This window comes from Trachypithecus francoisi, unplaced genomic scaffold (assembly GCF_009764315.1).
Source record: "Trachypithecus francoisi isolate TF-2019V2 unplaced genomic scaffold, Tfra_2.0 Lachesis_group5, whole genome shotgun sequence".
NCBI lineage: Eukaryota > Metazoa > Chordata > Mammalia > Primates > Cercopithecidae > Trachypithecus > Trachypithecus francoisi.
The window spans coordinates 89,885,556-89,957,644 of record NW_022681470.1 but is presented as its reverse complement, the minus strand read 5'-3'; the positions used below and the strand labels follow the sequence as shown (position 1 = coordinate 89,957,644).

General features: G+C 39.4%; 2 protein-coding genes and 1 pseudogene across 2 annotated transcripts; 2 read left to right on the top strand and 1 right to left on the bottom strand.

The window, feature by feature from the left end:
• Positions 1 to 16,042: 16,042 nt before the first annotated feature.
• LOC117074110 lies at positions 16,043 to 16,751 on the bottom strand (annotated as a pseudogene).
• A 22,664-nt stretch (positions 16,752 to 39,415) lies between these two features.
• Positions 39,416 to 40,403, top strand: LOC117075706 (olfactory receptor 10J4). Its single transcript, XM_033198293.1, has 2 exons — positions 39,416 to 39,767; positions 39,820 to 40,403. The coding sequence occupies exons 1-2, from the start codon at positions 39,416 to 39,418 to the stop codon at positions 40,401 to 40,403; spliced, it is 936 nt and encodes a 311-aa protein (XP_033054184.1).
• Positions 40,404 to 53,434: 13,031 nt separating this feature from the next.
• Positions 53,435 to 54,397, top strand: LOC117075705 (olfactory receptor 10J1-like). Its single transcript, XM_033198292.1, is given in 3 exon segments — positions 53,435 to 53,773; positions 53,775 to 54,276; positions 54,279 to 54,397. Coding segments are annotated over 3 exon segments (960 nt in total).
• Positions 54,398 to 72,089: the final 17,692 nt, after the last annotated feature.

Here is a 72,089-nt window from a genome sequence, read left to right as displayed (position 1 = left end):
TCTTCAAGGAGAACTACAAACCACTGCTCAGTGAAATCAAAGAGAACACAAACAAATGGAAAAACATATCATGCTCATGAATAGTAAGAATCAATATTGTGAAAATGGCCATACTGCCCAAGGTTATTTATAGATTCAATGCCATCCCCATCAAGCTACCAATGACTTTCTTCACAGAATTGGAAAAAACTGCTTTAAAGTTCATATGGAACCAAAAAAGACCCCACATTGCCAAGACAATCCTAAACCAAAAGAACAAAGCTGGAGGCATCACACTACCTGACTTCAAACTATACCACAAGGCTACAGTAACCTAAACAGCATGGTACTGGTACCAAAACAAAGATATAGACCAATGGAACAAAACAGAGTCCTCAGAAATAATACCACACATCTACAGCCATCTGATCTTTGACAAACCTGAGAGAAACAAGAAATGGGGAAAGGATTCCCTATTTAATAAATGGTGCTGGGAAAACTGGCTAGCCAGAAGTAGAAAGCTGAAACTGGATCCTTTCCTTACTCCTTATACGAAAAGTAATTCAAGAAGGATTGGAGACTTAAATGTTAGACCTAAAACCATAAAAACCCTAGAAGAAAACCTAGGTAATACCATTCAGGACATAGGCATGGGCAAGGACTTCATGTCTAAAACACCAAAAGCAACAGCAACAAAAGCCAAAATTGACAAATGGGATCTAATTAAACTAAAGAGCTTCTGCACAGCAAAAGAAATTATCATCAGAGTGAACAGGCAACCTACAGAATGGGAGATAATATTTGCAATCTACTCATCTGACAAAGGACTAATATCCAGAACCTATAAAGAACTCAAACAAATTTACAAGAAAAAAACAAACGACCCCATCAAAAAGTGGGCATGGGATATGAACAGACATTTCTCAAAAGAAGACATTCGTACAGTCAACAGACACATGAAAAAATGCTCATCATCACTAGCCATCAGAGAAATGCAAATCAAAACCACAATGAGATACCATCTCACACCAGTTAGAATGGCAGTCATTAAAAAATCAGGAAACAACAGGTGCTGGAGAGGATGTGGAGAAATAGCAACACTTTTACACTGTTGATGGGACTGTAAACTAGTTCAACCATTGTGGAAAACAGTGTGGCAATTCCTCACGGATCTAGAGCTAGAAATACCATTTTCCCCAGCCATCCCATTACTGGGGATATACCTAAAGGATTATAAGTCATGCTGCTATAAAGACACATGCACACGTATGTTTATTGCGGCACTATTCACAATAGCAAAGTCTTGGAATCAACCCAAATGTCCATCAGTGACAGACTGGATTAAGAAAATTTGGCACATATACACCATGGAATACTATGCAACCATAAAAAAGGGTGAGTTTGTGTCCTTTGTAGGGACATGGATGCAGCTGGAAACCATCATTCTCAGCAAACTATCGCAATAACAGAAAAGCAAATACCGCATGTTCTCAGTCATAGGTGGGAATTGAATAATGAGATCACTTGGACACAGGAAGAGGAACATCACACACCGGGTCCTATTGTGGAGAGGGGGTACTGGGGAAGGATTGCATTAGGAGATATACCTAATGTAAATGACGAGTTAATGGGTGCAGCACACCAACATGGCACATGTATACATATGTAACAAACTTGCACATTGTGCACTCGTACCCTAGAACTGAAAGTATAATTTAAAAAAAAAAGAAACAGTAGAAAAAGAAGAAAAAAAAGGTATATTTTATGTTAGCTGAATTCTAATTCAATAAGGTTATTATTTTAAAATATCCCATTTGAATAACAACAAAAGACCTGAGTATCTTTTAAAAACGTATCAAAAATACACTATATCCTTATGTAAAATCTCATGTAAAATATTATGTAACTTTAAGGAAGGATGTAAATAAAGAGCCATATCCATTGATCGCTTTTCTTTAAAGTACACACGATGTCAACTTTCTTTTATTTTTTTCTTGTGACAGTCTCACTCTCTCGCCCAGCCTGGAGTGTAGTGGCACAATCTCGCCTCACTGCAAGCTTCACCTCCCGGGTTCATGCCATTCTCCTTCCTCAGCCTCCTGAGTAGCTGGGACTACAGGCCCCACCACCACGCCCGGCTAAGGTTTTGTATTTTTAGTAAAGGTGGGGTTTCACCGTGTCAGCCGGGATGGTCTCTATCTCCTGACCTCGTGATCCGCCCACCTCAGCCTCCCAAAGTGCTGGGATTACAGGCATGAATCACTGTGCCTGGTCAGATGTCAACTCCTTCTGAATCAATCTACAAGTTCAGTGCAATCCTAAAAAATAAACCCAGTGAGACGTTGCGTGAATACTAACTCTAAAATTAGTTCAGAAGTATAAACTCAATCATTTAACAAGTATTTACTGAGTACTTATACTATGTCAAGCATTATTAAAGTTGTTAAGAGTACAATAATTGAAATAACAAGCTTTCATGGAACTTATATTTAGCACTAAAATAGACAAGATTTTTAGAAAAAAATTACAATGAGTTTCTTGATCTAGCAGATATCAAGATATATATCACCAATATTAATTAAAGAAGCATAAAACTGGCACAAAAATGGCCCAAATAGATTTATACAGCAGAATATAGCTCAAAAACAGATGTTTACACATATGCTAATTTTGCATATGAGAAAGAGAAAAGGAATGTGATTAAATAGACACTGCTTTGATAAGTGCAAACATGAAGCTCTCTTTGAATAGATTTTTTTTTAATGAACTTTTTGGCTCTGAACTCCAGTGTGCTTAGAGCAAGTAACTATATATATGTATGTATGTATGTATAAATCCATCTCCCTGCTCAATATTAGCAGTCCAAAGATAGGGTCTCAATTGATTATCAGCTGATGCTATGAAGTAAAACATAGACTCTAGTTTGCTGATTGGGGTCAAGGAATAAGAGAAAATCAGCAAGAAAACAAGTTTTGGAAATTCCAGCTCTCACTCATATACTGAGCACTAATGGGTAAGAAATCCCCCTTAGAATCTCCTGACCCTGGCTCCACATCCCATTTCTTCCCCATCTTCCACTCAGGCATCTTTTTTCTGATGCTTCTTTTAATGGGCCAAGAAATGCTCAAAGGCAATAGAGGTCTGTGACCTTCTCATTAGTTTTGTTTGCTCACAACTCCCAAGAATTGATGCTTCCTCACCCCCACTTCAAGTTCTTTGTATTTTGTTTTTCTTTCCTTTTTGTATTCTAAAACTGAGTGTGATCAGTGTGAAGAGTGAGAGCATTAATAAATACAGCTCATAGCAAGCAACGGTTTTAAACACTAGTCTAAGTGTGCTCAAAGAGTAGTGGGAAGATCTCTTCCAGGGGATCTATGAGATCAAACTGTTTTCACAATAATACTGATATTATTTACCTTTTTCATTAATTCCCTCATGAGACAGGAGTGTTCCAGAGGTTATATAACATGTGATATGGCAACAGATTAGATAAAGAAGCACACATAATAATCCAGATATCTTCTATTAAACCAGACATTAAAGAGACTTGCAATAATGTAAAGTAGTGCCATTCTTCTAAATATTTTGTTGTTTTGGTTATTTTTCATAAAAAATGTTATTTATATTAACACATAATAGGTTCATTGTTATTTTCAAATAAATTAATAGTTTTACAATTTATCAATTTTAATTTCTACTACGGTAAAATAATATGGACTAAAGCTCATAGGGTCCCCAATAATTTTTAAGAGTTGAAAGAGTTCCCATGATCAGAAAGTTGGTAGTCTTGAAGGTCACCAACTTTCTAAGAGCCAGTCATGGCAGAGTAGCATAAACAGGTAATAAAGCTGTCAATAGACATCACTTGGAAAACTTAGTGAATAAAATGATTAATATACTAGGTTTTGGGGAATAATAGTTTAAATCGGATAATGTGTATGAAATTTCTAGCAAAGCATTTAATGCATAGACAATAATTAATGCATAAGTGCTTTCTTTTCTGACTTTGTAACAAGAACCAGCAGGCTCAGGGAGAGAGGTGGAGCAAGATGGCAGAAGAGGAAGGACACCAAGTTAACAACTACCTACACAGTAAAACACCACCAAAAATAAGGTGAGCACTCATAATACCTGGTTCTAACTTCATATTGCTGAAAGAAGCACTGAAGAGATAGGAAAACAGCCCTGAATCACCTATGCCACCCCTTCCCAATCCTCACAAGCATCTGTGTGGTGCAGAGAGCATCTCTAGGTGCTGGAGGAAGAGGAACAAAATTGTGAAGCATTGAACTCAGTGCTGTTCTATTAGAGCAGAAGGGAAAACCAGACAAACTCAGGTGACACCCATACACAGAGGGAGCATTTAAACCAGCCCTAGCCAGAAGGGAATTGCTAATCCCAGTGATCCGAAATATAAGTGCCTGCAAACCTCACCACCAAGGGCCAAAGTGCTCTCATTCACTAAGTAAACTCGAAAGGCAGTACAGATCATAAGGACTGCAACACTCAGGTGAGTCCCAGGGCTGAACTAGGCCCAGAGATAGTGGACTTGTTGTGGGGGGCGGGCATGGAATAGACTGAGACACTAGCTGAGGAAGCCAAGGGAGTGCTGGCATCATTCCTCCCCTAACCCAAGGCTGCACAGTTCATGGCTGCAAAAGAGACCCCTTTCTTCCACTTAAGGAAAGAGGAGGAAAGAGTGAGGTGGCCTTTGTCTTGCATCTTGAATACCAGCTCAGCCATGGCAGAATAGGGCACCAGTCTGTCAGAACCCCCCTGTTCCAGACCCTAGCCCCCAGCCATCATTTCTAGACACACCCCGGTCCAGAAGGAAACCTGTTGCCTTAAAGAAAAGGACCCTGTCCTGCATTCATTGACTGCTAAATGAAGAGCCCTTGAGTCCTGAATAACCAGCAGTGATACCCACGTACTACATTGAGGGCCTTAGAGAGCCCCTGAGACTTGCTGGCTTGAGGTAAAACTCAGCATATTACTAGCTATGGTGGCTATGGGGCAAAACTCCTTCTGCTTGAGAAGAGCAGAGGGAAAAGTAAAGGGGACTTTTTCTTGCACCTTAGGTACCAACACTGCCACAGGGGGTAAAGCACCAAGTGGAATCTTGGGGGTCCTTGTTTCCAGAACTGTACTTTTGGATGGCATTTCTGGACCTGCCCTGGGCCAGAGTGGAGCCCACTTTCCTGAAGGGTGAGTCCCAGGCTAGACAATATTCACCACAAGCTAACTTAAGAGATCTTGGGCCTTAAAGGAATATTGATGGTAGTCTGACAGCACTCCTTGTGGCCATGGATGGTGGTGGCTATGGAAGTGAGGTTCCTCTGCCTTTGGAAAAAAAAGGGAAGAGTGGGAAGGACCGTGTCTTGTCGTTTGAGTGCCAGCTCAGCTGCAATATAATAGAATACCAGACGGACTCCGAAGGTTTTTGACTCTAGTCCCTTAATCCTGGATGGCACTTCTGGACCCACCTGGGTCTTGGGGGACCTTGCCACCCTAAAGCAAAGGACACAGGTCTGGCTGCCTTTAACACCTGTTGATTATAGAGCCCCAGGGCCTTGAGTGAACATAGGCAGTAGCCAGGGACTGGCTACAGCAGGCCTTGGGCAAGCCCTGGCACTATGCTGGCTTCAGGTCTGTGCAGTCATAGTGATGGTGGCCACAGGAGTGCCTGTTTCACTACACTCCCAGTTGGAGGTGGCTCGGAAAAGAGAAAGAGACTCTGTATGCTTGGAAGAAAGTAAGGGAAGAGAATAAGAAACTCTGCCTGGTAATCCAGAGAATTCTGATAATCTTATCCAAGACCATCAAGGCAATACCTGTATGTGTCTGCAAAAACCACAGCATTATTGGCCTTAGGGTGACCCCTAAAGCAGAAACAGCTTAAATTACAACATCCAAGTCCTTTCAAATATCTGGAAAGCCTTCACAAGAAGGATAGTTGCAAATAAGCCCAGACAGTGAAGATTACAATAAATACATAACTCTTTGATTCCCAGACACTGAAGAATATCTACTAGCATCAACCATCAACACTGTCCAGAAAAACATGACCTTACCAAATTAACTAAATAAGGCATTAGGGACCAATCCTGAAAAAACAGAGATATGTGACCTTTCAGAAAAGGGATTCAAAATAGATGTGTGGAGAAAACTCAAGGAAATTCAAGATAATACAGGGAAGGAATTCAGAATTCAACCAGATACATTTAACAAAGAGACTGAAATAATTTTAAGAAACCAAGCAGAAATTCTAGAGCTGAAAAATGCAATTGGTATACTGAAGAATGCATAGGAATCCTTTAATAGCAGAATGGATCAAGGAGAAGAAAGAATTAGTGAGCTTGAGGAAAAACTATTTGAAAATATACTGTCAGATGAGACAAAAGAAAAAAGAATAAAAAACAATAATGTATGCCTACAGAATCTAGAAAATAGTCTCAAAAAGGTTATTTTTGAGAAGTATTATTGAGAACTGGTAAGAATTATTGCCCTCAAAGAGGTGCTAAAGAAAGAGATAGGGGTAGAATGTTTATTCAAAGGGATTATAACAGAGAACTTACCAAACCTAAAGAAAAATATCAATAGCAAGTGCAAGAAGGTCACAGAACATCAAGCAGATTTAACCCAAAGACTACCTCGAGGCATTTAATAATCAAACTTCCAAAGGTCAATAACAAAGAAAAGATACTAAAAACAGTCAAAGAAAAGAAAAAAATAACATACAATGAACCTCCAATACATCCTGCAGTGGACCTCTCAGTGGAAACATTATAGGCCAGGAGAGAATAACATGGCATATTTAACGTGTTGAAGTAAAAAAAACTTTTGGTCTAGAATAGTATATCCAGCAAAAATATCCTTCAAATATGAAGGTAAAATGAAGACTTTTCCAGACAAGCCAAAGCTGAGAGATTTCATTAATATCAGACCTGTCCTATAAGAAATGCTGAAGGAAATATTTCAATCAGAGAGAAAAGAAATTGATGAGCAATAAATAATCACCTGAAAATGGAAAATTTACTGGTAATAGCAAGTAAACAGAAAAACACAGAACATTATAACACTGTAACTGTTCTGTGTAAGTAAACTAATCTTATACTAAATAGAAAGACTAAATGATGAACCAATAAAAAATAATGACTACAACAACTTTTCAAGACATAATCAGTACAATAAGATATAAATAGAAACTACAAAAAGTTAAAAAGTGGGAGGACAAAGATAAGGCAAGTTTCGTTTTTGTTAGTTTTCTTTTTGCTTGTTTGTTTATGCAAATAGTGTTAAGTTGCTATCAAGTTAAAATAATGGATTATAAGACAGCATTTGTAAGCCTCATGTAACCTCAAACCAAAAACTATACAATAAATATACAAAAAACAAAAAAGGAAGAAACTATATTATATCAACAGAGAAAATCATCTTTACTAGAGGAAGATAGTAATGAAAGAAAGAAGGAAGAGAAGATCACAAAACAACCAGGAAACAACAAAATGGCAGGAGTAAGTTCTTACTTATCAATAATAACATTGAATGCAAATGGACTAAACCCTCCAGTGAAAATATATTGACTGGCTGAATGGATGAATAAACAAGACCCCCTGATCTGTTGCCTACAAAAAGCACTTCACCTATAGACACATGTAGAATGAAAATAAACGGATGGAAAAAGATATTCCATCCCAATGGAAAACTAAAAAAAGCAGGAGTCACTATACTTATATAAAACAAAATAAATTTCAAGATGAAATCTATAAGAAAAGACAAAGAGTGTCACTATATAATGATAAAGCAGTTGATTCAGCAAGGGGATATAACAATTTTAAATATATATGTACCCAATATATAAAAGATATATAAAGAAAATATTATTAGAGCTAAAAAAAAAAAAAGAGATAGGCCTAATACAGTAAGAGCTGGAGACTTCAATACCACACTTTCAGCATTGGACAGATCTTCCAGACAGAAAATCCATAAAAAAAACCTCAGACTTCTTCTGCACTATAGACCAAATAGACCTAACAGATATTTACAGAATATTTCATCCAAGCGCTGTAGAATACACATCCTTTTCCTCAGCACATGGATCATTCTCAAGGATAGACCATATATTAGGTGACAAAACAAGTCTTAAAACATTCAAAAAATTTAAATAATATCAAGCATCTTCTCTGGCCAAAAGGGGATAAAACTAGAAATCAATAATGAGGAATTATGGAAAATATACAAATACATGAAAATTAAACAATATGCTCCTGAATGACCAGTGGGTCAACGAAATATTGAAAAGCTCCTTGAAACAAACAATAAAGGAACCGCAACATACCAAAACCTATGGCATACAGCAAAAGCAGTACTAAGAGGGAAGTTTTTAGCTATAAGTGCCTGCACCAAAAAAAAAGAGAAAAAACATCCAAAACAGAAAAAACATCTAATGATGATCTTATAGGACTAGAAGAGCAAGAGGAAACCAAACCCAAAATTAGTAAAAGAGAAAGAATAAAGATTAGAGCAGAAATAAATAAAATTAAAATTAAAAAACACAAAAGATCAATGAAATAAAAAGTTGAGTTTGTGAAAAGTTAAGCAAAATTGACAAAGCTTTAGCCAGACTAACAAAGAAAAAATAGAGAAGATCTAAATAAATAATATCAAAAATGAAAAAAGGTGGCACTATAACTGATACTGCAGAAATTCAAAGGATGATTAGTGGCTACTATGAGCAAGTATATGCCAATAAATTGGAAAACCTAGAAGAAATGAACAAATACTTAGATACTTACAACCTACCAAGATTGAACCAAGAAGAAATCCAAAACCTGAACAGATAAACAAGTAATGAGGTTGATGCCATAATAAAAAGTCTCCAGGAAAGAAAACCCAGGACCTGATGACTTCACAGCTGAATTCTACCAAACATTTAAAGAACTAATACCAATCATACTCAAATTATTCCAAAACATAGAAGAGGAAGGAATACTTCAAACTCATTCTACAAGGCCAGCATTATTCTGATGCCAAAACCAGACAAAGACACATCAAAGAAGGAAAACTACAGGGCAATATTTTTTATGAATATTGATGCATAAATCCTCAACAAAATAGTAGCAAACTGAATCCAACAATACTTTGGAAAGATCATTCATCATGACCAAGTGGGATTTAATTCTGGGATGCAGGAATGGTTCAACATTTGAAAATCAATCAATGTGATACATTACATCAACAGAATACAGGACAAAAACCATATGATCGTTTCAACTGATGCTTAAAAAAGCATTTGATAAAATCCAACATCCCTTCACGATAAAATCCCTAAAAATCAGGGGCTAGAAGGAACATACCTCAATGAAATAAAAGCTATATATGACAGACTAACAGCTAGTATCATACTGAATTATACTAGCTGAATGGGAAAAACTGAAAGCCTTTCCTATAAGATCTGGAATACAACAAAAATGCCCACTTTCATCACTGTTATTCAGTATAGTACTAGAAGTCCTAGCTAGAGCAATCAGACAAAAGAAAGAAGTAAAGGGCATCCAAATTGGAAAGGAAAAAGCCAAATTATCCCTCTTTGCAGATGCTATGATCTTATATTTGAAGAAACCTAGAGACTCCACAAGAAAACTATTAGAATTAATAAACAAATTCAGTAAACTTTCAGGATAAAAATCAACATACAAAAGTCAGTAGCATTTCTATATGCCAACAGTCAAAAATGTGAACAAGAAATTTTTTTTAAAATCCCATTTACAATGGCCACACATAAAATCAAATACCTAGGAATGAACTTAACCAAAGATCTCTATAATGAAAACTATAAAACACTGATGAAAGTAATTGAAAAGGACACTAAAAAAAGGAAAAAAGATTCCATGTTCACAGGTGGAAGAATCAATATTGTTAAACTATTTATAGTACCCAAAGCTGTCTACAGATTCAATGCAATCCCTATGAAAATACCAATGATATTCTCCACAGAAATAGAAAAACCAATCATAAAATTTATATGGAACCACAAAAGACTCAGAATAGCCAAAGCTATCCTAAGCAAAAAGAACAAAACAGGAGGAATCACATTACCTGACTTCAAATTATACGACAGAGCTATAGCAACCAAAACAGTATACTAGTGTCATAAAAACAAACACATAGAAGAATTGAACAGAATAGAGAACCCAGAAACCAATCCACACACCTACAATGAACTTATTTTAAACAAGGTACCAAGAACATAAACTAGGGGAAAAGACTGTCTCTTCAATAAATGGTGCTGGGAAAACTGGGTATACATATGCAGAAGGATTAAACTAGACCCTATCGCTTACCATGCACAAAAATCAAATCAAAATGGATTAAAGACTTAAATCTAGGACCTCAAACCATGAAACTACTGCAAAAAAACATTGGGGGAAATCTCCAGGACATTGTTAACCTGGGCAAAAATATCTTGAGCAATAACCCACAAGCACAGGCAACCAAATCAAAGGTGGACAAATGGGATCACATCAAGTTAAAAAGCTTCTTCATAGTAAAGTATACATTCGACAAACTGAAGAGACAACCCACAGAATGGAAGACAATATTTTCAACCCACCCATGTGACAAGGGATTAATAAACAAACTATATAAGGAACTCAAACAACTCTATACGAAAAAAACTAATAATCTGATCAAAAATAGGCAAAATATTTGAATAGACATTTCTCAAAAGAAGACATACAAACAGCATGCAGACATATGAAAAGGAGCTGAACATCATTGATCATCAGAGAAATGCAGATCAAAACTACAATGAGAAATAAAGATGTTCTATGAAATCAATGAGAACAAAGATACAACATACCAGAATCTCTGGGACACATTTAAAGCAGTTTGTAGGGGGAAATTTATAGCAGTAAATGCCCACAAGAGAAAGCTGGAAAGATCTAAAATGGACACTCTAACATCACAATTAAAAGAACTAGAGAAGAAAGAGCAAACACATTCAAAAGCTAGCAGAAGACAAGAAATAACTAAGATCAGAGCAGAATTGAAGGAGATAGAGACACAAAAAAACCTCCAAAAAATCAATGAATCCAGGAGTTGGTTTTTTGAAAAGATCAACAAAATTGATAGACCTCTAGCAAGACTAATACAGAAGAAAAGAGAGAAGAATCAAACAGATGCAATGTAAAATGATAAAGGGGATGTCACCACTGACCCCACAGAAATACAAACTACTATCAGAGAATACTATAAACACCTCTATGCAAATAAACTAGAAAATCTAGAAGAAATGGATAATTTCCTGGACACTTACACTCTCCCAAGGCTAAACCAGGAAGAAGCTGAATCCCTAAATAGACCAAGAGCAGGCTCTGAAATTGAGGCAATAATTAATAGCCTACCCACCAAAAAAAGTCCAGGACCAGATGGATTCACAGCTGAATTCTACCAGAGGTACAAGGAGGAGCTGGTACCATTCCTTCTGAAACTATTCCAATCAGCAGAAAAAGAGGGAATCCTCCCTAACTCATTTTATGAAGCCAACATCATCCTGATAGCAAAGCCTGGCAGAGACACAACAAAAAAAAGAGAATTTTAGACCAATATCCCTGATGAACATCAATGCAAAAATCCTCAATAAAATACTGGCAAACTGGATTCAGCAGCACATCAAAAAGCTTATCCACCATGATCAAGTGGGCTTCATCCCTGGGATGCAAGGCTGGTTCAACATACACAAATCAATAAACATAATCCAGCATATAAATAGAACCAAAGACAAAAACCACATGATTATCTCAATAGATGCAGAAAAGGCTTTTGACAAAATTCAACAGCCCTTCATGCTAAAAATGCTCAATAAATTTGGTATTGATGGAACGTACCTCAAAATAATAAGAGCTATTTACGACAAACCCACAGCTAATATCATACTGAATGGGCACAAACTGGAAAAATTCCCTTTGAAAACTGGCACAAGACAGGGATGCCCTCTCTCACCACTCCTATTCAACATACTGTTGGAAGTTCTGGCTAGGGCAAACAGGCAAGAGAAAGAAATCAAGGGTATTCAGTTAGGAAAGAAGTCAAATTGTCCCTGTTTGCAGATGACGTGATTGTATATTTAGAAAACCCCATCATCTCAGCCCAAAATCTCCTTAAGCTGATAAGCAACTTCAGCAAAGTCTCAAGATACAAAATTAATGTGCAAAAATCACAAGCATTCTTATACACCAGTAACAGACAAACAGAAAGCCAAATCATGAATGAACTTCCATTCACAATTGCTTCAAAGAGAATCAAATACTAATCCAACTTACAAGGGATGTCAAGGACCTCTTCAAGGAGAACTACAAACTAATGCTCAACAAAATAAAAGAGGACACAAACAAATGGAAGAACATACCATGCTCATGGATAGGAAGAATCAATATCGTGAAAATGGCCATACTGCCCATGGCAATTTATAGATTCAATGCCATCCCCATCAAGCTACCAATGACTTTCTTCACAGAATTGGAAAAAACGGCTTTAAAGTTCATATGGAACCGAAAAAGAGCCCGCATTGCCAAGACAATCCTAAGTCAAAAGAACAAAGCTGGAGGCATCACGCTACCTGACTTCAAACTATACTACAAGGCTACAGTAACCAAAACAGCATGGTACTGGTACCAAAACAGACATATAGACCAATGGAACTGAACAGAGTCCTCAGAAATAATACCACACATCTACAGCCATCTGATCTTTGACAAACCTGAGAGAAACAAGAATTGGGGAAAGGATACCCTATTTAATAAATGGTGCTGGGAAAATTGGCTAGCCATAAGTAGAAAGCTGAAACTGGATCCTTTCCGTACTCCTTATATGAAGATTAATTCAAGATGGATTAGAGACTTAAATGTTAGACCTAGTACCATAAAAACCCTAGAAGAAAACCTGGGGAATACCATTCAGGACATAGGCATGGGCAAGGACTTCATGTCTAAAACACCAAAAGCAACAGCAACAAAAGCCAAAATTGACAAATGGGATCTAATTAAACTCAAGAGCTTCTGCACAGCAAAAGAAACTACCATCAGAATGAACAGGCAACCTACAGAATGGGAGAAAATTTTTGCAATCTGCTCATCTGATAAAGGGCTAATATCCAGAACCTACAAAGAACTCAAACAAATTTACAAGAATAAAACAAACAACCCCATCAAAAAGTGGGCAAAGGATATGAACAGACATTTCTCAAAAGAAGACATTCGTACAGTTAACAGACACATGAAAAAATGCTCATCATCACTGGCCATCAGAGAAATGCAAATCAAAACCACAATGAGAAACCATCTCACACCAGTTAGAATGGCAATCTTTGAAACGTCAGGAAACAACAGGTGCTGGAGAGGATGTGGAGAAATAGGGACATTTTTACACTGTTGGTGGGATTGTAAACTAGTTCAACCATTATGGAAAACAGTATGGTGATTCCTCAAGGATCTAGAACTAGATGTCCCATATGACCCAGCCATTCCATTACTGGGTATATACCCAAAAGATTATAAATCATGCTGCTATAAAGACATGTGCACGCGTATGTTTATTGCAGCACTATTCACAATAGCAAAGACTTGGAATCAATCCAAATGTCCATCAGTGACAGACTGGATTAAGAAAATGTGGCACATACACACCATGAAATACTATGCAGCCATAAAAAAGGATGTTTGTGTCCTTTGTAGGGACATGGATGCAGCTGGAAACCATCATTCTCAGCAAACTATCACAAGAACAGAAAACCAAACACCGCATGTTCTCACTCATAGGTGGGAACTGAACAATGAGGTCACTTGGACTCGGGAAGGGGAACATCACACACCGGGGCCTATCATGGGGAGGGGGGAGGGGGAGGGATTGCATTGGGAGTTATACCTGATGTAAATGACAAGTTGATGGGTGCTGACGAGTTGATGGGTGCAGCACACCAACATGGCACAAGTATACATATGTAACAAACCTGCAAGTTATGCACATGTACCCTAGAACTTAAAGTATAATAATAATAATAATAAACTACAATGAGATATCATCTCACCCCAGTTAAATAGTTTCTATCCAAAAGACAAGACAATAGCAAATGCTGGCATGGATGTGGAGAAAAGAGAACAACTGCACACAGCTGGTGTGAATGTAAATTAGCACAACCATTATGGAGAACTTTTTCGAGGTTCTTCAAAAAACTAATAATTGAGCTACCATATGATCCAGCAATACCACTGCTGGATATATACACAAAAGAAAGAAAACCAGTATATCGAAGAGATTGTACTCCTATGTTTGTGGCAGCACTGTTTGCAATAGGTAAGATTTGGAAGCAACCTAAGTCTCCATCGATACATGAATAGATAAAGAAAATGTGGTACATATACACAATGTAGTACTGTTCAGGCATAAAAAAAGAATGTGATCCAGTCTTTTGCAACAACAGGAGTGGAACATTATGTTAAGAGAAATAAACCAGGCACAGAAAGACAAACATTGCATATTCTCACTTAGATCTTACTTTAGATCTCACTTGTTGGATGTAAAAATCAAAACAATTGAACTCACGGACATAGAGAGCAACCAGAGGCTGAAAGGGATAGCTGGGGGCTTGAGGGGGAGATGGGGATTGTAAATGGGCACCAAAAATATAGAAAAAATGAATAAGACCTACTATTTGATAGCACGACAGGATGACAATAGTCAATAATAACTGGACCTTTTGAAATAACTTGAACATTCTCTTGAACAGGCCTGAGTTGGGGAAACTGGAGGTAATTCAGCCAATAATAGCATTTAATATCTTACACCTCTTAGACAATCCAGGAATGAATATAGACCCTGGGAAAGGAACTAGGCACCTATTGTCTCCAGTATCCTTTTTCATACCCATAGGCAGAATTGCAGCATAGGATTCTGCAGGTTGTGCAGTGCATGACAGTGCCACATCCAAAGGAGTATCATTTACAGCTCAAACATCATAGATTTGTGACAATTTATTAGGCAAGGGCAGTAAAATTATTATGGCAGTTTTCAACAGAAATGTCTAGAGAAGATGCTTTTTTCCCCTAAAATGCATAGACATGCTTCATAGAACAGTGACAGCCTTGCCTGTACTATTGCCTATACAGCCTTGCCTGTACATGGTCTTCTCAAGACCATGATTTTTCTCAAGAAGTTCTAGCTTCATGTTACTCCATTCATTACAAAAAGTAAATGACAATGATAAGCGAACTAGATCCAAATCCTATCACTACAAATGTCTAGTTTTGTGTGCCTGGGCAGATAAATTCTATCTATATGTGCTTTAGTATTTTCAGGTCTAAAATAGGGACAATAACATAATTGTTTCCCAGCTTACTCTATAGGGTTCATTAAGGATCAAGTGACATCCTATGTGTGAAAATTCCTTATAAATTATAAAGTGATGTACAAACATATAAAACTTTGTTGTCAATGTGATATTAATTCCTTGTCTTTATATCCCATGATAATGGTGGTACAAAACATGAGGTAGCACTATCGAGGAGAAATAGCATATACTCATGGCTCACCATGGGCTCCGTGGGGTGAGGGTGATGCCCACACCACTGAAAGAGGAACTAGTAAACTTATACTAAAGTTTGTGAACAAATAAAGACATAAGGGAAAAAGGTGGATCTAAGGGGGAAATTGTATAAAAAACAACTAAATTAACACATTCCATTTTCCCCTCTGAAGGTTCCCTAGCCTCAAAATAGAATAACATATCTGAAGCTTTTTACAAAGTGTCCAACATGAATCTTCCATTTTTGTGTTATTTGGCAGGAGTAAGAACTGGTGAAACTCACAGGCCCTTTTACCTGGTTTCATGGGAATATGACTACTAATCTGAGAGAAGGCATGTCCTGTGATGATATTTCAGGAGCAAGCCCCATAGGAGGCTCCCTGGATTGTGAAGAATCACAATATTCCTGACTGCCAAAACTTTGGAGAAGTAAGCACACGAAGGGAGGCCATCACAATCTTGACACACTGAACAGTTTCTTCTTCATGGCTCTGCACAGAGCATCTTTGAGCTCCTGTTCCTCAGGCTGCACATGACAGAGTTCAGCAGGGGAGTGATAATGATGTAGGTCACTGAGATGAGTTTGTTCTGCCCCAGAAAACTCTGGGACTTAAGCTTCAGGTAGATGATGGAAATACAGCCATAGTGGCTGATGACCACTATGAGGTGGGAGGTGCAGGTGGCAAAGGCCTTCTTCCTACCCTCAGTTGAAACAATCTTAAGGATGGTGCAGATGATGAGGTCATAGGAGATAAAGATCAGGCCCATATATAGGACAAGAACACAGACACTGACAACAAAGTTGATGATCTCATTGACAGTGGTGTCTGTGTACGCCAGATTCAGAAGGGGTCTCACATCACAGAGGAAGTGGGAGATGACAAAGGTATCACAAAAGGGCAGGCCAAACATGGATGTTACTTGGACAATGGCCATGCCCAGGCCAATCCTCAGTGACCCAGATCCCAGCCAGACACAAGCCTTCTTACCTATGAATACTGTAGGGGGTTGCAGATGGCCACATAGCAGTCATATCCCATGGCTATGAGCAGAAAGCTGTTGTTGATGTCAAAAGTCAGATAGAAGAGCTGAATGACGCAGCCTTGCTGACAATAAGGTAGTGAGGATTCAAGAGGTGAGAAAGCGTATGGGGAATAATGGCCACCATGCAGCAGGTCTCAGAGATAGACAACAATGTTCAGGAAGAAGTACATGGGGGTGTGGATGTGATTGTCCAGACGAATAATGGTCACAATAATCACATTGCCAGAGAGAGTCAGCAGGTACAAAGTTAGAAAGACAACAAAGAAGACAACTCTGTGCTGTCACATGAAGCTGGAGAAACCTTCAAAGAAGAGCTCAGTCACAGCAGTGGACTTTGACCTTGGCACTGAAGAATGTCTAAATCTGAAGGAAATGAACAAAGGAAAGACAGAGGTGAGGCTCCAACTATGTAACAGATTACACAGTGGTCTAAGCAGCAACAGTTTTTTGGATTCCTTGGGTAATGTTCCAGGCACAGGGGTTATCTTTGCTCCTCTACTGATCAAGAGCTCAGCACTCTTGGAAATAAACTAAGAAACTTCTAATGACCTACTGAATTAAGGGCAGAGATCAAAGGGAAGGAAAGTTTCAACATAATGTGAACAATGAAATTACGAAAACAGCTACCCTACTTGACCATTAAAGAGGTGGGTCCAGGTCCGAGAGGAAGAAAATGTTGAATGGGCCAGGCACTTCAGTTTCCTCTGTACTTACCCTCCATCTGAATCTTTGATGACACAACGAGGAGGCAGAGATAGTGAAGGTTGATAAATATCTGGGGTGATCCATTCATTTCTGTCAGTATGAATTGCCAGGAAAGACTGCCCTGGGACAGTCCCAGATCAAGCATTCTTCCCAAATATCTGGAGTCCTGGGCATTACTTTCCTTAGCTCTGCTCCTTTAGATGACTAGTGCAAAGCCAGGCTATGGGAGAGCCAGTCAAACTACCATATTGGCCATGTGTTCAGAAATAGAGGTCAATGTTTTGGTCTTCTTTTCCAGTTGTTACCGTAACAAACATTTCTGCAATAGAAAACTTTGTAACATGTCATTTAACATGTAAGTGAGTAACAGGTAGTGAAAAAATGCAAAGTCAAAGGTTATGAGCATCTTCAACTTTGATAGAGTGCCATGTTTTTCTCTATAAAATTTTTACCAAGTGATCTGTCACAAAAAATGTGTCAAAATGCAATTTTCCATTGTTATGCCTCAAAGAGGAAATAGAGTGTAATGGGAAGCAGTATGCACTCTGAAGCCACACTGCCCCGAATTTAATTTTGTTTCTGCCAGGTCCTAACTATGTAACTGTGGGCAAGTTATTTAACTTGTCTGTGTCTCAATTGCTTTATCTCTAAAATGGGCTTAATGATAGCACCTTCTTTACAGAGTAATTGTGAGGATTAAATCCATTAATATCTCAAAGTGCTTAGAAAAGTGGCACCTAGTGAATGCTAGATGGTAGGCTGTAAGTGTACATAAAGTCTGAAGCATTCCATCAGCAGAGATATTAAAGGAGGTGTGCTTAACCAGGAAGACTTCCAATGATGATTTTAGAAAGAATTGGAAGGCAAAGACAAAGGGCAATAATTACAGACTGTGCATGAATACAATCAATTTTATAACCTATTCAATGTGGTTATGCAGTTAATTCTTATATTTCTCAATGAGATCTGTGACAAAATTCACAACTGATTCTTAAAGGGAGAAGTATCCCAAAGAAGAGCATTAATTTATTTATTTTTTCATCAAATATTTCTTATTCCCATACTATTTGTCAAGGTCTATGAATTCAATGGCTAGTACATTTTAGTTTCCCAGTAATTATTTACTGAGTGAATAAAGAATTGGAAAGACGCCCTGATGTTAAATAACTCACAATATCAATAGAAGAGAAAGGTAAATGGGAGTAACAATGTAGAGAGCAAGGGGTGATATGATAGAGCTTAGTGTAGGATGCTATGGAAACATGAAGAAGGGTTCCTGACTCAGTCTTAGGGTCAGAAAATACTATAAAGGAGGTATCATCCAAGATAGTAAAGGAAAAATGAATAAGGCATATGTTGCAGGCAGCATCAAGTAAGAGGGCCCAGCATTTCTAAGATCCAGATTAAGCAGCATGAGAATCACTGTAGCTCAGTGGTTACACATGGAGGACCCAGAAACAGAAGGCCCGACGATGAATTCTCATTCCACCTTGGGCAAGGTCTGAACCTGTCTGTAACACAATGTCCTCCTCTATAAAATGGATAATGTTAGTACTTAACTCATAAGAATACTGTGACGCTCAAATAAATTAATGCATAAATCATTGAGCCGAGTGACTGACACATAGCAACATCCCAAAAAATGTTGGCCATAATTATCATTATCATGATTAGGGAAGATTATGCCATATTTAGGGAATAAAAGAGTGGTTCCGAATGGGTCTAGGACTATGTGCTTCATAGCAACATTAAAGAGGCTGAGTCCTGGAACTGCTATAAGGAAGAAAGAGAAACCAAGTTGTGACCCTGGGATTGAAAACCACCTTGGTGTGTGGGGTTTTCCAAAACACAAATGATGAATTTGATATGTCACCATGTACTTCCTAGTATTGTGTGAGTTGAATGAGCCTATATTAGCTCTGTGCACTCCATTCATAACCGTATTTAAATGAATCACATCCCTTCTCTGCTTCTTTTACTGCAGACTTCAGAGTCTCCTCTTATCAGGCTACTTGCATACTGGAGCTCTTGCGACTCTCACCAGGGTATTTCCCCAGCTATTTTCTGAATCTTCTGGAGTAGTGTGAATGAGGAATTCACCTGCGCTGCATGAAGCTGACCAAGGAGTTGCATGAGGATTCTTTTCTTTTGACTACTCCCCGATTAAACCCATCTCCATTTTGTTTTTATCTTTTTAGTCCTGTATACTTGGGAATAGCCTATTGTGGCATAAAATTCCACTTTCTTTTTAATTAGTAAGCAAGAACATTGTGCTTTAAATATACTCCATACTCTCTTTTTCTAATACATTATTTTGCAATTTCTCACCGAGACTTAGCTGCCTTTTCCTACCAGCTGCAAAGAGATTTTGGTCATTCATTTCCATTGATTTTATATCTTCACAAACTTTGAGGAGTCTACCTATACATTTGCATAAAGATAAGTAACCACTTAACTTTACATGTATTATCTATCTCTAATCTATCCATAACGATAAAGTCTCTCCATTATTTTAATGGCTCAAATGTTGGAGACAGCTTTTCCAATTTTTAAAAAACTATATTACTTGTTTTTATTAACCTTTCTTAAATGTATGTATAGCTCATACTTATTTCAATGAGTTTTTTAGGTTTTTAAATTGACACATAATATTTTACATATTTATGGGGTACATGTGAGTATTCGTTACATGCAGAGAAAGTATAATGATCAAATCAGGGTGTTTAGGGTATCCATCACCTTGAGTATTTACGGTTTCTATGTGTTGGAAACATTTCAAGTCCTCTCTTCCAGCTACTTTGAAATCTACAATACGTTGTTACTAGCTGCAGTCACCCTAACCTGCTGTGGACCATGAGAATTTATAACTTCTAAATATATGTTTGTACCCATTGACCAACCTCTCTTCATCACCCCCCTCCTACCCACACACCCTTCCTAGGCTTTAGTATCTACCATTCTGTTCTCTACCTCAAAGAGATCAACTTTTGTAGCTCCCACATATGAGTGAGAACATGTAAAATTTTCCTTTTTGTGTTCGGCTTACTTAACTTAATGACATCAACTTCTATCCATGTTGCTTCAAATGATGAGATTTCATCCTTTTTATGGTCGAACAGTATTCCATTGCGTTTATATACCACATTTACTTTGTATATTTGTCAGTTGATGGAAACTTAGGTGAATTCCATATCTTAGCTATTTTGAAGAGTGTTGCAATAAACATAAAAGTGTAGACATCGCCTCAATATATTGATTTCCTTTCTTTTGAACAAACACCCAACAGCAGAATTGCTGGATCATAAGGCAGCTCTATTTTTAGCTTTTGAGAAATGTCATACTGTTTTCTATAGCAACTGTACTAATTGACATTCCCACCAATATTGTATAAGAGTTCCCGGGGGACGGAGCAAGATGGCCGAATAGGAACAGCTCCAGTCTCCAACTCCCAGTGCGAGCAACACAGACCGGTGATTTCTGCATTTTCAACTGAGGTACTAGGGTCATCTCACTAGGGAGTGCTGGACAATCGGTGCTGGTCAGCAGCTGCAGCCCGACCACCGAGAGCTGAAGCAGGGCGAGGCATCGCCTCACCTGGGAAGCGCAAGGGGGAAGGGAATTCCTTTTCCTAGCCAGGGGAACTGAGACACACAACACCTAGAAAATCGGGTAACTCCCACCCCAATATTGCACTTTAAGCAAATGGGCACACCAGGAGAATATATCCCACACCTGGCCGGGAGGGTCCCATGCCCACGGAGCCTCCCTCATTGCTAACACAGCAGTCTGTGATCTAACTGCAAGGCAGCAGCGAGGCTGGGGGAGGGGTGGCCGCCATTGCTGAGGCTTAAGTAGGTAAACAAACCCGCTGGGAAGCTCGAACTGGGTGGAGCTCACAGCAGCTCAAGGAAACCTGCCTGTCTCTGTAGACTCTACCTCTGGGGACAGGGCACAGATAAAAAAAAAAACAACAACAAAAAGGCAGCAGAACCTCTGCAGACGCAAATATCTCCGTCTGACAGCTTTGAAAAGAGCAGTGGATCTCCCAACACGGAGGTTGAGATCAGAGAACGGACAGACTGCCTGCTCAAGTGGGTCCCTGATCCCTGAGTAGCCTAACTGGGAGACATCCCCCACTAGGGGCAGTCTGACACCCCACACCTCACAGGGTGGAGTACACCCCTGAGAGGAAGCTTCCAAAGAAAGAATCAGACAGGTACACTCACTGTTCAGCAATATTCTATCTTCTGCAACCTCTGCTGCTGATACCCAGGCAAACAAGGTCTGGAGTGGACCTCAAGCAATCTCCAATAGACCTACAGCTGAGGGTCCTGACTGTCAGAAGGAAAACTATCAAACAGGAAGGACACCTATACCAAAATCCCATCAGTACGTCACCATCATCAAAGACCAGAGACAGATAAAACCACAAAGATGGGGAAAAAGCAGGGCAGAAAAGCTGGAAATTCAAAAAATAAGAGCGAATCTCCCCCTGCAAAGGAGTGCAGCCCATCACCAGCAACGGATCAAAGCTGATCAGACAATGACTTTGACGAGATGAGAGAAGAAGGCTTCAGTACATCAAACTTCTCAGAGCTAAAGGAGGAATTACGTACCCAGCGCAAAGAAACTAAAAATCTTGAAAAAAGAGTGGAAGAATTGACAGCTAGACTAATTAATGCAGAGAAGGTCATAAACGAAATGACAGAGATAAAAACCATGACACGAGAAATACGTGACAAATGCACAAGCTTCAGTAACCGACTCGATCAACTGGAAGAAAGAGTATCAGCGATTGAGGATCAAATGAATGAAATGAAGTGAGAAGAGAAACCAAAAGGAAAAAGAAGATAAAGAAATGAACAAAGCCTGCAAGAAGTATGGGATTATGTAAAAAGACCAAATCTACGCCTGATTGGGGTGCCTGAAAGTGAGGGGAAAATGGAATCAAGTTGGAAAACACGCTTCAGGATATCATCCAGGAGAACTTCCTCAACCTAGTAGGGCAGGCCAACATTCAAATTCAGGAAATACAGAGAATGCCACAAAGATACTCCTCCAGAAGAGCAACTCCAAGACACACAATTGCCAGATTCACCAAAGTTGAAATGAAGGAAAAAATCTTAAGGGCAGCCAGAGAGAAAGGTCGGGTTACCCACAAAGGGAAGCCCATCAGACTAACAGCAGATCTCTCAGCAGAAACTCTCCAAGCCAGAAGAGAGTGGGGGCCAATATTAAACGTTCTTAAAGAAAATAATTTTCAACCCAGAATTTCATATCCAGCCAAACTAAGTTTCATCAGTGAAGGAGAAATAAAATCCTTTGCAGATAAGAAAATGCTTAGAGATTTTGTCACCACCAGGCCTGCCTTACAAGAGACTGAAGGAAGCTGAAGGAAGCCCTAAACATGGAAAGGAACAACCGGTACCAGCTATTGCAAAAACATGTCAAAATGTAAAGACCATTGAAGCTAGGAAGAAACTGCATCAACTAACGAGCAAAATAACCAGTGAATATCATAATGGCAGGATCAAATTCACACATAACAATATTAACCTTAAATGTCAATGGACTAAATGCTCCAATTAAAAGACACAGACTGGCAAACTGGATAAAGAGTAAAGACCCATCAGTCTGCTGTATTCAGGAGACCCATCTCACATGCAGAGACATACATAGGCTCAAAATAAAGGGATGGAGGAAGATCTACCAAGCAAATGGAGAACAAAAAAAAGCAGGGGTTGCAATCCTAGTCTCTGATAAAACAGACTTTAAACCATCAAAGATCAAAAGAGACAAAGAAGGCCATTACATAATGGTAAAGGGATCAATTGCAGGTTGAGTGGGCTTGACTTAAGATCTCAACAGTAGTGTGCTCGGGCACCAAACACTGGGTGCCTGGGCTAGGTGATTTCCAGGCCTCAAACAGGGTGCTGAGTACTGGTGTGGGTGGAGGTGGGCTGGGCAGTCTCCCCAGTGGTGCATCCAGGTATTGGCTTTTGTAGGGAGACACAGTGTGATCCCTAGGCCCCCAGCAGAATGTTTAGTTGGGGCAGCAGTGGCTGCACTGTGGCCCTGCTATTGAGGAGGGTGGAGTTGCTTTCAGTGGAAGTAACCTTAGGCATGTTGCTGGGGAATGTGCATGTTGCTTGTGCCTCAACCCTGCACCAGATCGCAATGGAGGCAGGTGTAAGCTGTGGAATTTTTCCTTGGGGCACTTAAAAATGTGCAGCCATCCGTCTGCAGGTGAGATGCAGGGGTCTCTGCCCATAGTTCCCACCTTGATCCCAGGAGTAGCAGCTGTAGGTACAGAATGTCAGTGGGGCTTCAGGGATGTGGAGATGCAGAGGCTGTTAAGCCCCAGGGCAGGACAGAGACTGGTAGAGGCTGGGCTCTCAAAATGATGCTGTGTTGCAGCTACACAGGACTCCAGGGGTCGTGGAACCCAGCATGAGCTCCCTCTGGAGCAGTGCCTTTGTGTAGTCTCCAGGCATTCCCTATGCAAGTTTTGAACCTTACTAGGGTTGAGGTCCTTTCCTGTGGCTGGAATTGTAGGAGTCTTGGGTGGAAATGAGGACCACTGGGGGGCTTCTCGCTTACCCTTTCCCTACGTTAGGGAACATCTTCAGGCTGCCAGCAGATCCCAGCTGAACAGGCTACATTGCTTCCCTCTCCTTGCATGCTTCTGGTGCTTCCCATAACTGCTCTGTTGAATTCAAGTGTTCTCAAATGAGCTATTCAAAGTAATTATATACTCAATAATTTGGTTCCTCTCTGTGGAAGAGGTGAATACCAGATGCATTTAGTCAGCCATCTTGAAGCCCCTCTTCTATTTCAATCCTTTCCAATTTTTTGAAACCAAAAATACCTTCTTTTTCTCTTTATACAACAGATGGTTCATATCGCCTCTTAAAGAACATATCTCCCTTATAAAAGTCATGCTGCTTTTCTCCTACAGGTGATGCCAATGTTTTTACACTTTATTATAGAGGCCAATGTTTACCCCACCCACTGCCACACACAATATATCTTCTTTCTGGTTTAGCTTTTGGATTACATGCTTGAATTGACTGTGACAGTTTTCTGTGGGCCTCTCACATTTCTGTACATATTGTGAAGACAGGCATTGATGATCCGTTGATCCATATGATTTCAAAGATATTGTATAGGGACAGCCTTGGAATGCAGAGACAGTATCTCCCTCTGGAGCAAAGAGCAGGCAGGCATACCGCATATTATAGTAGATTTAGTCTCCCTAAGCCCAGGGTTGCACATTTCTAGTATAACTCACTGTACCTCCCATATTCAAGTAAAATACTGCAGATTTACATTTTCCAGAAGGGTTTGAAAGTTGGAGAGGAAGCGCAGTGTAGACAATGAGGAGATTAAGAAAATTATATAAACCATGCAGAGAGACTTTCCTCCAGTCTCCTTTTCCTCCTTTGACTCCCACAATTCTGGCAACAAGGTTTACAACCACCAGAAAGAACATTAAAGGAATTTTTCCTGGGGAAATGAAGAATCCTGAGAGAATAAACTTATAGATACTGACATCTGGGTGCTTTCCAATGAAAACTACTTGCCATTGTGTTGCTGTCAATACACAGAAACACACCTAGAAATTTCAATTGACTCATTAGAGCTTCTTTTAAAATTAGATATGAGTGGACAGCCAATGTGGTTTCTAACATTAAAAGCCACACTACAACTGTAATCCCAGCTCTTTGGGAGGCTGAGGGAGGTGGATCACTAGGTTGGGAGTTCGATACCAGCCTGGACAAGATGGTGAAACCCCATCTCTAATAAAAATACAAAAAATTAGCCGGGCGAGGTGGCAGGTGCCTGTAATCCCAGCTACTCAGGAGGCTGAGGCAGAAGACTTGCTTGAACCTGGGAGACGGAGGTTGCAGTGAGCAGAGATCATGCCACTGCACTCTAGCGTGGGTGACAGAGCAAGACTCCATCTCAAAAAAAAAAAAAAGCCACACTGGAACAAGCAAACAGAAAAAATTAAAAAATTAAAAAAGAGACAGATAATGCATTAAAGAGGAAATAATTTAATATTTACATATGTGTGAATATGCACATATATGTATTTGTACATACATATGATTTAAATATGTGTAAATACACCTATATGTATATGTGCATATATGTGTGTATACATGTATGTGAATACACATATATATTTAAATTAGGTATGTATTATATATAGATATGTAAATATGTAATATAAATATATAAGTAGAGTATCTGCACCAAGATGGCCGAATAGGAACAGCTCCAGCCTCCAGCTCCCAGCATGAGCGACATAGAAGACGGGTGATTGCTGCATTTCCAATTGAAGTACTGGGTTCAGTGCACTGCGGCATGTTGGACAGTGGGGGCAGGACAATAGGTGCAGCCCAGTGAGCTAGAGCTGAAGTAGGGTGAGGCATTTCCTCACCCGGGAAGTGCAAGGGGGAAGGGAGTTCCCTTTCCTAGCCAAGGGAAACCGTGACACACAACACCTGGAAAATTGGGTCACTCCCACCCTAATACTGTGCTTTACCAAAGGTCTTAGCAAACCGGCACACCAGGAGATTATATCCCGTGCCTGGCTCGGAGGGTCCCACGCCCATGGAGCCTCCCTCATTGCTAGCACAGCAATCTGAGATCTAACTGCAAGGTGGCAGAAAGGCTGGGGGAGGGGCACCCGCCTTTGCTGAGGTTTAAGTAGGTAAACAAAGCAACTGGGAAGCTTGAACTTGTGGAGCCCACCGAAGCTCAAGGGGGCCTGCCTGCCTCTGTAGACTCCACCTCCAGGGACAGAGCATAGCAAAAAGGCAGCAGAAACCTCTGCAGATGTAAATGTCCCTGTCTGACAGGTTTGAAGCGTAGTGGTTTTCCCAGCATGGAGTTTGAGATCTGAGAACGGACAGATTGTCTGCTCAAGTGGGTCCCTGACCTAAGAGTAGCCTAACTGGGAGACATCCCCCACTAGGGGCAGACTGACACCTCACACCTCACACGGCTGGGTACACTTCTGAGATGAAGCTTCTAGAGGAACAATCAGACAACAACATTTGCTGTTCAGCAATATTCAGTCTTCTCCAGCCTCCACTGCTGATACGCAGGCAAACAGGGTCTGGAGTGGACCTCGAGCAAACTCCAACAGACCTGCAGCTGAGGGTCCTGACTGTTAGAAGGAAAAATAACAAACAGAAAGGATATCCACACCAAAACCCCCAACTGTACATCACCATCATCAAAGACCAAAGGTAGATAAAACCGCAAGGATGGGGAAAAAGCAGTATAGAAAAGCAGGAAATTCTAAAAATCAGAATGCCTCTCCCCCTCCAAAGGAACGCAGCTCCTCGCCAGCAATGGAACAAAGCTGGATGGAGAATGACTTTGATGAGTTGAGAGAAGAAGACTTCAGATAATCAAACTTCTACAAGCTAAAGGAGGAATTACAAATCCAGCGCAAAGAAACTAAAAACCTTGAAAAAAGATTGGAAGAATAGCTTACTAGAATAACCAATGCAGAGAATTCCATAAACAAACTGATAGAGGTGAAAATCATGACATGAGAACTACATGACAAATGCACAAGCTTCAGTAACCGACTCGATCAAGTGGAAGAAAAGGTATCAGCGATTGAAGATCAAATGAATGAAATGAAGTGAGAAGAGAAGTTAAGAGAAAAAAGAGTAAAAAGAAATGAACAAAGCCTCTAAGAAATATGGGACTATATGAAAAGAGCAAATCTACATCTGATTGCTGCACCTGAAAGTGACAGGGAGAATGGAACCAAGTTGGAAAACACTGTGCAGGATATCATCCAGAACTTCTCCAACCTAGCAAGGCAGACCAACATTCAAATTCAGGAAATACAGAAAATGCCAAAAAGATACTCCTTGAGAAGAGCAACACCAAGACACATAACTGTCAGATTCACCAAAGTCGAAATGAAGGAAAAAATGTTCAGGGCAACCAGAGGGAAAATTCGGGTTACCCACAAAGGGAGGCCCATCAGACTAACAGCAGGTCTCTTGGCAGAAAAACTACAAGCCAGAAGAGAGTAGGAGCCAATATTAAACATTCTTAAAGAAAAGAATTTTCAACCCAGAATTTCGTATCCAGTCAAACTAAGTTTCATAAATGAAGGAGAAATAAAATCCTTTACAAGACAAGCAAATGCTGAGAGATTTTTTCACCACCAGGCCTGCCTGACAAGAGCTCCTGAAGGAAGCACCAAACATGGAAAGGAACAACTGGTACCAGCCACTGCAAAAACATTGCCAAAATGTAAAGACCATTGATGCTAGGAAGAAACTGTATCAACTAATGAGCAAAATAACTAGCTAACATCATAATGACAGGATCAAATTCACTCATAACAATATTAATTTTAAAAGTAAATGGGATAAATGCTCCAATTAAAAGACACAGACTGGCAAGTTGTATAAAGAGGCAAGACTCATCAGTTTGCTGTATTCAGGAGACCCATCTCATGTGCAGAGACACACATAGGCTCAAAATAAAGGGATGGAGGAAGATCTACCAAGCAAATGGAAAACAAAAAAGGCAGGGGTTGCAATCCTGTCTCTGTAAAACAGACTTTAAACCAACAAAGAAGGCCATTACATAATGGTAAACGGATCAATTCAACAAGAAGAGCTAATTATCCTAAATATATATGCATCCAATACAGGAGCACCTAGATACATAAAACAAGTCCTTAGAGACTTACAAAGAGACTTAGACTCCAACGCAATAATAATGGGAGACTTTAACACCCCACTGTCAACATTAGACAGATGAACGAGACAGAAAGTTAACAAGGATATCCAGGAATTGAACTCAACTCTGCATTAAGTGGACCTAATAGACATCTACCGAAATCTCTACCCGAAATCAACAGAATATACATTCTTCTCAGTACCACATCGCACTTATTCCAAAATTGACCACATAATTGGAAGTAAAGCACTCCTCAGCAAATGTAAAAGAACAGAAATTATAACAAACTGTCTCTCAGACCACAGTGCAATCAATCTAGAACTCAGGATTAAGAAACTCAATCAAAACTGCTCAACTACATGAAAACTGAACAACTTGCTCCTGAATGACTACTGGGTACATAGCGAAATGAAGGCAGAAATGAAGATGTTCTTTGAAACCAGTGAGAACAAAGATACAACATACCAGAATCTCTGGGACACATTTAAAGCAGTGTGTAGAGAGAAATTTATCGCACTAAATGCCCACAAGAGAATGCAGGGAAAATCTAAAATTGACACCCTAACATCACAATTAAAAGAACTAGAGAGGCAAGAGCAAACACATTCAAAAGCTAGCAGAAGGCAAGAAATAACTAAGATCAGAGCAGAACTGAAGGAGACAGAGACACAAAAAACCCTCCAAAAAATCAATGAATCCAGGAGTTGGTTTTTTGAAAAGATCAACAAAATTGATAGACCGCTAGCAAGACTAATAAAGGAAAGAGAGAAGAATAGATGCAATAAAAAATGATAAAGGGGATATCCCCACCGACACCACAGAAATACAAACTACCATGAGAGAATACTATGAACAGCACTATACAAATAAACTAGAAAACCTAGAAGAAATGGATAAATTCCTGGACATTTACACTCTCCCAAGACTAAACCAGGAATAAGTTGAATCCCTGAATAGACCAATAGCAGACTCTGAAATTGGGGCAATAATTAATAGTCTACCAACCAAAAAAAGTCCAGGACCAGACGGATTTACAGCCAAATTCTACCAGAGGTATAAGGAGGAGCTGGTACCATTCCTTCTGAAATTATTCCAATCAATGGAAAAAGAAGGAATCCTCTCTAACTCATTTTGTGAGGTGAACATCATTCTTATAGCAAAGCCCAGCAGAGACACAACAAAAAAAAAAGAGAATTTTAGACAAATATCCCTGATAACATCGATGCAAAAATCCTCAATAAAATACTAGCAAACTGAATCCAACAGCACATCAAAAAGCTTATCCACCATGATCAAGTGGGCTTCATCCCTGGGATGCAAGGCTGGTTCAACATACACAAATCAATAAATGTAATCCAGCATATAAACAGAACCAAAGACAAAAACCACATGATTATCTCAATAGATACAGAAAAGGCCTTTGATAAAATTCAACAGCCCTTCATGTTAAAAGACTCTCAATAAATTCAGTATTGATGGAACGAATCTCAAAATAATAAGAGCTATTTATGACAAACCCACAGCCAATATCATACTGAATGGACAAAAACTGGAAGCACTCCCCTTAAAAACTGGCACAAGACAGGGATGCTCTCTCTCACCACTCCTATTCAACGTAGTGTTGGAAAGTCTTGCCAGAGCAATCAGGCAAGAGAAAGAAATAAAGCGTATTCAATTAGAAAAAGAGGAAGTTAAATTGTCCCTGTTTGCAGATGACATGATTGTATATTTAGAAAACCCCATCCTCTCAGCCCAAAATCTCCTTAAGCTGATAAGCAACTTCAGCAAAGTCTCGGAATACACAATTAGTATGCAAAAACCACCAGCATTCTTATATACCAATAACAGACAAACGGAGAGCCAAATCATGAGTGAACTCCCATTCACAATTGCTTCAAATAGGATAAAATACCTAGGAATCCACCTTACAAGGGATGTGAAGGACCTCTTCAAGGAGAACTACAAACCACTGCTCAATGAAATAAAAGAGGACACAAACAAATGGAAGAACATTCCATGCTCATGAATAGGAAGAATCAATATCATGAAAATGCCCATACTGCCCAAGGTAATTTATAGATTCAATGCCATCTCCATTAAGCTACCAATGAGTTTCTGCACAGAATTGGAAAAAACTACTTTGACGTTCATATGGAACCAAAAAAGAGCCCGTGTTGCCAAGACAGTCCTAAGCCAAAAGAACAAAGCTGGAGGCATTACGCTACCTGACTTCAAAGTATACTGCAAGTCTACAGTAACCACAACAGCATGGTACTGGTACCAAAACAGAGATACAGACAAATGGAACCGAATAGAGCCTTCAAAAAACACATCTACAGCCATCTAATCTTTGACAAACCTGACAAAAACAAGAAACGAGGAAAGGATTCCCTGTTTAATAAATGGTGCTGGGAAAACTGGCTAGCCGTAAGTAGAAGGCTTGAACTGGATCCCTTCCTTACGCCTTACACAAAAATTAATTCAAGATGGATTAGAGACTTAAATGTTAGACCTAAAACCATAAAAACCTTAGAATAAAAACCTAGGCAGTACTATTCAGGACATAGGCATGGGCAAGGACTTCATATCTAAAACACCAAAAGCAATGGCAACAAAAGCCAAAATTGACCAATGGGATCTAATTAAACTAAAGAGCTTCTGCACAGCAAAAGAAACTACCATCAGAGTGAAGAGGCAACCGACAGAATGGGAGAAAAATTTTGCAATCTACTTATCTGGCAAAGGGCTAATATCCAGAACCTACAAATAACTCAAACAAATCTACAAGAAAAAACAACCCCATCAAAAAGTAGGCAAAGCGTATGAACAGACACTTCTCAAAAGACGACATTTATGTAGCCAACAGACACATGAAAAAATGCTCATCATCGCTCACCATCAGACAAATGCAAATCAAAACCACCATGAGATACCATCTCACACCAGTGAGAATGGTGATCATTAAAAACTCAGGAAACAACAGGTGCTGGAGAGGATATGGAGAAATAGGAACACTTTTACACTGTTGTTGGGACTGCAAACTAGTTCAACTATTGTGGAAGACAGTGTGGCGATTCCTCAAGGATCTAGAGCTAGAAATACCATTTGACTCAGCCATCCCACTACTGGGTATATATCCATAGGATTATAAATCATGCTGCTAAAAAGACACATGCACACGTATGTTTATTGTGGCACTATTCACAATAGCAAAGACTTGGAATCAACCCAAATGTCCATCACTGACAGACTGGATTAAGAAAATGTGCCATATATCCACCATGGAATACTATACAGCCATAAAAAAGGATGAGTTCATGTCCCTTCTAGGGACATGGATGCACCTGGAAACCATCATTTTCAGCAAACTATCGCAAGAACAGAAAACCAAACACCGCATGTTCTCATTCATAGGTGAGACTTGAACAATAGGAACACTTGGACACAGGAAGGGAACATCACACACTGGGGCCTGTTGTGGGTGGAGGGGGAGTAGGTGGGGAGGGATAGCATTAGGAGATATACCTAATGTAAATGACGAGTTAATGGGTGCAGCACACCAACATGGCACATGTATACATATGTAACAAACCTGCACGTTGTGCACATGAACCATAGAACTTAAAGTATAATAAAAATAAAATAAAATAAATAAATATATAAATATACATATATGTATATTGAAATACATGTATGTGTATGTGTGTGTATATATATATGATGTGTATGCACACGTGTTTAATATCCTCAATGAGATGAAAGAACTGAGTGTGTCCATGAAATAAAAACAGGCTTCTACAAAAATAAAACTTTGGAAAATAAGACCATTTGTTTCAATAATAAATTAACAATTTGGAAGGTAATTTTGAGGAAGCCTTCTAGAAAATGTAATAGAAAGATAAAAAAGGAAATAAGAGACAAAATAATGTGAAGATTGGTAGAAGAGGTATAATGTCCAACAAATATGAGTTCCAAACAAGAAAATAGAGGAAGAAAAACATCAAGGAAAACAGTATTTCAAAATACTGAAGAATATAAATTTCCAGATTGAGTAACTAACATATGAAGAAAGAAAATAAGAAAGGAACACACACTGAAGAGTACCATCACGTTACATCAAAATTCTAGGGATAAAGAAAAATGCTAAGAGTTTCCAGACAAAGAAAAGGAGAAAAACACATCGTATTAGAAGACTGAGATTTCAAATGGAATTAAACTTTTCAATAATTACACTAGAAGCTGGTAAACAATGAAACAATGCCTTCAAAACTGTGATATAAAAATATTTCTAAAAGAGATTAATACATCCAACAACACACAACATATGTGGATACAATAAACATATATTTAGAGAAGTGGACATTTCAAAAAATTTACTTCCCATTTTCTTGTTCTCAGATAGTTATTGAAGAGGTTCTCCATCAAAATGAGGGATCTAGAAAGCAGGGAAACTAACATAGGCGAGGGACAAGAAAATCCTAGCATGTTGGTGAGGAAAAGGTCCAGCACTATAATCCTGTAGCAGTCCTAGAGAACAATCAGATCCAGATTTCAGGAGAGTAAAGAACTTCAGAATGGTGGTATTAGGCCAAAAAGAAAAAAAATAAAATAACTAGAAGCCTAAATAAATAAATAAATATGACCTGGGGAGATTACCTCATGTATTTGACTCTATCTAACTGTATCTATAGAGAAAAGGTTTTATAGTTCTGATGGAGAGTTTGAGGATTGATTCAAGATACTTGAAAACTTAATAACAGAGTTCAGTTACAAAAAATTAGCAAGAAAATAATTGCAAAGGAAGAGATATGCACTTATAGTAAGCTGCACGGTTCAGCTGTGAAAAATATGTTCATATCATAATAATGTATGTACTGAAAATAGATTTAATTTTTACTGAAAGGATGAAGGAGAACTATGTGGGTGTATTTGTGTTCATGTGCAGAGAGATGGTGTTGTAAATGAGCTAGGAAGTCGAGAGATAATGCCTAACATTTAGAAATCAAGAAGTATCATTATGTGCATATTTTATACAATATAGCAAAAATATAAAGATGTATAACATAAGAAACAGGTAAAAGAACTGAAAGTGGCTGCCTCCAAAAATCAAGAATTATGTGTGGATAATAACTAACTTTTAAAATAATGTAGTGCTATTTCACATCTTAAATTCTATATTTGGATTATTTAGCAAAAATAAAATTAAACTCTAAAAATTAAGGATGACTGCTGGAGAAATAGAAATGCTGGATATCTAACTGCATAGTGGGCATAATGAACAATGGAAACAAATTTTTAAAAACAACCAAAAGGCTGGCTAAGAAACAAGTAGAATTAGGAAAACATAGTAAATAAAAAATATAAAACATGATGTAATATTCAAAAATTTATTTAATTACAATAAATGTGAATGGATTAAGCTAATTCATGGAAACACAGAGGCTCTCAGACTGAATTTTTATAATCTGCCACTTTAATTTTTTTAAATGTATATTAAAATGACAAAAAGTTGGAAAATAAAGAGGCTGAAAATGGTATTCAAGCAAATGAAAACAAAAATAAAATTGATATAATAATGCTCATAACAAACAAAATATAATTTAAAGTGAAAACGACTAAGGAACTTATGATGTTGATAAAATAATTCACCAGGAAGATATTCCATTTATGAATGTATAAGCTCCTAACAACTTAGTTTCAAAATGTACTATGCAAAAACTGATAAAACTACTAGGATATACTGACAAACACACAATCATAGCTGCAGATAACACATTTTTTTTCTGAAACTAACAAAACATTCAATGGTTCAGTAGGACTTAAAAGAGTTGTAGCAATAATTAACAAAGCTAATCTAAAGCTCAAACCTTCACAAAAAGAATGTTCACTCTTTTGATCCCAAAGGATATCTCAATATTGATATTACATAAATATTTTTTTCATGGCCCACAATGCAATAAAATAAGAAATCAATCAAAAAAGAGGTAGCCAAACTCCTCCATTAACCTCCTTCAAAGGTTTATATACATCATAGATAGTTAATAAACACATACATAGCATTTATTGTATATTAGCCATTATTCTAAGCACTTTGAAATATTTACTCATTCAGTCTTTAATATTGCTTGAGGTAGGTACTATTATTCCTCTCAATATGCAAATAAAATTGAAGCACAGAGAGATTGAGCAATATGTCCAAGGTTATGTAGTTAGTGAGTGTCAGAGAGAGACACAAGTGCTCTTGACTCCTGTATTAAGTTTATTCTCTTAACATAAATATCTAAATACACTATGAGGTAAAGAAGAAACAAAAATACAATTTTTAAATATATACTACTACGACTTCACAAAAAGACTGCAAAACTAATGACGTACATGCAAAGTAGTTCTCAGAACTGCTTTATATATGTACTGGAAAATAATAAATGAATATTTAAATTCAAAAAGTTTCAAAAAGAGTAGCAAATCTAGAGAAGGTAAAAACAAATAATTATGATGAATTTAAATGCAAAAATAAAGAAAACTAAAACCATAGAAATTTTATTTTTTAAGTTCGGCTAGCTGAAGAGATTAATTAGAAATGAAACCCCTGACAACCATGGTCAACAAAAATCAAAGAGACACAAGAAACAATATAAAGTAGGATACAAGGACAGACACAGAGGAACAAAATACTTATAAAAGCACATTTTGAACACCTATATATGAATTTATTTTTAAAAGGTATGCAAAAGGGCAGATTTGGAGAAAAGGATATATTACCATAATTAGACAAGAAATAGAAAATATAGTAGAATAAAAACCCCATAAAAAAGGAAATGCTAGTAGTGAAAAACCTACTCTTTCCAAAAACGAAGACATGAAAAACAACATCATGCTCAGAGGATAGAAAGGTGTGAGATTTAGCTAGCATTTAAAGAGGCTGCTAATTGCAAACCTTTCATACCAAAAATAGCCAAGTAGGAAAAGATAATTATTGGCCAATAATGGATAGATGAAAAATAGTAAACTGAATTCAGCAGTACATAAAAAGATCAAGCAAGGGTTTCCTTTAAAATGTATGAATGAGCCAATATTTTAAAAATCTATTAATGTAATTCATCCCTATCAACTTAAAGAATAAAAACATATGATTATGTCAATGAATGCAGAAAAGAAACTAGTTGAAAATTTAACAGACCATTTATGATAAACTTGCAAACAAATCAGGAATAGAAGGGAACTTCCTTATATCTGCCAGAGATCTATAGCAAGCATCATGTTTACTGGTTAATAAAACATGAAAAGCATTTAAAGTCTGAAAAAAGACAAAAAAGTATCTGTAACTGTTAGTATTGAATATTATATTCCATAACCAAATGCAACGTGAAGAGAAATAAATAAGAGAGATAAAAATCAGAACAGAAAAGACAAAGTTGTCAAAATGTGCAGATGATGTAGTCATCAATATATTCTTCTCCTTTGTCAGAAAAAAGCCTACATTCATCCTAGATTTTCTTAGCCTTTTTCCTCTAAACCCATCTTTCTTCAGATAAACACACAATAAAACTTATATTTTAGTCACTTTCCTGTTCATAATTTTAGTATTGGGGTTTCCTTTTCTTTCTCATAGGTTTCAATTCCATTCTATTTCTAATTTCAAAGAGCTACATATTTAAATAGCTACCAGGAGAACTATAAAGAAGAGACATTGACAAAAAAGGCCCAAGATTAACTGATTATTTCAAGGTCTTGATAGGACTTGCTGCCCAACTTTAAGACTTCCTTAACTGCTCCCTGAAGGATTTCAAACAGTCCTAACGAAGTTACACATTCTCAAGCAATCATAAATATGCCGTAAATTCATCTCTTGCCTGTGGGACTTTGGATCTTAATAGCTTATGAGCTCAAGTATTTTCAGTTTCTGTTGGGTAAATGTTTGAGGGCCTTAAGAGAGATTATGTGGAATTGAACTGAACGCCAGGCAACTCTTCCGTGCTTGTCAGTCTCTCACAGCTTACTTGGCTTGTCAAAGACACCACAATAAACTGCTTTCAAATATTTATTTCTCAGTATGCTGGTACTCAGAAAGGAAATCCTTTCCATTTTTTGAGTCTCTAAGAGAAAGGTACAAACTGAGCACCAGAACTAGGAATTACTGAAGAGCCCAAGTCTTAGGGTATCCTGGGGGATTTGATATCCAATTCTCTTCCAACCTTCAGAAAGGCCCATCTTGGGCTCACCTTCTAAAAGAAGAGCAAGGGTGGGTCAGTTGATCATCTAAGTGCTGGAGAGAGAAAGAGGGGGTTACAGGAATTACTTCAGTAAAGGTCTTCCTTCTGATCTTCCTCAAGGAGAAGGTGCTCAGCTTTTTGTGGGTAACACACAGGGGTGGCCAGGTACTGCAAAGCAGGCAAAACTGGCTTACACTACAGATACAGTGTTCCCAGTTTCTGCTGTATTCCATGTTCCTAGCATGCGAGAGATATTCTACGAGTATTTGCTGAAGAAATCAGTAAATGAATGAGTCTGGTTCCCACAACATTCAAATTGAAGAGGCCTCAGAATTGGTCCTTCAGCAGTTAGGGCATAGAGACCCTGGAGTGTGAGTGATTTGTCTCACGAAGCTGCATCCTTAAACACGATTGGTTCTGAGGCCCTCCTCATAATGCCATCATAAGGCATGGGGTCCTCTTCAACCACGGAGCAGTGCAGGACCTTATGCTGATGCAAATACTTCATTCCTGTGGGAAAAACCAAGACTGTCTAGTACTAGCTGTATGATTGTTGATGAGCCACTTTTATAATGAGATCCCCAGACATCAGAGTGTTTGATAGTGCTATTGCTGCCTTGCAGACAGTCATTGTGGTTTTGGGGAGAGGGATTCCAGGTCATGGGAGAATGGTCCTCTTGGGCAACCAGCAATTCAGACTTAAAGAGACAGGGCAATGGAGAGGTGCAGGAGAGCCTGGTGCTGCTTTCTGTATGTTTGTTACTCCCAGATCTGACTGATCAGGGAGATAAATTAACTGAAACATCCTGGTAGGTTCTGTTTTACTTCTAGTCCTCCATTTCAGAAAATTCTCTGTGTGCTGTGTCTGCCACAGTACAATAGGAGTACTGGAAATTCTGGTTTCAAGCCTCACTCTCCTGAATCCTGAATAAGCCTCTGTCCTGCCCAGTGATATGTAAGTCACATTTCAGGACTTGATAATGCAGGGATTCTTGTTCTGTATCTAAATGTGACCTCATGGCCCTCATCTCATAACCTCATGACCCTCATTACTCTCTTTTATCTCCTGAGATAATTATCAAGTGGAAAAAATGAATATACAGCTGTGTCACAAAACTTAGGAATCAAAAAGCATAAATAGTGAAAAAAAATCACCCAGAAAGGATAATCTGGGTATCAGTCTTAAGAAATCTGGGCAATTTCCAAAGCCTAAATGCCTCACCCAGTGTATTCCCATTGAAATGCTGTCCAGTCTCTACAGCCCTCAACAAACCATCTCCATCCCAGATTGTGCCACTCAGCTCTTCTTCATAGCAGTCTCTGAGATAGATATTAACATAGTCTTCATCTTACAAGTGAAAAAATTGAGGCCTAGAGAGGTGAGAACTGTTTCCAAAGTCATATATGAGTAAGTGGGGCTTGAGTTTGATCACAGAGGTATTTAACTCCAGACTACCCTGCCCCCAATGCCCACACATTTCAAAATCTAGAATTGGATGAGAAGTGAGTATGGAAAGTAAAGACCGGACCTTCCAACAGAGATTGAAGAAATTAATAACAACAACTATCCATGAACATGAAGAAAAGAAAGAGAGGAAAAAAAATAAGGTGTGTGTGTGTGTGTGTGTGTGTGTGTGTGTGTGTGTGTATGCCTGAGTGGCCAAGCATACAAGTAGAATCCAGAGTTATGGGGAGTGGGGATGGGAAGGATGGAGGAAGGGAGAAAAGCAGAAATTTAATGTAGTATTTGCCTGTTATGTATCAGGAATTGCACTTGGCAATTTACATACAGTAATTCATATGATCTCCATAGCAACACTATGAAGTAGATATTATTATTCTATTTTATAGATGAGCAAATGGAGACAAATGAAACGAGCAAAGAAAATCAGGCTTCCCTCCATTTACACTGGGGTTAAAGCCAGAGATTACTGTGAACTTAAATATTTTGTTGTTTCTATTGCTGTTGTCTTATAGTTACTAGTATTTTAAATCTGTAAAAAACCTTCCAAGACTTTATTGTGTTTAGAGACTAAAAAACAGAAGCAGAAACTACCCTTCACACAGAACGTGGAGACTTGGGTATTAAACACGTGATATTTGGGACTACTGGAAGAAAGCAAGACTGAAAAGAGAAGTGGCTACACACCACAGAATGTTCTAGGTCAGCACACTGGACTATCCACACGGGATAAAAGGGGTGTCTCCTCTCACTTTCTTATTCCAGACATCGGCCACTGTGAATTTGAACCTTGAGAGAAGGCAGTGCTTTCTACCTTGACTTACCAAATGGAAGCCCTTCTGAACACCGATGGAGCAGGTCTTGAGGAGAGGAACTCCAGAGTCCTGGGACACAGGAGGATGGTCCTCTCTTGACTTCCCAGGAGTGTGCCTCACACAGCCATCTGTTCTTGGCTTGAACTCATTCACTCCTTAGGTACGTCCCTTTGCACTGGCCTTCGACAAGCAATGTGCCATTGCTTATTTAAACCAGGTAAGTCTGAGTAGAGTTTCAGGCCTGGGCACACGTATTCAGTGCTTTCTCTGGTCTACATCTACTTCTAGCTAAACCAGTTAGGGATTTCCAATACATACAGTCTCTGACTTTATAATAGTGTGAGAGTGATATGCATACAGAAGAATTTATACTTCATGTACCTATACAACCATTTGGTTTTTCACTTTCAGTACAATATTCAAAAATTACCTATGATATTCAACACTTCATCATAAAATAGACTTTATTTTAGGTGATTTGCCCAGTTGTAGGCTAATGCAAGCATTCTGAGTACTTTCAAGTTTAGCTAGGGCAAGCTATGATGTTCAGTCAGGTGCATTAAATGCATTTTTAACATGGTATTTTCAACGCATGATGGGTTTGTCAGGATGTAGCCTCATCATACATTGAAGGGCATCTGTACTCAGTTTTCATAATTGCTTCCTGTCAATATACATATACTACATCTGTCCCCAAGTCTCAGCAACCAGAGAACCTTTATGGGTCTTTCAGCACTTGCCCGTGTCTGAATGTTGAGAGCATCTGAAACCCAGAGCTACACCCCATTTCTGTGCCTGCATATGGCTGATGATCATCCTGGACCAGCCCAGTGTTTCCAGCCTGGATGCTCAACATTTCCACTTCATCTCTTTCAGACTCAGATTCTCCTCAATGCCAAGGCCCAATTTCATGGCTGTGACAGAGTTTACATTTGAGGGTTTCTCCATTTTTGAGTGGCATCACAGATGCATCCTCTTTGTGGTCTTTTTGGTCTTGTACCTTTTGACCCTTGCCAGCAATGCTATCATCTTGACAGTTATCCCCCTTAACCATCAATTTCACACACCCATGTATTTCTTCCTGAGTGTGCTGTGTATTTCTGAGACCTGTTATACTGTGGCCATCATCCCCCAAATGCTGTCCAGTCTCCTCAGTCCTCAACAAACCATCTCCATCCCAGACTGTGCCACTCGGTTCTTTTACTATCTCACTTTTGGTGTCAATAACTGCTTCCTGCTCATGGTCATGGCTTATGATCACTATGTGGTCATCTATAAGCCGCTTCCTGCTCATGTTCATGGGGTATGATCACTATGTGGTCATCTGTAAGCCCCTATGGTATTCGGTCATCATGGGCAAAAAGGCTTGTATACAACTGGCAAGTGGATCCTGGAGCATTGGCCTGAGCACAGCTATCATTCAGGTGTCTTCTGTGTTCAGCCTTCCCTTCTGTGATGCTAATCTCATCTCCCACTTCTTTTGTGATATCCGGTCCATAATGAAGTTCGCCTGTGCAGACACTACTATCAAGGAATTTATTACTTTGCTCATCAGTCTCCGTGCCCTTGTTCTGCCCATGGTCTTGATCTTAGTCTCCTATGTCCTAATTGTCACCACCATCCTCAAGATTGTATCAGCTGAGGGCCGGAGAAAGGCCTTTGCTACTTGTGCCTCACACCTCACAGTGGTCATTGTCCACTATGACTGTACCTCTTTCATCTACTTAAAACCCAAATCCCAAAATTCCCTGCAGGACAGACTTATCTCTGTGACATACACTGTTTTTACTCCTCTGCTGAACCCTGTTGTATACAGCCTGAGGAACAAAGAGGTCAAGGATGCCTTGCTCAGAGCTTTGGGCAGAAAGCCTCTCTCTTAGGTGCTGGTCAGTTCAATAACAGTCAAAGAAAAAGAGTTTGATGAGGTGTCACAGTGAGAACAATCAGATGAGAGACAGTATGAGAGCACCAGGTGGCTGATTTAGGCAGCATCTAGGAATCTATTCCTCTCATAGATTGAAACAAGGAAGAAAAATATTAATGAAAAAAGAAATAGATGGATTTACCAAGTCAGATATATGGGTTTACCAAGCATGATGAAAATCAAATAAGATAAAGGATATCCATGCACTGCACTATAATGTTAGATGTTGTTCTTGTTACTCTTGGCATAAGGTATTGTAAACCAGTAGGGAGAATAGGAAGAATATATACTATCATATAGAAGTTTATGTAAGATGGACTTGACTTCATGAATGACACAAAGGGTACAAAAGGCCACCATCCCCTCTTGTCTGAGGATGGGACCAATTCTAGGGCACAATTCTAGATCCCTCCATTAGATCAGGCTGAAGTTATGCTCCAGCTGAGACCGTGTTCTTGCATAGTGATTCTCCTTCCCCATACTGCTTCTCTCATTCCCTTTCCTCTGAGGGCACTCCTTAGTCAATCACTGTAACCAAGACCTTATTTCAGGCTCTGCTTCTGTGGAAACTGACCTAAGCAAGGTGGTACCTATGTCTACGGGGCAATTACTCAGACACTGCAAGTACTCTTTTTGCATCTGTTGCACTTAGAGCAGTGCCTGGTGCATAGTAGATGTTAGGTATTTATTAAAAGGAAAAAGAAGGAAGGAAAGAAAAAGGAAAGAAGATTGCTGTGAGCAGCTAAAATACAATTAAAAGGTAGCTCTTCTCCCTTGTTTTCCTTTTATTATTTTAACACTTTCAGGCTGTTTGCCACTCTTTGTGACATCTCCTTTTGGTACATTTATTGAATGTATCCTAGATAGTAGCCATTATTTTAAGTATGTTATTCATTTAAACTTCACTATAAATCTATGACATAATTTTATTATTCTTTTTTATGGATGAGGACACTGAGACCTCAAATAAGTTAATTCCTCAAGGCAGAATCAGGATTTAAACACATGCAGCCCAGCCCTGAAGTCTGTAGTTGCATTGTAAGCTCATGATGTTCATTTTAACCGGCTTTTTCCTCTATAATAACTAAATTATACTACTCCATACTCCTAGGAAAAGGAGGAGCCTCCACCCCATTCCAAATTGTGGATTTACACATATCTCGGATCCTATTCATGATATCTTTGGACTTTGCAATCAGCCTGGAAGTTCAGAAATAGTGTATTATAATACACTCCATTTCCTAAAATAGCTTGGTGCATCCCTTTTTCACTCAGCACAACCCCAAAGAGGAAAATAGGAAAGGAAGTTTAAAGTGGGCCAAGGACTGTTATTGTTTACCCTGAACCCCCGCTCTAAGAACCAATGACCTTGAGTAGGAGATACTAAAACAGTATGATATTGTAGGTAGAGTACAGGCTTTGAATGGAGAGGCATACATTCCCAATCATAGATCTGTCATTACAAGCATGTGTCCTGTTATGATACTTAACCTCCCTGGTTTTTGTTTCCTATCTGCACGGTAAGGCTGACAATATCACCTCCCAGGGTTGCTGTGAGAAGTCAACAATGTTATGGACCTCTACATGGGAAGCTATTAGTGCCTTCTCCACCACCACTCTCCACAGACATTGCTCCTGGGTCACTCTGAGGTCAACATCAAGTCACTCTTGATGTGAACACAGAGCCCTAGCTTTAACAATAGGATTCTCATTTGTTCTTTGTCAATAGAATTCCCTTTTACCTAGGAGGTCTTGACTTTGTAACTGGACTTCTCTTATAGTCCCTGATCCTGTGTTCTGGTAAAAGGAAACTAACTATTCCCCCAGTGTCTTCCAAGTATTGCTTCCTGGATATACCCAGGACCTTATTTCAGGCTCTGCTTATGTGGAACTAGACCTAAGCAAAGTGGTATCTATGTCTATGGGGAATCACTCAGACTTCACTCTAAGTGTTCTTTTTGTGGTTAATAAACCACTAAGAGCACCTGTCTGCATTTCTCCTCCAGATTCCCTTTATTTATGCCTGCCTTACTGACCTGCCAAATACATCTCATAATATCATTCCCTCTTCTCTCCTAGTTGTCTCAGGGTCACTGCAAGAAGTCCCAGGGTTTCTGTGTGCGTCAGTTCTCACATGCAGTCTGTATAAATACTGACAAAAGCATCTGCAAGTATTTTTTAAAGTACCATAATTCATTTGAAAGCGCCAATTACTAATTCATAGTTCTCCTTTTCAGAACTTATTTTTCCTATCAATAGGTACAAATAGTATAACTATTATTATCCAAATATTATCAATTTGGAGATCCAAGAAATATTTGAAAGTAAAAAGTGGTTTTCATACACAGACAATTTGGACACACCAGCTCTAGGTGACAGAAATAGTGTGGAAGATGGTGTGGGAGTAGACATAACTTTAGGAACCTAGTTAAATCTGTTTTGAGCCCTATTCGGGGCCCTGAAAGACTCCCATTGACAATTCCAAAGCCTTCTTAAGAGGTCTAGACCCAGGATCCTAAGCTAAATTGAATGCCATAAACAAACTATAATAAGAACCACTGGAATCTGCTCCCCAAATAAAGCAGTCTGCAGAACTAGAAGATTTTTTTTTTTTTTTTTTTTTTTTTTTGAGGCGGAGTCTCGCTCTGTCACCCGGACTGGAGTGCAGTGGCCAGATCTCAGCTCACTGCAAGCTCCGCCTCCCGGTTCACGCCATTCTCCTGCCTCAGCCTCCCGAGTAGCTGGGACTACAGGCGCCCGCCACTTCGCCCGGCTAGTTTTTGTATTTTTAGTAGAGATGGGGTTTCACCGTGTTAGCCAGGATGGTCTCGATCTCCTGACCTCGTGATCCGCCCGTCTCGGCCTCCCAAAGTGCTGGGATTACAGGCTTGAGCCACCGCGCCCGGCCCAGAACTAGAAGATTTTATACAGCAGGTTCTTTTGGCTGTTTTGCCAGCTTTGTTTCTATAGTCACTCCACATGTGTTCATTTTTTTCTAGCATAAAATCCCAATATACTTGCTATTGGTGGCAGATTGGACTTTCTGTACATCTCTAATCTGTAAAATTAGATACTGCTACTGACTTCAGAGGGTTATTTGGAGGCTTATGTGAGACAAAAATCTGTGAAAGTGTTTGATAAATATTAATTGCTACTGAAGTGGTATACCTGTCCTTTTTTTCCAGATAACACATTTTTATATCATCAACCCAGTTCCCCATTTCTACAATCTTCCTAATTTGTCCCAAAGCAATAGTATCATAAAGCCTTGAGCTCTTTTGCCCAATTCCACTCCTTTCCTGTTGAGATCTCATAGCCCCCAATGATATCTAATCATGAACCTTTAATGTGCAGATCATTTTCTTTGATTCATCTGTTATAAGAAGAAGCTATATATCCTGATGAGAGCAGTTTATGAAATTATTGGTTCTTTCCTCTCCTTTGAGCCACACATTGATTCAGTTACAAGTCCTATTGATTTCCCTCAAATGTCTCTCACATGTGTCCCTCCCCTCTGGGCCAATTGCCACACCTTTAGATCAATCCCAATTATCTCTGTTACATCAGCAGCCTAGCTGGTTTTTCTTCCTCTTTTTTACCAACTTCAAATCCATCTTCCCACCTCGCAGGTCAATATACCAAATCTCAGTGCAGGCTATGTTTGTTTGTTTGTTTATTTATTTATTTATTTTCAATAAGGAAACAAAATCACCAGAAAGACCGGAAGAGGGCATACGATGGTTAGTGGCTTAAAAAAAAAAAAAAAAGAGAATCACTTCCTTGAGAGGCCAGTTGCTAAGGAACTTTAAAGTCTAAGAGCAGGAGAGATAAGTGAGAATCACTTGAGAGGCTCTTAAAAGTGATACATTCAAATACTCTTTTGTAATCTGTTCTCACTTTACCTACACAATGTAATTTTCCATAATCAACCTGAGTGTAATCAAGGACTATCTCCTCCCTGTCTCACTTACCGTTACATTTCAGTTATTATGATTGTCTATCACCTGCAACTAAACCATGAGCTCCTCAAGGTTTAGTGCAGCACCTCGTCCATTTCTGTATTTCCAGCAGCTAGCACAGGGCCTGACATATGCTCAGTACTTAAAGAATGAATGAACACAGATAAATATCACATGAAAGACTAAGAAATTGTGAAAGAAGTAATAAACAACTCATGGAAAGTATTCAGTGAGAAGTAAATTTGGAGTTGGGTCTTCACAGACAATTAGAAGCCTACAAAATAAAGGGAAGAAAAATCTGGGTAAAGAGAACAGAGTTCGAAAGCTAATGTCTGTTTCCTAGCCCTCAGGAGAAAACCTTTGGCTCTAAAGATGGTGTACTTCCAATCCTAAATGCCACAGGGCAAAGACAGGCACCATGAACTGTCCTCTGCAGAATGATGACCATATTTAAATACTTCTATTCCAAAAAGAAAACCAGATTCTTTTATTTTATTTATTTTTTTTTGCTGTCTTTTTTTTTATTATTTTTTTTTTATTTTTTATTATACTTTAAGTTCTAGGGTACATGTGCATAACGTTTATATCATGTATAACTCCCCAAAGCAATCCCTCCCTCCTCCCCCCTCCCCATGATAGGCCCCAGTGTGTGATGTTCCCCTTCCCGAGTCCAAGTGATCTCATTGTTCAGTTCCCACCTATGAGTGAGAACATGCGGTGTTTGGTTTCTCTTCTTGTGATAGTTTGCTAAGAATGATGGTTTCCAGCTGCATCCATGTCCCTACAAAGGACGCAAACTCATCCTTTTTGATGGCTGCATAGTATTCCATGGTGTATATGTGCCACATTTTCTTAATCCAGTCTGTCACAGATGGACATTTGGGTTGATTCCAAGTCTTTGCTATTGTGAATAGTGCGGCAATAAACATACGTGTGCATGTGTCTTTGTAGTAGAGTATTTATAATCCTTTGGGTATATACCCAGTAGTGGGATGGCTGGGTCATATGGTACATCTAGTTCTAGATCCTTGAGGAATCGCCATACTGTTTTCCATAATGGTTGAACTAGTTTACAATCCCACCAACAGTGTAAAAGTGTTCCTATTTCTCCACATCCTCTCCAACATCTATTGTTTCCTGACTTCTTAATGATTGCCATTCTAACTGGTGTGAGATGGTATCTCATTGTGGTTTTGATTTGCATTTCTCTGATGGCGAGTGATGACGAGCATTTTTTCATGTGTCTGTTGGCTGTATGGATGTCTTCTTTTGAGAAATGTCTGTTCATATCCTTTCCCCACTTTTTGATGGGGTTGTTGTTTTTTTCTTGTATATTTGTTTGAGTTCTTTGTAGATTCTGGATATTAGCCCTTTGTCAGATGAGTAGGTTGCAAAAATTTTCTCCCATTCTGTAGGTTGCCTGTTCACTCTGATGGTAGTTTCTTTAGCTGTGCAAAAGCTCTTTAGTTTAATTAGATCCCATGTGTCAATTTTGCTTTTGCTGCCGTTGCTTTTGGTGTTTTAGACATGAAGTCCTTGCCCATGCCTATGTCCTGAATGGTACTACCTAGATTTTCTTCTAGGGTTTTTATGGTATTAGGTCTAACATTTAAGTCTCTAATCCATCTTGAATTAATTTTCGTATAAGGGGTAAGGAAAGGATCCAGTTTCAGCTTTCTACTTGTGGCTAGCCAATTTTCCCAGCACCATTTATTAAATAGGGAATCCTTTCCCCATTTCTTGTTTTTGTCAGGTTTGTCAAAGATCAGATGGCTGTAGATGTGTGGTATTATTTCTGAGGACTCTGTTCTGTTCCACTGGTCTATTTCTCTGTTGTGGTACCAGTACCATGCTGTTTTGGTTACTGTAGCCTTGTAGTATAGTTTGAAGTCAGGTAGCGTGACGCCTCCAGCTTTGTCCTTTTGACCTAGGATTGTCTTGGCAATGCGGGCTCTTTTTTGGTTCCATATGAACTTTAAAGCAGTTTTTTCCAATTCTGTGAAGAAACTCATTGGTAGCTTGATGGGGATGGCATTGAATCTATAAATAACCTTGGGCAGTATGGCCATTTTCACGATATTGATTCTTCCTATCCATGAGCATGGTATGTTCTTCTATTTGTTTGTGTCCTCTTTGATTTCACTGAGCAGTGGTTTGTAGTTCTCCTTGAAGAGGTCCTTTACATCCCTTGTAAGCTGGATTCCTAGGTATTTTATTCTCTTTGAAGCAATTGTGAATGGAAGTTCATTCCTAATTTGGCTCTCTGCTTGTCTGTTACTGGTGTATAAGAATGCTTGTGATTTTTGCACATTAATTTTGTATCCTGAGACTTTGCTGAAGTTGCTTATCAGCTTAAGGAGATTTTGGGCTGAGACGATGGGGTTTTCTAAATATACAATCATGTCATCTGCAAACAGGGACAATTTGACTTCTTCTTTTCCTAACTGGATACCCTTGATTTCTTTCTCTTGCCTGATTGCCCTAGCCAGAACTTCCAACACTATGTTGAATAGGAGTGGTGAGAGAGGGCATCCCTGTCTTGTGCCAGTTTTCAAAGGGAATTTTTCCAGTTTTTGCCCATTCAGTATGATATTAGCTGTGGGTTTGTCATAAATAGCTCTTATTATTTTGAGGTACGTTCCATCAATACCGAATTTATTGAGCGTTTTTAGCATAAAGGGCTGTTGAATTTTGTCAAAAGCCTTTTCTGCATCTATTGAGATAATCATGTGGTTCTTGTCTTTGGTTCTGTTTATATGCTGGATTACGTTTATTGATTTGCGAATGTTGAACCAGCCTTGCATCCCAGGGATGAAGCCCACTTGATCATGGTGGATAAGCTTTTTGATGTGCTGCTGAATCCGGTTTGCCAGTATTTTATTGAGAATTTTTGCATCGATGTTCATCAGGGATATTGGTCTAAAATTCTCTTTTTTTGTTGTGTCTCTGCCAGGCTTTGGTATCAGGATGATGTTGGCCTCATAAAATGAGTTAGGGAGGATTCCCTCTTTTTCTATTGATTGGAATAGTTTCAGAAGGAATGGTACCAGCTCCTCCTTGTACCTCTGGTAGAATTCAGCTGTGAATCCATCTGGTCCTGGACTTTTTTTGGTGGGTAGGCTATTAATTGTTGCCTCAATTTCAGAGCCTGTTATTGGTCTATTCAGGGATTCAACTTCTTCCTGGTTCAGTCTTGGGAGAGTGTAAGTGTCCAGGAAATTATCCATTTCTTCTAGATTTTCTAGTCGATTTGCGTAGAGGCATTTATAGTATTCTCTGATGGTTGTTTGTATTTCTGTGGGGTCGGTGGTGATATCCCCTTTATCATTTTTTATTGCGTCTATTTGATTCCTCTCTCTTTTCTTCTTTATTAGTCTTGCTAGCGGTCTGTCAATTTTGTTGATCTTTTCAAAAATCCAACTCCTGGATTCATTGATTTTTTGGAGGGTTTTTTGTGACTCTATCTCCTTCAGTTCTGCTCTGATCTTAGTTATTTCTTGCCTTCTGCTAGCTTTTGAATGTGTTTGCTCTTGCCTCTCTAGTTCTTTTAATTGTGATGTTAAAGTGTCAATTTTAGATCTTTCTGCTTTCTCTTGTGGGCATTTAGTGCTATAAATTCCCTCTACACACTGCTTTAAATGTGTCCCAGAGATTCTGGTATGTTGTATCTTTGTTCTCATTGGTTTCAAAGAACATCTTTATTTCTGCTTTCATTTCGTTATGTACCCAGTAGTCATTCAGGAGCAGGTTATTCAGTTTCCATGTAGTTGAGCAGTTTTGATTGAGTTTCTTAGTCCTGAGTTCTAGTTTGATTGCACTGTGGTCTGAGAGACAGTTTGTTATAATTTCTGTTCTTGTACATTTGCTGAGGAGTGCTTTACTTCCAATTATGTGGTCAATTTTGGAATAAGTGCGATGTGGTGCTGAGAAGAATGTATATTCTGTTGATTTGGGGTGGAGAGTTCTATAGATGTCTATTAGGTCCGCTTGGTGCAGAGATGAGTTCAATTCCTGGATATCCTTGTTAACTTTCTGTCTCGTTGATCTGTCTAATGTTGACAGTGGAGTGTTGAAATCTCCCATTATTATTGTATGGGAGTCTAAGTCTCTTTGTAGGTCTCTAAGGACTTGCTTTATGAATCTGGGTGCTCCTGTATTGGGTGCATATATATTTAGGAGAGTTAGCTCTTCCTGTTGAATTGATCCCTTTACCATTATGTAATGGCCTTCTTTGTCTCTTTTGATCTTTGATGGTTTAAAGTCTGTTTTATCTGAGACTAGGATTGCAACCCCTGCTTTTTTTTGTTCTCCATTTGCTTGGTAGATCTTTCTCCATCCCTTTATTTTGAGCCTATGTATGTCTCTGCATGTGAGATGGGTCTCCTGAATACAGCAGACTGATGGGTCTTGACTCTTTATCCATTTTGCCAGTCTGTGTCTTTTCATTGGAGCATTTAGTCCATTTACATTTAAGGTTAATATTGTTATGTGTGAACTTGATCCTGTCATTATGATATTAACTGGTTATTTTGCTCGTTAGTTGATGCAGTTTCTTCCTAGCCTCGATGGTCTTTACATTTTGGCATGTTTTTGCAATGGCTGGTACCGGTTGTTCCTTTCCATGTTTAGGGCTTCCTTCAGGGTCTCTTGTAAGGCAGGCCTGGTGGTGACAAAATCTCTAAGCATTTGCTTATCTGTAAAGGATTTTATTTCTCCTTCACTGATGAAACTTAGTTTGGCTGGATGTGAAATTCTGGGTTGAAAATTCTTTTCTTTAAGAACGTTGAATATTGGCCCCCACTCTCTTCTGGCTTGTAGAGTTTCTGACGAGAGATCTGCTGTTAGTCTGATGGGCTTCCCTTTGTGGGTAACCCGACCTTTCTCTCTGGCTGCCCTTAAGATTTTTTCCTTCATTTCAACTTTGGTGAATCTGGCAATTATGTGTCTTGGAGTTGCTCTTCTGGAGGAGTATCTTTGTGGCGTTCTCTGTATTTCCTGAATTTGAATGTTGGCCTGCCCTACTAGGTTGGGGAAGTTCTCCTGGATGATATCCTGAAGAGTGTTTTCCAACTTGGTTCCATTTTCCCCCTCACTTTCAGGCACCCCAATCAGACGTAGATTTGGTCTTTTTACATAATCCCATACTTCTTGCAGGCTTTGTTCATTTCTTTTTCTTCTTTTTTCTTTTGGTTTCTCTTCTCGCTTCATTTCATTCATTTGATCCTCAATCGCTGATACTCTTTCTTCCAGTTGATCGAGTCGGTTACTGAAGCTTGTGCATTTGTCACGTATTTCTCGTGTCATGGTTTTCATCTCTGTCATTTCGTTTATGATCTTCTCTGCATTAATTAGTCTAGCTGTCAATTCTTCCACTTTTTTTTCAAGATTTTTAGTTTCTTTGCGCTGGGTACGTAATTCCTCCTTTAGCTCTGAGAAGTTTGATGGACTGAAGCCTTCTTCTCTCATCTCGTCAAAGTCATTCTCTGACCAGCTTTGATCCATTGCTGGTGATGGGCTGCGCTCCTTTGCAGGGGGAGATGCGCTCTTATTTTTTGAATTTCCAGCTTTTCTGCCCGCTTTTTCCCCATCTTTGTGGTTTTATCTGTCTCTGGTCTTTGATGATGGTGACGTACTGATGGGGTTTTGGTATAGGTGTCCTTCCTGTTTGATAGTTTTCCATCTGACAGTCAGAAGGACTGTCTGTTGGTCTGTTGGAGATTGCTTGAGGTCCACTCCAGACCCTGTTTGCCTGGGTATCAGCAGCAGAGGTTGCCAAAGATAGAATATTGCTGAGCAGTGAGTGTACCTGTCTGATTCTTCCTTTGGAAGTTTCCTCTCAGGGATGACTCCACCCTGTGAGGTGTGGGGTGTCAGACTGCCCCTAGTGGGGGATGTCTCCCAGCTAGGCTACTCAGGGGTCAGGGACCCACCTGAGCAGGCCGTCTGTCCGTTCTCGGATCTCAACCTCCGCGTTGGGAGATCCAGGGCTCTCCCCAAAGCTGTCAGACAGAGTCGTTCGCCTCTGCACCGCCCCCGCTGCTTTCCCTATTGGACCTCAGCTGTGGGCTGTCCCCAGAGGTGGAGTCTACAGAGACAGGCAGGTTTCCTTGAGCTGCTCTGAGCTCCACCCAGTTCGAGCTTCCCAGCGGCTTTGTTTACCTACTTAAGCCTCAGCAATGGCTGGCGCCCCTCCCCCAGCCTCGCTGCTGCCTTGCCTATAGATCGCCGCAGACGGCTGTGTTAGCAGTGAGGGAGGCTCCGTGGGCGTGGGACCCTCCCGGCCAGGTGTGGGATATATTCTCCTGGTGTGCCTGTTTCCTTAAAGCGCAGTATTGGGGTGGGAGTTACGCGATTTTCCAGGTGTTATGTGTCTCAGTTCCCCTGGCTAGGAAAATGGATTTCCTTCCCCCTTGCGCTTCCAGGTGAGGCGATGCCTCGCCCTGCTTCAGCTCACGCTGGTCAGGCTGCAGCAGCTGACCAGCACCGATTGTCCGGCACTCCCTAGAGAGATGACCCCATACCTCAGTTGGAAATGCAGAAATCACTGGTCTTCTGTGTTACTCGCGCTGGGAGTTGGAGACTGGAGCTGTTCCTATTCGGCCATCTTGCTCCGCCCCCCCCCAGATTCTTATACTAGATAGAATTCCTGCCTATAAGCAAAAGGCCCTAAATTTCCTGAAATCCAAAATGGTATGGCTCTAAGTTTGAGCTGCCTAGATTTGTCAATATGGATTTCTGAGACACATCTGCAAAAAAAATAAAAACTAAAAAATAAACCACATGCACACATGCACACTCACTTATTCAAATAATTAAAAATCAACTAAATAAACCAGCTTCCTCAAATATTATTCCAACTTGAAGCAAAGACTTTCCCCAGGCTCCCCAAGCATAGCCTGGAATTGAGTAAATGAGCCTTATACATAATGAGACCTCCAGGTACCTGTTATCTGCATCCTCCCAGCCCCAGGGTGGCTCCCAGAATGTCTTCAGGGAGTGACCCCCAGAAGCCCAGCTGCCTGATCCTGGGAGAGCATCTTCTCTGGCTTCAAAGAATTTTCCACACAGAGGCGTTGTCAAGAATGCCTGTGACTCAAATCTGACTATATTCCTACTAGGGTATGTTTATGCCCTGCCTGCTCAGCCTCAGGTCCTGCTGTAGGCACTCTTGGTCACCTTGCTTACCTTGGTCACCTTGCTCACCTTGGTCACCCTGTGCCTATCCATTGTGGCCAAGGGAGCCTGACATTTCAATCCTTACTCCTCAGCCTCCTCTAGCCCAGCTCTCCTGTTGTGCCTCAGTGCTAAGCAGAGTCATGTGAGTGGTCTTTAGAAGAAGGACTGAAATGGGGCTCATTACATATGGGCTGACTTTAATTTATTGTAGTATTTCAGCTCCTATCACAGCTGGACAGGTCTTCATAAGCTATATTTGCTCTTCCTTCCATTTCCTTTGAAGAATTATAGGCTTCCAAGAGTTGGGAGGATGCTAACCAAATCATAATAGCCATTCTTCTACCTCAAGACAGACAAGTTTCAGTCAGATAAGATGACATTTTAGCCATGTGTTTTTCAGTGGGAACTCTATCGGTATTTGGAATAAGACAATTCTTCCTTGGGCAGAACCACCACAAGTTTTGCAGGACATTTTACATCTTGAATGGCCAAGAGCTTCTGTGCTCATTATTGTAAGAGTTAAAAGCTCTGCCAAGCATTTCTGATTTTACCATAGAGGTGCCATACCACTCTGCGGCTGGACTACTACATAGTTTTTGCTCAGAAGCCTCACAGAAGACAAATGTCTTTAGACATATATTTTAGTATCAAATGATTTTCTTTATTGGAAAATATTCCCTATTGCAGCTTTACTTTCTTTTTAGCATTCTTAGTGTAAATGATTAACAGCTGGTCATCAGCGTCTTTTAAATAGATTTTTATGAACTTGAAGAAAGTCTCCATGCATACTAACCTTCATCATTAATGTGATTTACTTTATGCAAAACTTCTCTTTCTGAATATGCATAAGCAAATCAGAATATAATTTAAATACCCTACAGAAGCTTACTGTTTAAAGAGATAAAAATGTGAAATATTACATAAATTGAACTCATCCCCTTCCTTCAACAAAATGATGTACCTTTGGTGTAGCTGTTTTTTTTATATTCAGGGTCTGCTTTTGCTTTAGGTGAGGGACACTTAAATTTGCTGTATCTTTCCTGATACAATTGTTTATCTCTGCAGAGTGGGTGTAGGCTTACTCACAAAGCTGTATTGGCTATAAATTTGCCTTCTGGTTTAGGGAAGGTAAAGATGTAGCATAGTTTATAACATACGTGAATCAGTGCTCTGAACTGTCAGCAGACTTCCATCGCTCAGACAGAAGTGGGAGAGGCTGGTCGTTGGCTAAGATTTTCCTTTTTCTTCTTGAAGACAAGATGAACCTTTCTACTTTGCTTCTACTTCTTAAAGGATGTGCAAGGGGGATGATTCATAGTCTTGAAAGAAAATACATCACTAGTCCATCCCTAAACAAATTATTTTAAAGCACCCAATCCATGCATAATTTGGAGCTAGTGACATATGAAAAGATGTAAAGGGTATTTTAAAGTTGCTGAGCATTTGTGTGAGGTGAGGCAGAAATAATGAGGTAAAAATAATCCAAATAAACATGAGAACCTCCGAGTGTAACATGGTTTTATGAAGGGCTGAAAATGTGCACTTGTCTCTGAAGAGTAGGAAAGAAGAGGAGAAAAGAGGAGTCATTCCAGATGTCAGGGAAGAAGAGTAAAAATGAAGTAGGAGCATGCATGGTTATACAGTGAAAAAGTGAGACTATATGATTCTGTGATGCATGGAAAATTATAACAGATGGTCACAGAGTAAAAATATTTTAAGTAAAGATAAGTAAACCCAGGGATTAACTTAATCCACTAGGAAATATATCCCCAGATTTATAACTGAGAACTATTGAACTTCAATCGATTTCAGAAATGTGCTTCCACTGTTTTACTGAGACTACGTGACTTTCATGCTTTTATGTTTCAGATTTGGGAACCAATCAATGAAAACAGAGAACTTTACTCTCATCACTGACTTTGTTTTCCAAGGGTTCTCCAGCTTCCATGAACAGCAGATCACCCTTTTTGGAGTGTTCCTTGCACTATACATCTTAACCCTAGCAGGCAATACCATCATTGTGACCATCATCCGAATAGATCATCATCTTAACACACCCATGAACTTCTTCCTGAGCATGCTGTCCACTTCAGAGACTGTATATACATTGGTCATTCTCCCAAGGATACTCTCCAGCCTCGTAGGTATGAACCAGCCCATATCATTGGCAGGATGTGCCACACGGATATTCTTTTTTTGTAACCTTTGGCATCACTAACTGCTTCCTGCTCACAGCAATGGGATATGATTGCTATGTGGCCATCTGTAACCCCCTGAGATATATGATCATTATGAACAAGAGGGTGCGTATCCAGCTTGTCCTGGGGGCCTGCAGCATTGGGCTGATTGTAGCAATAACACAAGTGACATCTGTATGTAGGTTACCCTTCTGTGCTAGAAAGGTGCCCCACTTCTTCTGTGACATCCGACCTGAGATGAAACTCTCCTGCATTGATACCACTGTCAATGAAATCCTGACTTTGATTATCAGTGTGCTGGTGCTTGTTGTACCTATGGGTCTGGTTTTCATTTCTTATGTTCTCATTATCTCTACAATCCTCAAGATTGCTTCAGTTGAGGGCCGGAAGAAGGCTTTTGCCACCTGTGCCTCCCACGTCACTGTAGTCACTATCCACTATGGCTGGGCCTCCATTGCCTACCTCAAGCCCAAGTCAGAGAACACCAGACATCATGACCACTGATCTCAGTGACCTACACTGTCATCACTCCCCTACTGAACCCTGTGGTATATACCCTGGGAAACAAAGAGGTCAAAGATGCTCTGAGCAGAGCTGTAGGTGGGAAGTTTTCCTGACCATTTAGGAAGAGTTCTCCTGAGGCTGTCAACATCCACACTAGCCAGGAATATGAGGTGTAAACTCGCAAACCCTTGTCTCCTAGAGACCTGCCCCTTAAATAAGAGGCAAAAGAGGAATAGCAGTTTCATAAAACTGGGAGTCTGAAGCTTTAAATAAAATTACTGGATGGAGTGTTATCCGTGTTTTGGGGGAAAATAGACAGACAAGGATAAGATATGCCTAAATAAAAGGTCAGAGGGGCCGGGCGTGGTGGCTCAAGCCTGTAATCCCAGCACTTTGGGAGGCCGAGATGGGCGGATCACGAGGTCAGGAGATCGAGACCATCCTGGTTAACACGGTGAAACCCCGTCTCTACTAAAAATACAAAAACTAGCCGGGCGAGGTGGCGGGCGCCTGTAGTCCCAGCTACTTGGGAGGCTGAGGCAGGAGAATGGCGTAAACCCGGGAGGCGGAGCTTGCAGTGAGCTGAGATCTGGCCACTGCACTCCAGTCCGGGCGACAGAGCGAGACTCCGTCTCAAAAAAAAAAAAAAAAAAGGTCAGAGGATTTTGTACTGACCTTTTGGTTCCTTTGTGAATCTCCATGTAATGAAGGCAATAGAAAGCCCCTTGAGAAAATGGAATCCAAGACACACTTAAAATCTTTTTCTACAATCCCTTTCTTCCTATGCTAGAGCACCAGGGCTTCTGAAACTGGATTCCCTATTGGAGTATGTTTATGACATGTCTAGTAATAAGTTACTGTGTGGGGAGGGAGAGTGGCCTCAGGATTAGATAGCCCAGGAGAAATATATTTTCTCTCTGGGATGTGTTAATTTATCCCAGATTCTAGCAAAACTGCTTATTAAATATGGTGAGCATAGACAGTTTAATTAGAGATCGTGGCAATTCTACAGTCATCATGGCAGTCCTTTGAGGGCACAATCTGAGATACTCCTGGATCCTTTCAAATTTGGTTAAATCAGAAAACACATAATGGGCAAGAGCTATGAACTAGCCTCTGTGCTAGGTCCTGGAGAAATAAAGATAAAAAAAGCTTCCTTGCCTGGCTCCAGGAAGCTACAAGTCTAGTGGCAAAAACAAGCATTTGACAGTATGGTTTCAGTTCTTTATGATAAGTGGCGTTTACAAACAATTAAAGAAGAACTCAGAAAAAGAAAGAAAAGGAAAAGGGAAGAGAGAGAGACTGTTGGAGATGTCAGGGAAGTTGTTTTTTTTTTTTTAATTATACTTTAAGTTCTAGGGTACATGTGCATAACGTGCAGGTTTGTTACATATGTATACTTATGCCATGTTGGTGTGCTGCACCCATCAACTCGTCACATAGGCATGGGCAAGGACTTCATGTCTAAAACATCAGGGAAGTTTTAAAGAGGAGGGGACCTGTGATGTAAACTGATTTTAAAACACAAGAGATTGTCTGAATGATAAGAAAGAACTCCAAAGAGAAGAAACAATGTAGCTACAGGTACTAAAACAAAAGGACTAATCAGGGAACGAAAAATGATTCAGTTGTGCTGACTTCAGGACATGGAGGAAGTGGGGATTGAAGGAGATAAAACCAGAAGGGTAGGTTGGGGTCATATTCTGAAGGCCTCATATGCCAAATTAAGGAATCTCAGTTTTAACTTTTTTTTTTTTTTTTTTTTTTTGTGAGACAGGGTCTTGCTCTCTCTCCCAGAATGGAGTGCAGTGGCGCGATCTCAGCTCACTGCAAGCTCTGCCTCCTGGGTTCACACCATTCTCCTGCCTCAGCCTCCCGGGTAGCTGGGACTACAGGCACCCATCTCCACACCTGGCTAATTTTTTTGTGTTTCGAGTGGAGATCTCCTGACCTCATGATCTGCCCGCCTCGGCCTCCCAAAGTGCTGGAATTACAGGCGTGAGCAACCGCGCCCGGCCAACTTTTTTTTTTTTTTTTTAACAAAGTCTTGCTCTGTTGCCCAGGCTGGAGTGCAGTGGCACAATCTCAGCTCACTGCAACCTTTGCCTCCTGGGTTCAAGTGATTCTCCTGTCTCAGCCTCCCGAGTTACTGGGACTACAGGCTTGCACCACCACACCCAGCTAATTTTTGTATTTTTAGTAGAGACAGGGTTTCTCCTTGTTGTCCAGGCTGGTCTCGAACTCCTGACCTCAGGTGATCCACCCACCTCGGCCCCCCAAAGTGCTGGGATTATAGGCGTGAACCACTGCACCTGGTCAGTTCTAACTTTTAAACATGGGAACTAGCCAGGACTTAGGAGAACTAGAATTCAGTTTGTGAAGCATCACATATGAATTCTTAACGTTTTTATCATACTTAGCTCCCCTGAGATATCTAAAAAGCCATATGGGGGAAGGGGTCTTTGGACTCCAAGCCAAAAAACTCATGAGTAAAAAGAAAATGTGACTAAGGTATTGGGGAGAATACACAGAAATAATTATGTACTTAAGATGAAGCTGAATCAGATTGTCAGAGAGAACATGGAGTGGAGGCTGTCCAAGGACTGTCGTGTAGATTTGGGGTTTAAGATGCAGATGAGCATCAAGGGAAGAATAAAGATTTACTGTCAAATCAGTGACTAGGCTGGGCCTCAGACCTGGTGGAAGTATGGTCTCAGGGCACACTTTCTACTAGGCTGAAAGGGTGAACTCATTAATCAGAAAAGCCTTCAAACAAACAAACAAACAAATAAACACCAGAGATCCAAAGGACACATGTATCTGCATTCCAGACCACAATAGAACTACTTGGGTATTTTTCAGGATTAACAAGGTCAATGGCAAAAATAAAACCATATCTAAAGTTCTCTAAGAACATCATAAGGTGGCTAAAAGTAACTAAGACAAGTTGCTAACTAACAAGAAAAAAAATTGAAAAATTAAAAGCAAAATATTGCTTGTAAAGATTTTGACAAGCATTCAGTAAACATTCATGACATGTTTACCAGTCATTCAATAAACATTCATAAAGTCTTTACTATGTGCCAGACACTATGCTAGACATAAAAAATCTTGAAATAAGCCCTGTACTATCCCTTAAATAGTTTTCAGTCTTGAAAGGGAGATAGGCTTATGCAGAACTCACCATAATTCAATGTGATGGAGAAATGAACAAAGTATGCTTAATATTTAATGACAAAAATGTAAGCCTCAGGATATTTTTTCCTGATCTATATAAAGCTAAATCTCATCAAGCCAAGAATGGACTTTGCATGTGGAAGTTCAGTGAAATAAATCTGTTACCTGGACAGTAAGGTTGCCTTGATCTGGGTGTAGTGCTATCTCCTGGGGCCAAAGGCTATGCACCTCCTGCTGGGCATCAGAACATTTCATCACTATGGAATTTTAGAACATTTATCACTTAGGTTTTTCAGAAATCTTGTTTGAACAGAATAGCTTAACAGTCAGACATTATGAAATCAAATGTTTTCAACATTCCTGTTTTTTGGACCTATTTTAGTCACCATTCATGCTCAGTATCACTGCTTTCGTACTGTAGCCCCTTGCCACAAAACAATTTCCCAACCATTATCTCACTAGGTCCTCAGAACAATCTCAAGGGAGACAAGGATAAGGCTCTCATTACACAAATAATAAGACTGAGATAGAAAAAAGAGTGAAGCCAGAACTTGAACTTGCACCAGTTGGCTGGCAATTTTCTGTTTTCCTAGAATAAATCCTCACCCAAGGGCAACTCACAATGGAGACAGTGATGTACTAGAGAAATCAAACTAGGCAAAATTTACATTCTCCGGGCCTCAAACATTCTAAATAAATCAAAACCTCATCCCTGAGGCTTTTCCAATAGAGGGCCTATATAAAAGGGCCACCTGGGACCCTTACTCTAGCCAGTGGGGATTCATGAGGAAGAGCATCTCCAGCACAGCACAAGCTGTAAAGTCTTATTCATGCGGAACCAGCTAAGATTTTAGGGAACGTAAGTATCCATTTTCTCCAATATTAAAACAAATCATAGAAAAGCATTTAGAGCTCCACAAGCAAACCTAACCCTTACTTAAACAGATTCAAGAATTCAGTAGACACTGTGTTGTGTTAGATCTGGAGCCAGGTGCTGGGAATAACAGTGGTCAATTATGCCAAGTGTCTGGTCTGTGGACAGAGAGACTGCTCTCTCTCTCTCTCTCTCTCTCTCTCTCTATATATATATATATATATATATATAGGCTATGTTAATTTTTGATAGACTTATGAATGATAAACTAAAGCACAGAAGGAAGAAAGCTTTAGTTCCAATGGATGTTTTTAAATTATAAATAAAGAATAATAAATGCAAGTTCTTGGCCAGTCACCCAGCTCACCTCTCTTCAAGCACATATTAAACCCCATTAGCAACAAAGGGACAGATCATGTAACAGAGGGATTTGAGATCTTTATGGTGGTGCATTACCCTTTTTCATAAGGAAACCTTCAGCAACTCAATTTTTAAACTCTTATTTCTGTGGATGCCATCTAAGACTTTAGAAAGCATGAGTACCTCACTCACTCACTGCCTAGTAGAACTGAGGCTAGGAAATGTTAAATGCCTTTTCAATATTTCGGTTGGACACATACTCCCTCCTCCCCAACAATCTACAGACATATATCTCTAGAACATCTGTAAGCCCAAAGGAAAGCCTATGCACTTGTACTGGGAGGGGGTAGGGAGACATAATACAAACCTGAAGGCCCCTGAACTGAGATAGAGGTTAATGATTCACCTGCAAAAACCTCTTGAAATTGAGGGTCACAACATTTAAGCAACTCAACCAGGAATAGGGAGTTAATGAGAGAGCTAAGGCTTGAATTCAGTCTACTGACGTCAAGTCTTCCCATTCCTTATGTTGTAGCTGTGAGAAGTGACTGGTAAAAATGGGCTCTTCACCAAAGTCCACCATGGGCTCCCAGTATTCACTAAAAGAAAACTTTCCTACTTTAAAAACAAAATAGATTGACCTGGAGCAAGATGGCCGAATAGGAACAGCTCCAGTCTCTAGCTCCCAGCGTGAGCAACACAGAAGACGGGTGATTTCTGCGTTTTCAACTGAGGTACCAGGTTCATCTAACTGAGGAGTGCCAGACAATCAGTGTGGGTCAGCTGGTGCAGCCCGACCAGTAAGAGCTGAAGCAGGGCGAGGCATTGCCTCAGCTGGGAAGCGCAAGGAGGAAAGGAATCCCTTTTCCTAGCCAGGGGAACTGAGACACACAACACGTGGAAAATCAGGTAACTCCCACCCTAATACTGTGCTTTACCAAGGGTCTTAGCAAATGGCACACCAGGAGATTATATCCCACACCTGGCTGGGAGGGTCCCATACCCATGGAGCCTCCCTCATTGCTACCACAGCAGTATGCCATCTAACTGCAAAGCAGCAGTGAGGCTGGAGGAAGGGCACCCACCATTGTTAAGGCTTAAGTAGGTAAACAAAGCTGCCAGGAAGCTCCAACTGGGTGGAGCCCACAGCAGCTCAAAGAGGCGGATCTCTGTAGACTCCACCTCGGGGGACAGAGCATAGCTAAACAAAAAGCAGCAGAAACCACTTCAGATGCAACGACCATGTCTGAAAGCTTTGAAGAGAGCAGTGGATCTCCCAACACGGAGGTTGAGATCTGAGAAGGGACAGACTGCCTGCTCAAGTGGGTCCCTGACCCCTGAGTAGCCTAACTGGGAGACTTCCCTCACTAGGGGCAGACCAACATCCCACACCTCACATGGCGGGGTACACCCCTGAGACGAACCTTCCAGAGCAAGAATCAGACAGGAACATTCGCTATTCAGCAATATTCTATCTTCTGCAGCCTCTGCTGCTGATACCCAGGCAAACAGGGTCTGGAGTGGACCTCAAGCAATCTCCAACAGACCTACAGCTGAGGGTCCTGACTGTTAGAAACAAGAAGGACACCCACACCAAAACACCATCAGTACATCACCATCATCAAAGACCAAAGGCAGGTAAAACCACAAAGATGGGGAAAACGCAGGGCAGAAAAGCTGGAAATTCAAAAAATAAGAGGCATCTCCCCCTTCAAAGGAATGCAGCTTATCGCCAGCAATGGATCAAAGTTGGACAGAGAATGACTTTGATGAGTTGAGAGAAGATGGCTTCAGTCCATCAAACTTCTCAGAGCTAAAGGAGGAATTATGTACCCAGTGCAAAGGAACTAAAAATCTTGAAAAAAGAGTGGAAGAATTGATAACTAGAATAATTAATGCAGAGAAGGCCATAAACAAACTGACAGAGATAAAAACCACGACACAAGAAATGTGTGACAAATGCACAAGCATCAGTAACCGACTCGATCAACTGGAAGAAAGAGTATCAGTGATTGAGGAGCAAATGAATGACATGAAGTGAGGAGAGAAGTCTAAAGAAAAAAGAAGAAAAAGAAATGAACAAAGCCTTCAAGAAGTGTGGGATTATGTGAAAAGACCAAATCTACATCTGATTGGGGTGCCTGAAAGTGAGGGGGAAAATGGAAAAAAGTTGGAAAACACTCTTCAGGATATCATCCAGGAGAACTTCCCCAACTTAGTAAGGCAGGCCAACATTCAAATTCAGGAAATACAGAGAATGCCACAAAGATACTCCTTGAGAAGAGCAACTCCAAGACACACAATTGTCAGATTCACCAAAGTTGATATGAAGGAAAAAATGTTAAGGGCAGCTAGAGAGAAGGGTCGGGTTACCCACAAAGGGAAGCCCATCAGGCTAACAGCAGATCTCTCAGCAGAAACTCTCCAAGCCAGAAGAGACTGGGGGCCAATATTCAACATTCTTTTATTTATTTATTTATTTAGTTATTTATTTATTTATTTTTTAAATTATACTTTAAGTTCTAGGGTACATGTGCATTACGTGCAGGATTGTTGCATATCTATACTTCTGCCATGTTGGTGTGCTGCACCCATCAACTCGTCAGCACCCATCAACTCATCATTTACATCAGGTATAACTCCCAACATTCTTAAAGAAAAGAATGTTTAACCCAGAATTTTACATCAAGTCAAACTAAGTTTCATAAGTGAAGGAGAAATAAAATCTTTAACAGATAAGCAAATGTTAGAGATTTTGTCACCACAAGGCCTGCTCTAAAAGAGACCCTGAAGGAAGCACTAAACATGTAAAGGAACAACCAGTACCAGCCATTGCAAAAACATGCTAAAACGTAAAGACCATCGATGCTAGGAAGAAACTGCATCAACTAACGAGCAAAATAACCAGCTAATATCATAATGACAGGATCAAGTTCACACATAACAATATTAACCTTAAGTGGAAATGGACTAAATGGTCCAATTAAAAGACACAGACTGGCAAAATGGATAAAGAGTCAAGACCCATCAGTTTGCTGTATTCAGGAGACCCATCTCACAGGCAGAGACACACATAGGCTCAAAATAAAGGGATGGAGGAAGATCTACCAAGCAAATGGAAAACAAAAAAAACAGGGGATGCAATCCTAGTCTCTGATAAAACAGACTTTAAACCATCAAAGATCAAAAGAGACAAAGAAGGCCATTACATAATGGTAAAGAGATCAATTCAACAGGAAGAGCTAACGATCCTAAATATATATGCACCCAATACAGGAGCACCCAGATTCATAAAGCAAGTACTTAGAGAATTACAAAGAGACTTAGACTCCCATACAATAATAATGGGAGACTTTAACATCCCACTGTCAACATTAGACAGATCAATGAGACAGAAAGTTAACAAGAATATTCAGGAATTGAACTCAACTCTGCACCAAGTGGACCTAAAAGACATCTACAGAACTATCCACCCCAAATCAACAGAATATACATTCTTCTCAGCACCACATCACACTTATTCCAAAATTGACCACATAATTGGAAATAAGCACTCCTCAGCAAATGTAAAAGAACAGAAATGATAACAAACTATCTCTCAGACCACAGTGCAATCAATCTAGAACTCAGTACTAAGAAACTCAATCAAAACCACTCAACTACATGGAAACTGAACAACCTGCTCCTGAATAACTACTGGGAACATAACAAAATGAAGGCAGAAATAAGGATGTTCTTTGAAACCAATGAGAACAAAGATACAACATACCAGAATCTCTGGGACACATTTAAAGCAGTGTGTAGAGGGAAATGTATAGCACTAAATGCCCACAAGAGAAAGCTGGAAAGATCTAAAATAGACACTCTAAAATCACAATTAAAAGAACTAGAGAAGCAAGAGCAAACACATTCAAAAGCTAGCTGAAGGCAAGAAATAACTAAGATCACAGCAGAACTGAAGGAGATAGAGATACAAAAAACCCTCCAAAAAACCAACGAATCCAGGGGCTGTTTTTTTGAAAATATCAACAAAATTGATAGACCGCTAGCAAGACTAACACAGAAGAAAAGAGAGAAGAATCAAATAGACGCAATAAAAAATGATAAAGGGGATATCACTACTGATCCCACAGAAATACAGACTACCATCAGAGAATACTATAAACACCTCTAAACAAATCAACTAGAAAACCTAGAAGAAATGGATAATTTCCTGGACACTTACACTCTCCCAAGACTAAACCAGGAAGAAGTTGAATCCCTGAATAGACCAATAGCAGGCTCTGAAATTGAGGCAATAATTAATAGCCTACCAACCAAAAAAGTCCAGGACCAGACAGATTCACAGCTGAATTCTACCAGAGGTATAAGCAGGAGCTGGTACCATTCCTTCTGAAATTATTCCAATCAATAGAAAAAGAGGGAATCCTCCCTAACTCACTTGACGAGGCCAACATCATCCTGATACCAAAGCCTGGCAGAGACACAACAAAAAAAGAGATTTTTAGATCAATAACCCTGATGAACATAGATGCAAAAATCCTCAATAAAATACTGGCAAACCGAATCCAGCAGTACATCAAAAAGCTTATCCACCATGATCAAGTGGGCTTCATCTCTGGGATGCAAGGTTGGTTCAACCTACGCAAATCAATAAACGTAATCCAGCATATGAACAGAACCAAAAACAAAAACCACGAATACCTCAAAAGATGCAGAAAAGGCCTTTGACAAAATTCAACAGCCTTCATGCTAAAAACTCTCAATAAATTCGGTATTGATGGAACATATCTCAAAATAATAAGAGCTATTTCTGACAAACCCATAGCCAGTATCATACTGAATGGGCAAAAACTGGAAGCATTCCCTTTGAAAACTGGCACAAGACAGGGATGCCCTCTCTCACCAATTCTATTCAACATAGTGTTGGAAATTCTGGCTAGGGCAATCAGGCAAGAGAAAGAAATCAAGGATATTCAGTTAGGAAAAGAAAAAGTCAAATTGTCCCTGTTTGCAGATGACATGATTGTATATTTAGAAAACCCCATCATCTCAGCCCAAAATCTTAAGATGATAAGCAAATTCAGCAGTCTCAGGATACAAAATTAATGTGCAAAAATCACAAGCATTGTTATACACCAGTAACAGACAAGCAGAGAGCCAAATCATGAATGAACTTCCATTCACAATTGCTTCAAAGAGAATCAAATACCTAGGAATCCAACTTACAAGGGATGTAAAAGACCTCTTCAAGGAGAACTACAAACCACTGCTCAGTGAAATCAAAGAGGACACAAACAAATGGAAGAACATACCATGCTCATGGATAGGAAGAATCAATATCGTGAAAATAGCCATACTGCCCAGGGTCATTTATAGATTCAATGCCATCCCCATCAAGCTACCAATGACTTTTTTCACAGAATTGGAAAAAACTGCTTTAAAGTTCATATGGAACCAAAAAAGAGCTCGCATTGCCAAGACAATCCTAAGTCAAGAGAACAAAGCTGGAGGCATCACGTTACCTGACTTCAAACTATACTACAAGGCTACAGTAACCAAAACAGCATGGTACTGGTACCAAAACAGATATACAGACCAATGGAACAGAACAGAGTCCTCAGAAATAATACCACACATCTACAGCCATCTGATCTTTGACAAACCTGAGAAAAACAAGAAATGGGGAAAGGATTCCCCTATTTAATAAATGGTGCTGGGAAAATTGGGTAGCCATAAGTAGAAAGCTGAAACTGGTTCCTTTCCTTACTCCTTACACAAAAATTAATTCAAGATGGATTAGAGACTAAAATAATAATATAGAATTATGATATTTTATACCATAAAAACCTAAAACCATAAAAACCCTAGAAGAAAACCTAGGTAATAGCATTCAGGACATAGGCATGGGCAAGGACTAAAACACCAAAAGCAATGGCAGCAAAAGCCAAAATTGACAAATAGGATCTAATTAAACTAAACAGCTTCTGCACAGCAAAAGAAACTACCATCAGAGTGAACAGGCAACCTACAGAATGGGAGAAAAATTTTGCAATCTACTCATCTGACCAAGGGTTAATATCCAGAATCTACAAAGAACTCAAATTTACAATAAAAAAAAAAACCCCATCAAAAACTGGGCAAAGGATATGAATAGACATTTCTCAAAAGATGACATTCATACAGCCAACAGACACGTGAAAAAATGCTCATCATCAATGGCCATCAGAGAAATGCAAATCAAAACCACAATGAGATACCATCTCACACCAGTTAGAATGGGAATCATTAAAAAGTCAGGATAAAACAGGTGCTGGAGAGGATGTGGAGAAATAGGAACACTTTTACACTTTTTACACTGTTGGTGGGACTGCAAACTAGTTCAACTATTGTGGAAAACAGTATGGCGATTCCTCAAGGATCTTGAACTAGAAGTACCATATGACCCAGCCATCTCATTACTGGGTATATACCCAAAGAATTATAAATCATGCTGCTATAAAGACACATGCACACGTATGTTTATTGTGGCACTATTCACAATAGCAAAGACTTGGAATCAACCCAAATGTCCATCAGTGACAGACTGGATTGGAAAATGTGGCACATATACACCATGGAATACTATGCAGCCATAAAAAAGGATGAGTTCATGTCCTTTGTAGGGACATGGATGCAGCTGGAAACCATCATTCTCAGCAAACTATCGCAAGAACAGAAAACCAAACACCAAATGTTCTCACTCATAGGTGGGAACTGAACAATGAGATCACTTGGACTTGGGAAGGGGAACATCACATACCGGGGCCTATCATGGGGAGGGGGGAGGGGGGAGGGATGGCATTGGGAATTATACCTGATGTAAATGACGAGTTGATGGGTGCTGGTGAGTTGATGGGTGCTGACGAATTGATAGGTGCAGCACACCAACATGGCACAGGTATATATCTGTAACAAACCTGCAAGTTGTGCACATGTATCCTAGAACTTAAAGTATAATAATAATAATAAAAATATATTTAAAAAAACAAAGTAGATTAGGTTAAGTAAATAGGAAGATGTATTCAATAGGTTTAGTAAACAGAGAAAGAGTATACATTTTCCTTTGGTGATATAATTTTCTTATCAAAGACTAGAAGTGGATGTTGCAGTTTCTAGATGTTACTCTTGAGGCTTTCAAGGATCCTCAAAATAGCTTCAGAGTAGGCTGTGCTCCCACCAGAGTCTGGTTTTTCTTCCTGTCTGCTCATTTGCCGTATGTAAGCCATCTCATTTTTTTCCCCATTTGGCTTCTGGACCCCTAGCCTCAATAGCTGCTTCACTCTTGCCCTGGAAATGAGCTTACTCTAGCTTCTTATGGCCTGTGGACCCTTAATGTAACATGTTAGCAGCAGCAGCATATAGTTTATAAAGTATTTTCATCTGACCCTCACCACATGTCTGCGATATTCATAAAGACAATCTCATCGGCACTTTGTCTGTTAGGAAACGAAGGCTCAGAGGAGAGATGGGTAACTCTGATAGGTAGTCAAAGTCATATAGCTGGTGATTGTCAGAATTACTGAAACCCAGGTTTTTGCCCCAATCCTCCTCATTGCATTGTTCTTCTTTGCTTAAGAGAAGTTCCCTTCATTTACTGTGTAGCAACTGAGGTTTAGCTGCAGCATTCCTCCATCCTGATAACCCAACACATCTGTATTTAAACATTTTCTGCCTTCTTTGGAAATGACAGCAAAGCATGCCCTCAGGCACGCTGTGTTGTTCCATTATTGTGGCTCAGAGGAGAGTTTTCTAGCTGCTTCCATATTGTCTCAACTTGCCTAAATATAAGGACTTAATTTTTTATCCCCCACTCCCCCCTCCAATTTCTCTCTAATGTTTCTCTTCTTCTCTTGTGCTATTTCTACCTCTTCTTTTTCTTCTGTTCTAGAGGCTTTTATCTTTTTTCTTTGATCTTTCATGAGGGACTATCTACAAAGGTATTTTGGGTGGGAAAATTGCTAAGCCACTTCTGGATGATCAGTAAGCCTCCAGCTGGTTGCTATCAATAAACCTCACTAAACTGCAACAAGATGGACATTGCATCTTGGTTCTAAACTCTCAGAAAGTTGCCTACATTGTTCAGACAAGACTGGTCAGTGTTTCATTGCTAATTTCACCCCTGTGTGATTCCTTCCCTTGACCTTGACCAGCCCAGAGCTGTATCTAGTTTAAGAAATTAAAAAATCTGCTCTCCAAGTACACATGCAGATATTTCTATTGTATATATTTTGGAACTTAAAAGTCAAGAATTTTTTTTCACTTTTGTTTCTCAAGCATTTTAATTATCGCACTTTTTTTGAAGGAATTGAGGAGTTGAGTGACTAAAGTTTAATTCTATGAACTGGAGATAGGAGGTGGGGAGAGGAAAGGCCTTTAGGATGAAAGTAAAATGTAAGATGAAATGGGGGAAGGAAGGAAAACAATGGAAATATTTTTCAAATTTATTTTTCTAGTCTTTCATTGGATTTGTTAATTTCTTGATTTAGAATGTTTATCCCACAGAACAATTTAGACTCTAGGCTTTCTGTTACTGTGCAATTTTAGCTAAATTTCTTATTTCCAACCAAACTAGAAATGAATAGATACTACTGTTAGTGTTCAATCTGTACAACTTCTTTTGAAGGTTTAACCAGAGGAAAAGGAGTTTAGAAGTTATCATTCCATCCTTAGAATCAGAAAAAGCTGGACAAACTAAAAACCAATAACTTTTTGGGACCCATTAGATAACTGAGGTTGCAAGTCAGGTTGCCATCTGGATATCTGAAGAGATATTATAGCTAAGACACAGCTGAGATCTGCCTCCTTTCAGGAGGCACTGGAGCCATAAACTAGAGTACTCAAATGGCAATTTTCATGAACTGTTGGGAGCTGAGTATGGACTAGCTCGACAGTGAGAAATTTCTGGGGGGTCACAGTCTTATAGGAGCTCCCACACTTTCATGGATTTTGCATACAGGAACCTCACCAGATTCTCATGGTGAAGATTCAAAAAGGATCTCCTCTTGGCTGTGGCAGGGGGAAGGGAAAATTAATCATTGTGAAATACACTCACATCCTTCTCCATAACAAAAGCCTGTATTTAATAGAAAACTAACTTTGCTAGAGTCTTAGGTCAGGAGAAGGGAATCCTTTCCACCCAGTCACCTTTACCCTTTCCATCTTAACTAAGAGGGAAAAATAATCAACAGGGGTCAGGACTTCAAATGAGCAGATGGGCAATTCTGCAGGCAGGGAAAGGAGATGACCTGGGGAAAATATACTAGAGGAGAAAAGCGTGTGATGGTCACAGCTTTGAGACATGGGCCAACTAAAAGACTGAGAACTAATTAGTAGATAATAGAAAACTTCCTCTACCCTAACTTACCACCATACCAACAGAGCTCCAGTATAATAACAGTGGATTACAGCTGAGAGAGTGTCAGATGTAGACTTTTTGAGGAAGAGTACTTATGGGAACCCAAAGTCAAAATGAGAGACAAAACAAGGACAGTAGAGGAATTTGAAGTCTCTGACCAGATTAGGAATAAAGAACTTTTTCATCTTGAAAAAGAATATTTTTTAAACCCACAACTAACATTATACTTAATGGTGAGAAATCAAACTCTTTCTCCCTAAGATCAAGAGCAAGACAAGGATGTTCCCTCTCAGCACTTCTATTCAGCATTCTACCAGAAGTCCTAGTTTCTCCAATAAGACAAGAAAAAGAAACAAAAGGTACATAGACTGGAAGAAAGAATTAATGTTGTCTTTACTAACAATTGACATTATTGAATAAACCCCAAAGAATCTACAAACAAAACTTCCAGGACTAATGAGCATGGTAATGTAATAGAATACAAGTTCACTATACAAAAGTCAATTATTTTTCTATGCACCAGTAATGAAAAAATGAAATTAGAAATAAATACCACAAATAATAAAAGAAAAATAAATCTAAAAAAGGTATAGAATTTTAATATAGAAAACTACATAACACTGAATAGAGAAATCAAAGATTATCTAAACAAGTTGAGATATTTCATGTTCTTGGATTGAAAGAGTCAGTATTGTTAAGATACCATTTTCTCTCAACGAATTTACAGATTCACACAATGCTAATCAAAATCTCAGCAAGCTGTTTTCTAAATATTGACAAACTGCTTCTAAAGCTTTTATGGAAAGATAAAGGATCTAGAATAGCCAACACAATACTGAACAGAACAAAGTTAGAGAACTGAAAGCTACCTAAATTGAACTTGTATCCAAAATGTACAAAGAACTCTTACAACTCAATAATAGCAAAACAAGTAACCCAATTTAAAAATGAGCCAAAGAACTGAACAGAAACCTCATCAAAAATCTGTGGATACACTTTGGGAGGCCAAGGCTGGTGGATCGCGAGGTCAGGAGATCGAGACGATCCTGGCTAACACGATGAAACCCCATCCCTACTAAAAATACAAAACAACAGCCGGACTTGGTGGTGGGCATCTGTAGTCCCAGCTACTTGGGAGGCTGAGGCAAGAGAATGGCATGAACCCAGGAGACGGAGGCTGCAGTGAGCCGAGATCGGCCCACTGCACTACAGCCTGGGTGACAGAGCGAGACTCTGTCTCAAAAATAATAACAACAATAATAATAAATCTATAGATAGCAAATAAGCACATGAATAAATGTTCATCATTTCTTATTAGGAAAATGAAAGTTAAAATAACAATGAAATACCACCACGTACTTATTAGAATGGCTAAAATTTAAAACACTGACAACTCCAATTGCTGGTGAAGATGTGGTTCAGGAGAAATTCTCAGTCATTAAGGGTTGGGATGCAACATAGTATAACTACTTTGGAAGAGAGTTGGACAGTTTTACACAAAGATAAACATATTCTTGCCATATGATCCAGTAACCACACTCCTTCGTGTTTATCTAAATGATGAAAAACTTTTGTCTGCAAAGAAACCTGCATACAAAAGTTTATAGCAGCTTCTTCATAGTTTGTAGAAATTTTAGTCAACCAAGAAGTCCTTCAGTAAGTGAGTAGGTAAATAAGCTGTTGAACACCCACACAATGGAATCCTATTCAGTATTATAAGTAATAAGTTGCTAAACATTTTAAATTTTGACAAAGTTTTAAATTTTAATGAAACTCAATGTATCATATTTTTTCATGGATCATAATTTTCGTGTAAAGAACTCTGCCTATATTTATGTATGTAGTCTACTTTGACTTAATTTTTATATAAGATGTGAGACTTACGTTGAACTTTATTATTATTATTATTATTATTATTATTATTACCTGTGAATCTCTAAGTGCTCCAGCATCATTAATTGTTGAACAGGCTATCTTTCTCCATCAGATTACTTCGTAATCCCTCTGAAAAATAAGTAGGACGTATTTGTGACTATTTTAGTTTCTCTATTCTGCCCTATTGATCTGTTTATCTATCCTTCTATCAATACTTAACAGTCTTTATTATTATAAATATATAATAAGCCTTAAAATTTGGTAGACTTATTTCTCCACTTTATTCCTTCTTTCCTATATTATTTTAACTATTCTAGTTCCTTAGCTTTTCCATATGAAGTTTAGAATAATCTTTTCTATATCTACAAAAAAATTCTGAGATATTGATAGAAATTACATTATATCTATATATCAGATTGGGAAGAAGTAATGTATTCACTATGTGAGTCTTCCAATCCATAAACACTTATACCTTGTCACTTACTTTGATCTTTAATTTTTTTAATCAGCATTTATAGCTTTGAGCATACAAGTCCTGTACATATTTTGTTATACCTACAGCTGTTTCACTGTTTTTCCAGTTGTAAATGGCCTTTTGGTACTAATTTCAGTGCCCACGTGTTCATTACTAGCATATAGAAATACAATTGGTTTTTGTAGGTATATCTTATATTTTATGATCCGACTGAACTCACTTATTAGTTCTAAGAGATTTTTGTAGAGTCCTTGGAATTTCTACATAGACAATTATGTGTTCTGCAAAGAGAGACATTTTATTTCTTTTTCTCCCAATCTGTATGCTTTTTATTTCCTCTTATTGCCTCATTGTGCTTGCTCGTTACAGCATTGTGCTAATAAAAGGAAGTAGACATATTTACCTTATTTTCAAACTTACAGGTAAAGCAGTCAGTCTTTCATTATTAAGTATAATGTTAGCTGTAGGATTATAATGGTATTATGTCTCTCTCTTTCTCTGTTCGATTTCTTTTCTCAGAAGCCTACCTTAACTGATATTAATATACTCCCCACGGTTTCTTTTAATTAATGCTCACATGATTATTATTTCCCATTAGTTTATTTTCTACTTGCCTATATTTAAAGTTAATTTCTACTAGACAGCATACATTTAGGTCATGTTATGACATCTACTCTGCAATCTGTTTTGATTTGGTATATCTAGACCATTTATATTGTATGTAATTATTAATATGCTAGGACTTAAATTTGCTATTTTATTTCTTGTTTTCTATTTTATCTGTTTTTTTTTGTTGTTGTTGTTGTTTCTCTTTTTTATGCCTTCCTATAGGCAACATGGATATATTTTCAAATTCCATTTTGATTTTTCTGTTTCATTTTAGATGTAGATTTTGGTATAGATTTTTAGTGGTTGTGCTAAGTATTATATTATATATCCAAAATTTATCATAATCTAGAGGTGTCATCAATTCAGCAGTTTGAGTAAACAGTAGAAACCTTACCTCCATTTATATACCTTTATCCTCCTTCTTTTATAACATACTTGTCTTAAATATTTCCTCTACACAAATTTAAAACCACGTCGGGGGGCGGAGCAAGATGGCTGAATAGGAACAGCTTCAGTCTTCAGCTCCCAGTGGGAGCGACACAGAAGACAGGTGATTTCTGCATTTTCAACTGAGGTACTGGGTACATCTCACTAGGGAGTGCCGGACAATCGTTCCTGGTGAGCTGCTGCAGCCAGACCAGCGAGAGCTGAAGCAGGGCAAGGCAATGCCTCACCTGGGAAGTGCAGGGGGAAGAGAATCCCTTTTCTTAGCCAGGGGAACTGAGACACACAACACCTGGAAAATCGGGTAACTCCCACCCCAATACTGAGCTTTACCAAGGGTCTTAGCAAACGGGCACAACAGGAGATTATATCTGACACCTGGCTGGGAGGGTCCCATGCCCACAGAGCCTCCCTCATTGCTAGCACAACAGTCTGCGGTCTAACTGCAAGACAGCAGCGAGAATGGGGGAGGGGTGCCTGCCATTGCTGAGGCTTAAGTAGGTAAACAAAGCCTCTGGGAAGCTCAAACTGGGTGGAGCTCACAGCAGCTCAAACAGGCCTGCCTGTCTCTGTAGACTCCACCTCTGGGGACAG

What these genes read in the sequence shown, in the direction of transcription:
- LOC117075706 (XM_033198293.1), top strand. Translation starts at nt 39,416, where the DNA reads ATGCCAAGGCCCAATTTCATGGCTGTGACAGAGTTTACATTTGAGGGT. An exon ending in TAACTGCTTCCTGCTCATGG is followed by an intron (nt 39,768 to 39,819) that starts TCATGGCTTATG and finishes TCCTGCTCATGT; the next exon opens with TCATGGGGTATGATCACTAT.